At 41.9% G+C, this 70,641-nt stretch overlaps 5 protein-coding genes and 1 long non-coding RNA gene across 10 annotated transcripts in view; 2 read left to right on the forward strand and 4 right to left on the reverse strand.

Annotated features, from left to right (window-relative positions):
• Positions 1 to 3,482: 3,482 nt before the first annotated feature.
• LOC138979697 (small ribosomal subunit protein uS14m-like) lies at positions 3,483 to 8,995 on the reverse strand. The gene is made up of 3 exons (XM_070352433.1): positions 8,848 to 8,995; positions 3,919 to 4,134; positions 3,483 to 3,784 (listed from the first exon to the last, which is right to left on the reverse strand). The coding sequence occupies exons 2-3, from the start codon at positions 4,117 to 4,119 to the stop codon at positions 3,602 to 3,604; spliced, it is 384 nt and encodes a 127-aa protein (XP_070208534.1). The 5' UTR covers positions 4,120 to 4,134; positions 8,848 to 8,995; the 3' UTR covers positions 3,483 to 3,601.
• Positions 8,949 to 31,113, forward strand: LOC138979693 (elongation factor 1-alpha 2). The gene is made up of 7 exons (XM_070352424.1): positions 8,949 to 9,071; positions 9,941 to 10,105; positions 11,669 to 11,848; positions 18,751 to 18,918; positions 28,169 to 28,448; positions 28,773 to 29,029; positions 30,453 to 31,113. The coding sequence occupies exons 2-7, from the start codon at positions 9,962 to 9,964 to the stop codon at positions 30,798 to 30,800; spliced, it is 1,377 nt and encodes a 458-aa protein (XP_070208525.1). The 5' UTR covers positions 8,949 to 9,071; positions 9,941 to 9,961; the 3' UTR covers positions 30,801 to 31,113.
• On the reverse strand, positions 13,349 to 17,609 carry LOC138979698 (uncharacterized). Of its 2 annotated transcripts, XR_011460098.1 has the most exons (4): positions 17,368 to 17,609; positions 16,842 to 17,026; positions 15,958 to 16,048; positions 13,349 to 14,951 (listed from the first exon to the last, which is right to left on the reverse strand). It is a non-coding gene; the product is annotated as an uncharacterized lncRNA (long non-coding RNA). The 2 variants fall into 2 exon arrangements; XR_011460097.1 differs by lacking the exon at positions 17,368 to 17,609 and having other exon boundaries at positions 16,842 to 17,247.
• Positions 31,114 to 31,972: 859 nt separating the features above from the next.
• On the reverse strand, positions 31,973 to 49,074 carry LOC138979696 (mitochondrial inner membrane protein Mpv17-like). Of its 2 annotated transcripts, XM_070352430.1 has the most exons (8): positions 48,837 to 49,074; positions 48,424 to 48,539; positions 47,137 to 47,226; positions 40,789 to 40,884; positions 38,076 to 38,108; positions 37,096 to 37,148; positions 35,391 to 35,522; positions 31,973 to 32,491 (listed from the first exon to the last, which is right to left on the reverse strand). In XM_070352430.1, exons 1-7 carry the CDS (start codon positions 48,907 to 48,909, stop codon positions 35,435 to 35,437), a joined length of 549 nt encoding a protein of 182 aa, XP_070208531.1. In that variant the 5' UTR covers positions 48,910 to 49,074; the 3' UTR covers positions 31,973 to 32,491; positions 35,391 to 35,434. The 2 variants fall into 2 exon arrangements, with proteins under 2 accessions (XP_070208531.1, XP_070208530.1); XM_070352429.1 differs by having other exon boundaries at positions 31,973 to 35,522.
• Positions 49,075 to 51,182: 2,108 nt separating this feature from the next.
• Positions 51,183 to 61,815, reverse strand: LOC138979695 (mediator of RNA polymerase II transcription subunit 30-like). Of its 2 annotated transcripts, none has more exons than XM_070352427.1 (4): positions 61,422 to 61,815; positions 59,158 to 59,304; positions 57,718 to 57,819; positions 51,183 to 52,775 (listed from the first exon to the last, which is right to left on the reverse strand). In XM_070352427.1, exons 1-4 carry the CDS (start codon positions 61,719 to 61,721, stop codon positions 52,677 to 52,679), a joined length of 648 nt encoding a protein of 215 aa, XP_070208528.1. In that variant the 5' UTR covers positions 61,722 to 61,815; the 3' UTR covers positions 51,183 to 52,676. The 2 variants fall into 2 exon arrangements, with proteins under 2 accessions (XP_070208528.1, XP_070208529.1); XM_070352428.1 differs by lacking the exon at positions 61,422 to 61,815 and adding an exon at positions 61,274 to 61,303.
• Positions 61,816 to 63,077: 1,262 nt separating this feature from the next.
• The window catches only part of LOC138979688 (uncharacterized), a 43,836-nt gene continuing 36,272 nt past the window's right edge, over positions 63,078 to 70,641 (forward strand). The window contains exons 1-5 of one of the 2 annotated variants that reach the window (XM_070352407.1): positions 63,078 to 64,699; positions 65,586 to 65,663; positions 67,631 to 67,780; positions 68,895 to 69,082; positions 70,254 to 70,459. In XM_070352407.1, the coding sequence (XP_070208508.1) occupies positions 63,104 to 64,699; positions 65,586 to 65,663; positions 67,631 to 67,780; positions 68,895 to 69,082; positions 70,254 to 70,459 (2,218 nt within the window). In that variant the 5' untranslated portion in view covers positions 63,078 to 63,103. The remainder of the gene's footprint in view (positions 64,700 to 65,585; positions 65,664 to 67,630; positions 67,781 to 68,894; positions 69,083 to 70,253; positions 70,460 to 70,641) is intronic. The other variant, XM_070352406.1, reaches the window with a different exon arrangement.

Raw genomic sequence — 70,641 nt, forward strand, 5'->3', positions numbered from 1 at the left:
ACGAGATGCTTCAACCCCCCCCCCCCCCCCTCAAACCCCCCTCTTTCTCTGTCTTTTCTCAGCGAATAGATTATGGTGTAAAATTACGTCATCTGCTTTCAGAAAATCGATGAAGGGCCATGATAGACCTCAACCTAGAGGAAACATTTGCAATCTAATCGGTGGTTCAAATATTTATGAATACACAACTCGCAGCTTTGGTTTTCTTTGCGTGTACAGAATAGAAATCTGATAACATTCTGATAAAAATGACCCCCCCTCCACCACTCTCTCGTTACATTGCGAATGAATACATGTATAAAATTGACCAATGAACGCAAAGGCCGGTCGTATTCTTCCGCACGCACACAAACATTAACCCATTTCCGGCTCCTGCCAACACCAGAGCAGAGTTTCACTCACTCTTCCTCATCACACGTGTGCACATCACACAGCAAGATCTCTCCACCGGGTAAGAACACAGCAGTTTTACAGGTGAGAACAGCCGGTTTGTATCCTCTGTATGAATCTCCAGCAGTTTTTGAGCTGTTACTTTTCACTTTTCATTCATGGTAGCCGTGTACCAGTAACACAAGCTAACACGAAGATAGCCGTGTTCCCTGTGTACACGCTTCAGCACATTCGTCATCGATCCGCGCGCAGACATATTCCTACGTCTTCACCATTGTAGTACTGGGTTGTAAGAGTCGCAAATGTTCGAACCCTATTTCATGGTGTAGATCTACCCATACGAGTTCCACTTCTTTTATAGGCACTGCCTGGATCGATAGTCCGTAGCCTATATTTGAAATGGCAATAATCGTGATGAAACGTCACCGCAACCCACGACGAGTTGATTGGATCGACCCGGACCCACATGTGTGTGACCACGTGTTTGTCGGTTTACATAATTAAATGCAGCACGCAAAGAAAGTTGGACCGCCGCACGAATGCAGCAAGATAAGATTTGTGGTTTGAGTGTGCAGGTAATCAGAAGTCGGAGACCCCATTACTGTATTGATTTATTGCATTCAGAAGGATACATTTCTTTGTTGCCTGCTCGCTCCATCAGACCCTAAGGCCAAAAAAAAAAATAGGTGTGGTTACGGTAACATAGCCAAAAAAAATAGGGTAGGTAGGTAGGCAATAACTTTTTTTTTTTTTTTTACTTTTTTTTTCTAATGTGTACAAATTAAACCTACGGTACTTTCCGGGTGACAAGGCGCTTTGTTATCTAAGACGCACCCCCTTCTTTAAAAAAAAAAAATTGTAATCCAGTCACCCATTGGACGCAGGGGGCCAATAGGGCGTACCAAAATGACCCAGTTTTTGCCATGAGAGGTGGTTCCCCTCTCATATCTGAGAGAGGAAACACTTCCTGCATCGGGGTCAGTGACCAAAGGCATTGTGATAGCTGGGTGGCCTTGTTATAAGACACGACCTTCTTCCCAGGGGTCAATGACCCAGTTTTTGCCATGAGAGGTGGTTCCCCTGTCATATCTGAGAGAGGAAACACTTCCTGCATCGGGGTCAGTGACCGAGTTTAACAGAGTGGAAATCTGTGTGTGCGGCCAGATCAAAGGCAGGGCAGTACCTAGTAGCTGAAACATGCATTATCACAAGTTGTTTGACTGGTACTCAAGCGGTCTCTTTGATTTTTTTCGTATTTCATACACGGATTAGGCGCTTCGTTATACAAGACGCAGGGGTCGAACTCGAGGAAAAAAGTCGCGCCTTATGACCCGGAAAGTACGGTACTTGACAGGGAAATAAGTGTGCGACACGGGCGCTTTTGCTTTCATTGCGTTTTTTGCACTCGGTTTTTTTTGTTTTTTTTGTTTTTTTGTTTTGACAAATGTAATAAAAAGTTATAGGCCCATTGCAGAAACTCAAGTTAACAACAGCATTTCTACTCGGCGTGCGCGGTATGAGAATCACGGGTCGTAACTCTCTGGAATTGGTCATCCGCCGCCATGTTGGATGCCTTGCACGATCTCTGACAGTGCTTGAGCGTTGGGTGGCGACTCGACAAAAGTGAAAATGACACGTTGTGTGGCCAAAAACTGCAGTCAGCAGGCACACTTTAGGATCCCTAAAGTTGTTTACCATCAGGGTGACAACTGGAAGGAAGTTACTGAGCGGAGAAGACGATTATAACTGGTTATTTTTTGCTGTGTGCAGTGCGCTAATCAACAATTGTCCATCGGTTGTGCCTTTAGAGTGAACACTGTGATAGGATACTTTGAAAATTATACTTTGCAGTAGTTACCTGAGCTGCATTGTACCTCATTTGCCTGTCTTGAGAGCTTTATCTTGTGAATTTTGGTGCACTGTCTGCATGGTAATTTGAGATAAAGCAATAATAAATAAATGAATATAATAATGTATTCTTGCTTTACTTTTTATGTTGTGCTGTTGTGTTAAAAAGGCAGATCCCCTTTGGACTCATGCATGCACAGTTTTCTTCATTTTGTCTGCATACACAGTGAAATACGCAAAAAGAACAAGAGTGCAATGAAGAAAACTAACAAAGACGGCATCCAATATGGCGGCGCGAAGAGAGTATGAGCGGAGTTGTGTCCCTTAGGGCTAAAGCTAGCCGATCCATTTGATAACGTCACGCCGAGTAAGAAGAATGAATTGGACCTATAGGATCGGCCCCTAAAAATAGGGTAGGTCGGGTTACCGTAACCACACCTATTTTTTTTTAGGCCTAATTAAAGTTCTGAGCACGTGTACTTTCTGCGTTTTCTCATCTCCTCGTAGAACATTTAAATGATTATTGTTCACAAATCAAATGACTTTTTTTTTCATGAGCGTTTTGAAAGTTTAGTCAGGCTTCTGATGCGTTCAAGTGGATGCGATGCGTTCAAGTGGAGGGATGTTTTTATCTGAGTCAGCACCATTTTTTTCACGGGAAGGATTGTGCCTTGTTCAATCTATTTATAGTCTGTGCAGATGTGGCCTTCGGTCAATAAGCTCATACATTTTTTTTTTAAGGTCTGTCACTCAAAATAATGTAATGTTGAAGAAACTTTTGTAGTTTGGAGAAAGTCGAACACTGCGTCAAGTGTCCTAAAGATTGAGCACCGAAGTCTATCATCTGATTATTAAAGTGCACATTTTTCTGTTGTTAACTATGAACTAAATTAGGGAAGATGCTTTGTTATCAAGTATGAGGAATGGGTGCTGTTCATTTTATCTGACAGGCCTATATATAGGTAAAGTAGGTTGCACAATCATAGTGAAACTGTGGTTGCTGTGGCCACCGTATCAGTTCATACAATCATGTTGCTGAACATTTCATCATGCATTACACCACTGATCTTGTGTACATTGTACAAGTTTCACATTTAAGTGTAATCTGACAATATATATTGCAACCAATAAACTTGAAATGTAGCACATGTGAGTTCTGAATTGAAGAGTCATCCGACATCACATGCTTGTTATGAGTGCATAACTTACCCCATCCTCGCAAAACATGAACTCGGAAATGCATGTTGATCTCACTACTTTTTATTTCACACAACCAACAAGCACAGTTCAAACACTCACGAACACATCTCTTATATTCAGCTGTCTTGGCCAACTCAGCACAAACTCTCGGGCACAATTTTCACTACCAGCATGCACGCTTGATTCCTGACATCTGATTGTAGTCAGCAAAGTGTCGCCACATGATGCGACTGAGTTTCCATTTCTCCAACACACCGCGCGGTCTTGAGGTTAGAACACATCGGCATCGCAGGCGAACGTAGTTACTGTCCCTCGGCATGGCCGCCACCTCCGTGTGTGCCATCTCCTGTGGGACAAAGTAAGGGGGAACATCAGTGTGCTACCCTTTTAAGACCGTTTTCTTAGACTTTTTTGTCACAGCCGTAGTAAATTTACCTCCATTTTCGGGGGGTTCCACAGTAACAGTCATACTACACCCACCTGAAGTTCTGCAGGCAGAATGGTGTTCTTGCGGACGGCATTGTAGCGCTGTCTATACACGTTGAGGTCTTTGACTAAGCGTCGTCGCTTAACATCACGCAACATCCGCCAGTCCACATAATGGGTCCTCACTGTCATCTGCAGTTGACTGTTAACCCTCAGCAGTGACTGAAGTGTGCGCCCCAGCAGTGAGCCAGCCATTTTTCCTGCTCTTAACTGTAAGGCAAAAAAAAAATATAGGTGTGGTTACGGTAACATAGCCAAAAAAAAATAGGGTAGGAAGGTAGGCAATCACTTTTTTTTTTAAAACTTTTTTTTCTAATGTGTTCAAATTAAACCTACTTGACAGGTAAATAAGTGTGCGACTCGGGCGATTTCGCTTTCATTGCGTTTTCTGCACTCGTTTTTACATTTAGTCAAGTTTTGACTAAATGTTTTAACATAGAGGGGGGAATCGAGACGAGGGTCATGGTGTATGTGTGTGTCTGTCTGTCTGTGTGTGTGTGTAGAGCGATTTAGACTAAACTACTGGACCGATCTTTATGAAATTTGACATGAGAGTTCCTGGGTATGATATCCTCAGACGTTTTTTTCATTTTTTTTATAAATGTCTTTGATGACGTCATATCCGGCTTTTCGTGAAAGTTGAGGCGGCACTGTCACGCTCTCATTTTTCAACCAAATTGGTTGAAATTTTGGTCAAGTAATCTCCGACGAAGCTCGGACTTCGGTATTGTATTTCAGCTTGGTGGCTTAAAAATTAATTAATGACTTTGGTCATTAAAAATCTGAAAATTGTAAAAAAAAAAAAAAAAAAATTTTTATAAAACGATCCAAATTTACATTCATCTTATTCTCCATCATTTTCTGATTCAAAAAACATAAATATGTTATATTTGGATTAAAAACAAGCTCTGAAAATTAAAAATATAAAAATTATGATCAAAATTAAATGTTCAAAATCAATTTAAAAACACTTTCATCTTATTCCTTGTCGGTTCCTGCAGGGGCTCACATCCACATCGGACATACACGGATATTATTTCCAAATGTCCTATACATTTTTCATGCAAGAGGACATATGTCCTATTGTTTTTGTCACAAAGTGGTCATTGTCATTTAATCCAGATCGACATTGTCAGTACTTTCCAATTTACAGTAGTTTGATTTGCTATTTCATCGATGTTTTGAGACTTTATGTGCTTTTTATATAGAGAAGGGCTTCCAAGGGTCGCAACTCTGAATGCTCCAAGCCGGTTGACAGTTGCTCCCATTCGCGTTTTTTAACGTTTTGATTTACGTTTTGTTGGGGGAAAAAAAATGTCCTATTGATTTATTTTTGTTCAGGACAAATGTCCTATCACTTTTGCATTGTCCAGAACATTTGTCCTATGCCACCTCTCATGGATGTGAGCCCCTGTTCCTGATTCCAAAAACATATAGATATATGTTTGGATTGAAAACACGCTCAGAAAGTTAAAACGAAGAGAGGTACAAACAAGTCGCGTAAGGCGAAAATACAATATTTTGTCAAGTAGCTGTCGAACTCACAGAATGAAACTGAACGCAATGCCATTTTTCAGCAAGACCGTATACTCGTAGCATCGTCAGTCCACCGCTCATGGCAAAGGCAGTGAAATTGACAAGAAGAGCGGGGTAGTAGTTGCGCTAAGAAGGATAGCACGCTTTTCTGTACCTCTCTTTGTTTTAACTTTCTGAGCGTGTTTTTAATCCAAACATATCATATTTATATGTTTTTGGAATCAGGAACCGACAAGGAATAAGATGAAAGTGTTTTTAAATTGATTTGGACAATTTAATTTTGATAATAATTTTTATATATTTAATTTTCAGAGCTTGTTTTTAATCCGAATATAACTTATTTATATGTTTTTGGAATCAGCAAATGATGGAGAATAAGATAAACGTAAATTTGGATCGTTTTATAAATTTTAATTTTTTTTTACAATTTTCAGATTTTTAATGACCAAAGTCATTAATTAATTTTTAAGCCACCAAGCTGAAATGCAATACCGAAGTCCGGGCTTCGTCGAAGATTACTTGACCAAAATTTCAACCAATTTGGTTGAAAAATGAGGGCGTGACAGTGCCGCCTCAACTTTCACGAAAAGCCGGATATGACGTCATCAAAGACATGTATCCAAAAAATGAAAAAAACGTATGGGGATTTCATACCCAGGAACTCTCATGTCAAATTTCATAAAGATCGGTCCAGTAGTTTAGTCTGAATCGCTCTACACACACACACAGACAGACAGACGCACATACACCACGACCCTCGTTTCGATTCCCCCTCGATGTTAAAATATTTAGTCAAAACTTGACTAAATATAAAAAGCGTGCTATCCTTCTCAGCGCAACTACTACCCCGCTCTTCTTGTCAATTTCACTGCCTTTGCCATGAGCGGTGGACTGACGATGCTACGAGTATACGGTCTTGCTGCGTTGCATTGCGTTCAGTTTCATTCTGTGAGTTCGACAGCTACTTGACTAAATGTTGTATTTTCGCCTTACGTGACTTGTTTTTTTTGGTTTTTTTGACAAATGTAATAAAAAGTTATAGGATCTGCCCCTAAAAATAGGGTAGGTCGGGTTACCGTAACCACACCTATTTTTTTTTAGGCCTAAAGAAAGAATAAGCAATGTATAGTGGAACCCTACTTTTTTTTTTTTTAAATCTGAGAAAGAGGTCTGCACAGTAATATCGATTTAGTAATGGTGCTTTTCCAACAGTAAGCTTTCTTTGGCAAAATCGCTTAAGTGGCCCGAAACGTGTCGCTAGTCCTTGGTATCACTAGCACCATTCCACAATATGGACCTAGATACAAAATATTGTGTATGGGTCAATGTCCTGACCCATGTCAAAATAATGCCCCATGTCAAAATAATGCATCAACTCAAAGTATGTGTAAATGACCAAAGAATAGGTCCTGGGAACAATGGTTTTCTCACTGCCCATGCTAAATAAAATGACATCTCAGGACATGCATGCGTTGATTTGGTTAGTACAAAGTGCACATTTTGTCTACCTGTCATCTTAAAGGTGGTCATCTACATGTTTGCTTTTTTTCAATAACCTTACGGTTAGCTTAAAAGTTATGTCAGATGATGAATGAACCATGGGGAAAAAAGTTATAGAACAAAAAATATATGTAAAAAAAATTATTTTTGGGTAGCGTGACTCACGCTTCCAATATTTTGTTTTGTTTGCTGAAAACAGGTGCTTTGCCTAAAAATCCTGACCAATCAATTCATGTCACTATGCTTATAGCCACGCCCACACAAGTGCAGCAACAGTTTGACACTGGAGCGCTGTCCACGCTTTTTTTTAAACTCACGACGGGATTTGAGAGGAGTTTTGCGCTTGGCATTTTCCAAATAAGGATATCCTACTATGAGTACTACGCTAGAATACTACAATGAATTTTCAAACGGCTACACTGGCTTCGTCTTTCCTGATCGAAAGGGGGTGTATTATTTGTAGATAATAGACTCTGCATTTTAATGGTCAAATACCCCCCGCGGGTTAGGGGGAAGAATTTACTCGATGCTCCCCAGCATGTCGTAAGAGGCGACTAACGGATTCTGTTTCTCCTTTTACCCTTGTTAAGTGTTTCTTGTATAGAATATAGTCAATGTTTGTAAAGATTTTAGTCAAGCAGTAGTAAGAAATGTTAAGTCCTTTGTACTTGAAACTTGCATTCTCCCAGTAAGGTAATATATTGTACTACGTTGCAAGCCCCTGGAGCAAATTTTTGATTAGTGCTTTTGTGAACAAGAAACAATTGACAAGTGGCTCTATCCCATCTCCCCCCCCCCCCCCCCCCCCCTTTCCCCGTCGCGATATAACCTTCGTGGTTGAAAACGACGTTAAACACCAAATAAAGAAAGAATGGTCAAATGGCGATTTCAGTATAAAAATGTAGACAAGGACCTTTAAATAGTCTTCTGTAAGCTATTCCTGTGGCTTAAGTGTTCATGTTTTGCTGACACTGCCTGGATCTTCTAATGCTATTTTTTTTACACTACCTTTTACCCCCTTAAATAAAATGTGAGACTGATACAGAAAGGACCAAATGAATATCCAGCTATGGTAGCAGATAGTGAGATGCACAACTAAAATACATGTATAAGTACTGAAAAATCCCCCCTCCACTCACAAAGTAACTACATCTGCTACTTGTGATAATTTGAACGTTAATTGTTATCAACATAGTGGTCTAAATGTTCTGTCTTTCGTCTGTATATAATCCGCTTTTGACAACTAGATATATATAAAGTGTCTTAGGCCTAAAAAAAAAAATAGGTGTGGTTACGGTAACCCGACCTACCCTATTTTTAGGGGCCGATCCTATAACTTTTTATTACATTTGTCAAAAAAAACGAGTTCAAAAAACGCAATGAAAGCGAAAGCGCCCGTGTCGCACACTTATTTCCCTGTCAAGTAGGTTTAATTTGTACACATTAGAAAAAAAAGTTTTAAAAAAAAAAGTGATTGCCTACCTACCTACCCTATTTGTTTGGGCTATGTTACCGTACCGTAACCACACCTATTTTTTTTTTTGGCCTTAAAATTATAGTTGAACATTTGCGTTTGAGTACTTCATCATGACATACAAGTCGCCTTGTTCGCAATCCTTGCTCACAGTGTCTGAGTCAGGGAGTGAAATGACATAAGAAAGTCCACACACTGTAACGTGGAGGCGGCTTTTGTACCTTGACACTCCTAACGATGTCCGCTTTTTGACTTTCCTAACAACTAAATCAGTAAATGCAAGTACACGTACACACGACCTTCCCCTTAACACGATCGGCAGAACCCAAAAGAAAAGGATTGCACAAACGAAATATATTGAATATACGGACAGTTCATCGTTTTCTGTGATAGCATGATTTTTATGAACGCACCTTTGTATGATCTTGGTGACCAACCTAAACTTTCCTTGACCGTACAGTCTTAATCATCAACGTGATCTTCGAAAGTGGAAATTGTGCATGGCGCATGAGCGGAAGTTCCTGGAAGCCATATTGGAACATGATGTCATAGGGGTACCCCTCTAGGCAATCTTTATATAGTCACGTGACCATCCTGGTTCTTTCCTTTTCTACGGTCTACACGAGCAGCTTCGGAGGTATGGGTCGGCTTGGCTTTCTATCCATAGAATATTTCTAAAAGTTTTGGTCATCGCTCATTTCTAAAGTTGGATCTTGATAGTAGAATAGTTACAGAATATATTTTAATGAATCTTTTTGTTACTCGGTACGACTTGATGCCGAAAAATCTCAACCTGAAATTTGTACTGTTGCCGGACACAGCCGCCGGTGTCGCCATGCCACGTTTTCATGAAAAACCTTGTGCCCACGCATGATAAACGCTATGACAGCCTATTATGATATACATGAAAACAAATCTTTTGGTTCCACGGTTTAAGAGAGCATTTTGAACATGATTACCTTAGATTTCGTCGTTGCCTTTTTCTTGCTGTGTTGAACGTCTGGTAGCCTATTCAAGGCGAAACTGAACAATGGGTTAGTGGGAAGCTTGGGCACATTCTGTACTTTCCGATCCAAATTTCTTTAAGATATTACTCTTGTATGCAAAAACATTGTTTTTTCGAACATTTTTTGAGAATTTCTGCGAAGGATATTTACGTTTACGGCGATTATGACCAAACCTATGTATAGGACAATGACTCGGGTTTTATCGGTCGCAATATTGAGTCAACTGGGTTGCATGTGTGGCGGGTGTAGAAGTAATTGCATACCTGTCTTTGCATTTTTTTTTCATGAGGGAGGTGTTGTGCAACACACGTGGTGGTCGCCATATTGGATCTTGTACATTCCCTGTCTGTGTTAGTCTTGTCTGCTGCATGTTGATGTCATATCGTTGTTCTCGGGCCTTTTGTCTGGGTTCAGTTAGTTTCCTTTGACGATTTATTCCATTATTGGGTCTCGCATTACATGTGTTCATATGTGCTCACGCATTGACTTTCTCTTTCAGCTCCTGACATAAACTAGCAACATGGGTAAGCAGAAGATTCACATCAACATCGTGGTCATTGGCCATGTGGACTCCGGTAAATCTACCACCACTGGGCACTTGATCTACAAGTGCGGTGGCATCGACAAACGTACCATCGAGAAGTTCGAGAAAGAAGCTCAGGAGGTAAGCTGATACCTAACCTGTACCATTTGGTTATTTCATGTTCAACAAGGCTCAATCGTGCACATAGGGGCGTGACGCAGCTGCTTGAAAGCAACTTTTATTTTATGGATGTTAGTGTTTGTAGCGAGCAATGTGTCTCCACCTAGATTGTGGATCTAGACATTAAGGTGTATGTGGTGAGCATTTGAGCAACACTACTGGACCAGAGTCTTTACTTCCCAAGTTCTCTCAGATAACCATTTTTTTTTTATCTTGAAATCATGGGTGAAACTTTTCCGCCTTAAGGCGGAAATCCGCCAAATGAAATTGGTCATAAGGAATTCCTTATTTTAAAAATAAAAAAAAATAATAAAAAATTTGCCGGCGATCCGATCCGTATTTTCTCTAACATCGCTTAGTCTTTGTTTCACTCAGGCATGGGAATTGTCCGCCGAACGGCGGATTTCCGCCGAATTTTTTTTTTGTTCCACCGAAAATGCAAAAGTGTCCGCCGAAAAAATAAAGGGGGGGGGGGGGGGGGGGGAGGCACACAAAAAAAGCACCGGTTACTTTGGCCTTTGCTCAAAATCCCGCGAAAACTTTCCGTACTTTGTTCACGCACTGCTACCGCCCGCCTCAGTTATTGAACTTTTATGTTTGAAAGTAAACCAGATTGCACAGATTGTGTCAGTTACAAGTTACATTTTCCTGTTTGTCTCAACAGATCAATTTTTTTTACAAATTTAAACCATATAATACATGTATATAATTTTTTCTTCAAAAAAGCAAAAATTGGTACATTTTTGTACTAAAAACTCTGATTCTAAAAACAGAATTTAATGGCAAACTTGGAGCTCAGATGACACCAGATTGCATCTGGGTTCTTTTGAGAAAATTTTTTCCGGGGGGGCATGCCCCCGGACCCCCCTAGTAAGGCTAAGCGCTTCGCGCCGTCGACTTGACGCGTCTTCAGTTATAAATTTTCCGCCTTTTTTACATTATTCAATTCCCATGCCTGTTCACTGAGCGCGTGTATTATCGGACTACAGCTTGGCATTTGTTTCCATTGTTTACTGTGCAAATGTGTGTGTTTGAGATACCAGACGAGGCCTGATTTTTTGTTTTCTTCCGGGGGGCTTCGCCTCCCTGGGCCCCCAAGCAGGGCGTTGCCCATGCACCTTACCATGGCCTGGGCGGCCCCTGGACCCCGGCCTCATTTTCCTTATTTTCAATTCTGATCACCCATGTTGAAATTCTGGTCTAGTCAAAGACTGGTCTGTGGGATTGCAAGTTAAACCCTTAGGCTGGTTGTACGTATACTGTCGACATATGTCGCGCTACTGGCTCAGTCTGTTTGGTCGGTTCCGAATACCTCCCATGGATGCGAAAACCTATGACTGTTTTTCTATATTTTTCTGTTAATTCACCAGTGGCTATGTAACATGTGTTACAGAATTGCACCAGTGTACGGGTTGAAACATTTTTATTGACTTGTTTGGTCATCAAAAAATTGATTCCAATTAAAATGATTTTTTTTTTAGTAAGTTAACCAAACATACATTTGAAATTTCCTTTTGTTTCCAGATGGGCAAGGGTTCCTTCAAGTATGCCTGGGTTTTGGACAAGCTCAAGGCCGAGCGTGAACGTGGTATCACCATCGATATCGCTCTCTGGAAATTCGAGACTGAGAAGTACTACGTCACCATCATTGACGCCCCTGGTCATCGTGATTTCATCAAGAACATGATCACTGGTACTTCCCAGGTGAGTTTCTGTTGTATGGTGCAGTCATTGGTTAGTGATGTTATTCTGTTGGTGGTAAGGGTTGAAGTTACGTTCCTTGTAACAGGGTTTAGCATATAATTGGAAGAAGAGGACAATGGGATAATAGCACCCCTCAAACAAATTCTGATGGGACATCAGGGTTGACCCGGTAGTAGTATAACTTAACTCTCAGCAGGCTAAGTGTCAACTAAAATGGATCAATGGTCGGCATATTTTTTCAAAGACGAGCGAGGGAAGAAAGTTCGCGTTTACCGGTAATTTCCGGTATTTTACCGGTTAAGATTCGCCAATACCGGACAAAAAAGTGGATGTCGGTCAGACGTACCGATTGTTATTTGGTTTGACCGGTAAAAAAAAAAGTAGTAATTACAAAAATCGTTTGTCAGTACGAGAGAGAGAGAGAGAGAGAGAGAGAGAGAGAGAGAGAGATTTGGATGGCTTGTTGTGACAGCGCTACAATGTTGCGATTATGTCTCCATTGATGACACTTGATGTCAAGGTGTCAAACATGACGTCAAAAATAACAAGGAGGCAGCTCCGAAATGTCTTTCAGTACGATTGTGCCAGATCTAAAGTATTTGCTAGCAGATTATTTGAGCAATGTAGGTGGTCAGGGAGCGAAGAAATCTTTCTTGTCGCCGAGAAAAAGATCTACACACACAGACATCAGACATCATATTTTTCGCGCCATTTCTTTCGGTTCCCGGTCCATCGTAAAATCTTTCAGTTTATGAGAAACTGAAAGACAATAGGGCCACAAAAAAAAAATTGTCTGTTTCTGGTCACCCGACCGACCCTAAATTTCGGCGCCGACCCTAAACTTTTTTTTTCCAAACTCCAATTTTTGGCTCACGTAAGTGTAGCCTATGCGATGATAAACTTTGTCTGTCTGTGCGTGCGTATGTATGTATGTATGTGTGTATGTCTGTGGTAGAAACTTTAACATTTCCGAGTCTATGGATTACGTCAGTCTCGGTCAAAAGTGTTCGACGTGTGTGATAGAAACTATTTGAAGACGTCACATTATGACGTAAGAGGGTTAGACGTCACGCAAAGGAATTACTGAAAGTCTCGGTCATTGTTATTGTGAGCGGGCCGAGACTTCTTGGCAGATCCAGGGTCTCGCTTTCTTGCATAGTTTCACCTATGCTTACTGTGTGTGTGTGTGTGTGTGTGTGTGTGTGTATGTGTGACGGAGTGATTGAGTTTGTGCAAAGAAACTACAATGGGAAGAAGGATAACTTCCTCATTGGGCATGCTTAGAAATGAGAATGGCTAAATATGAGTTATTCCCCTTTGCTGCATGCTGACCAGACTGTCTCCTGCTTTGTTATGACTAGTACAGTCGATCTTTCTCATGTTGTGACTTGCTTTATTTTCACATTTTCGGTATTTAAAACAGCAAACACACACACACACACACACACACACACACACACACACACACACACACACACACATACACTGAAGAAGTTTCCATTCTGATTCGGTTATTTTATTTGGTGCTATATGTTTGCTTCACATTGTTTCTTTTTTTTACATTGCTTGAGGTATCCCCATTCGCTAAACACATCCATAATGCATGCATGGCTCATTCGAAAGAGGGCAACTGAACAACTGATGCCCAATAGCAATAAATACTGAACAACTGAACAATAAATAGCAATAAAATGATGACAGTGCCAAGTTTTTAAGTACAAAGTGAAATCATGTGACTGGACAAAGGCACATTTACAAAATACAAATAAAAAAATCGTGGCCCATTTTAAATTAAGTTCTCAGCTCATGGGGAAGCATAAGATGACCCTAGAAACCGAAATTAGGAGACCTCCCGCCCCCAGGGCAGACTACAAAAAAAAAGGGGGGGGGGGGTAATTTGTGAAAAAGTATAAAAGGAATCAAAAACTGTATACATGTATTTAGTTAATACCCCAAAAAGTTGTATAGTATATACAATGTCAGACCCTAAAGAAAGTTTGTTAGTCATTGCTTAGGCAAAACAAAGCAAAATAGTCTGTTTACGGTATCCCGACCAACCCTATTATTTTTTCCCCGCCAACCCTAGACCTTTTTTTTGGCATTTGGAGAAAAAGAAAAAGAAAAAAAATCAATTTTGTTCCTGTTTTTTTGCAAAATAATTTAAAAAGATGGTTATAAAAAAAAAATTAAGAAAAGCCGACCTACCGACCCTCTTTTTGTGTGCCTATGTTACTGTAAACAGACCAAAAGGTACATCAAAAACAACACACCAGGGATGCTACTCTCCCCTTAAAAATAGCCATGGGTCATAGGTGTGACGTTTGAATCTTTTAGCTAAATAAAACCATAGGCAATTGATCGGAAATATCAGGAAAAATCTTACAAGTTTATTATTTGTTTGCTTGGACCAATCCTCTTGCCGAAGTGTTTTACAGTAAAAATTGATTTTACGTCAAAAGTATCACAGGAATATCGAATGTTGAGGTAAGGCTGGGATAGCCAAGTTCAAGAATAACGGAAGGTGACTGTTGAATCTTTTTGAAAATGTATAAAAATATAGATGGTAGGCAATTCAAAATTAAAAAAAGGACTCTCGGAGCATGGACTTTTGAGTCAAAAATTAAAGAAGGCTCTATGAGCCGAAGTACATGTTTTGTCTCTTTTTTTTTATTTTGAATTCCCTACGATCTATATTTTGATACAATTTTGGACCCTCTTTGTACGGAGAGAGTTGGCAATTGTTAATCACATTCTCTCATCTCATCGACTCTCCTTCGGCTCCTTGGTAACATGCGTTCCGTCTCTGCCAGGAATGGACACAGCAGCAGATAACCGGTAAATATGTAACAGGCATAAATGGCAAAATAGCTCGCCTCGCCTGATAATATATGAGACAACTGTTCTATTACAAAGTCTTTCTTGGGAGGCTTGGCTAATTTACTCGCTCGTTTTACACGGGGTTCCATCGTTTTCTTTTCTAATCGGAAAACCTTGCTCCTCAGTTTGTTGACCTTCTGCCGAAGTTCCGCTTCACGAGGGGATGGGGAGGATGACGACTTTGATGCTTTACATCCTATGTCCTCCAGGATCGCCTGAATGTCATCTAAAAAAGAAAACACACACACAAAACACACATAAAATAACATAACCATAACAAGTTACAACCTGGAAGAAATTAAAACATGTGTAATTCAATCACAAAATGAAAATAAACAATAGCGTAGGAAGGCAGGCCAGAAATGAAGTGTATTAGCAACTATGGATTCGATGTGGAACAATGATGGAATTGACCTTGTTTGGTACTGAATGGGTGAGGCCATTAGAACTGTACCCACGGAATACGCGCTATATAAGCTTTATATTGATTGATTGATTGATTGATTAGGACAACAGTACCAGGTAAACTCCTCACACACCATGCCTCTTTCTTTCTTTCTTTATTTGGTGTTTAACGTCGTTTTCAACCACGAAGCTTATATCGCGACGGGGAAAGGGGGGGGGGGGGGGGGGGAGATGGGAATAGAGCCACTTAATTGTTTCTTGTCAAACCATGCCTCTAACAGGATATGTTTCCCATCTTTACGTGTGGGAACTACAGGTACAATTTCATCCATCCATGCATCCGCCCTATACAGCTTCTTCTTCTTCTGCGTTCGTGGGCTGAAACTCCCACGTGCACTCATTTATTTGCACAAGTGGAATTTTATGTGTATGACCGTTTTTACCCCGCCATTTAGGCAGCCATACGCCGCTTTCGGAGGAAGCATGCGGGGTATTTTTGTGTTTCTAAAACCCACCGAACTCTGACATGGATTACAGGATCTTTTTCGTGCGTATTTGGTCTTGTGCTTGCGTGTACACATGAAGGGGGATAAGTCACTAGCAGGTCTGCACATAAGTTGACCTGGGAGATCGGAAACATCTCCACACTTAACCCACCAGGCGGCCGCGACCGGGATTCGAACCCTCGACCTTCCGAGTTAATAGACCGACGTCTTACCACCCCGCCCCAGCGCCCGTCACCCTATACAGCGATTATCAACTATGTAATGGATGGGTTTAAACATTTTTTGATGTCAGGGTGTTCTTCATGGTTAAAAATCTCTTACCTGGTTGAACAATTTGTGTATCAGGCGACAGGTCGGTGCTGGCTTCATTTGTAGCTACCCTTTGCGATGGTGGCTTCCTCCCACTAGCAACCTGCAAATTGCACAGCTCTTTAACTGACAAACTCACAACCAACACCCAGTCACAATGAAACATTTCTCCCAATTTCATGGCATTGGTCTTAGGCCACACACAAAAAGTGTATGTTTCTGGTAAGGCAAAACAAAAAATAATCTGTTTACGGTATCCGGACCGACCCTATTTTTTTCCCACCGGCCCTAGACTTTTTGGGGGCATTAAAAAATAAAATTAAAATATTCAGATGGCTAAAATACAAAACTAAAAAGCCGACCTACCGACGCTATTTTTGGGGGGCCTATGTTACCTTAAACAGACTTTTTTGTGACCTAACATGACTAAAGGTGGAGATTTTTTTTCTAACCTTTTTTTTTTAAACCATCTTTTAAACTATTTTGTTGAAAAACAGGAAAACAATTGATTTTTGAATACCCCTTTTATTTTTGAAAATGCAAAAAAAAAAAAAAATGTCTAGGGTCGTCGGGAAAACATAGGTAGGGTCAGGTGACCAGAAACATACAACTTTTTTGTTGTTGACGCCGACCCTATACCTTTTTTGCCATTTGGGGCTGTTTTTTTGCAAAATAAGTTCATCATATCATCATAATCAGGACGTCGATCCAAAATAAGTAACTTTTTTTTGTTGGCCTTATCATTTTTTTGCGCTAAATGCAAACAGGCATTATTTGATGGGAACAATGCTGTTGTTTTCAATTCTTACATCAGCCTCAAACTTGTCATTACTCAACCTGCATTTAATAGTGTGCTTCTTTGGTTTGCAAAAACCTAAAACCAATAAATAAATAACCTTCGGTGGTGGATTGGGCACTGCAAACAATGTCGGGACAGCATTCCACACAAGTGATCCTCTCTGCAGGATTGTTTTACTGGTTGGCCTCAAAGTGATCAATACAAAGCTTGAGACCTTGAACAGCAGCTGGCTGCAGCTTTTCAAAGTCCTCTCGCCTTGTGAATTGCATCCATATTCTGCACCTAGTTTGACAATAAAAACAACAATGTTATTGTTAAACTAAGCAAAAAGGAAAGACAAAGAAAGCTAAATCAGATCTTCAGTCTAAATCTAACGCTCTGCCTGAACGCAAAACGGATGAGTGATGTACCTTTGTACTGTAGTTTTCCCGTAAGCAAGGTTTGATAAAGGTTTCGGCAAATATGCCCACGGGTTTGTCATCAAGTGTAAACTGTTGTTTTGTACTGACTTCACAGTCGTAAGTACTCGCTGACGCTGTAGTCTACTGAGTGAGTTGACTCGAGCCATTGCATTCTCATTCTGAAGAAAGTAAACCTGATGAAATAATCACTGCACAACCCACCTTTTTTCTTCTGTAGGGAACTTGTGGAAAGTTTTCCCGAAGCAGCTCTGTTTGTAACGGGCGTTCTTGCAACAAAAAGCCGAGCACAATTATTTACCACCACCTCGCACACGATCGGTACCTACGCGATCCGCCATTTTGTTTTCGCCGCCAGCATGTGACTAGGGACGATAACCCACAAACACTTTTTCGCATTTTCTTCGCAAGTTCCACGTCTTCCTTTTGTACAGTGTTTGGTTTGTGTTACTGTTTGTCGATTTCTTACGTGAGCCTTGAAGGCTTCGCCTCTTGTTTTATTTTTTTTTTGGTGGTATAAGGACAGGGTGAGAAAATGAACAACAAAAACGTGTGAAAACGAAAGTCCGCTGACGATTTGTAAATGTGTTGAGTGTCTTGTCTCTATGTATAGTGAATCCAGTCTCTTTGCGCGATTTTTAAAGTTAGTTTTATTGGTCTACATTTGGGGGAAAAAAAAAAAGAAAAAAAAAAGCCGACCTACCGACCCTATTTTTTTTTAGCCATGTTACCAGAAACAGACAATTTTTTTTTTTTGCCTAAGGGACGGCGTCTAACTATAGCCGACATAGCATCATACCGGGAAATCACGTACTCACACCAGCTTAGATCTTTGTCTACATACAGTTGATTATTGTGAGGCGAGTCGATTGCGATGAAGAAGCAACGATCTTTACTGTCTTTTCTACCCCCAAGAGGTGAGAAAAGGCCTTTGAATGAAGGAACTGAAAGTGAAAGTACTTCACGGCCTAGTAGATCTACATCTGCAGAGCCCGAGTCTCAAGCGGCGGCAAAGAAACCAACATCGGCATCTTCCACTGTCAAACGATTTCAAGAAAAAAGGTGCAAAGAGTTTCTGTGGTTGCGGACAGAGGGGGAGGGGGAGAACTTTCTCATGTTTTGTGAAGACTGCAAAAAAACACGTTTGTCTTTTACTGGTTGCCTTGGCAAGCTTACCGATTTTCGTGAGAGCCTTGTAGCCAGCTCATGACGTCATACCGGTTTGAAAAATACCTAGCGCGATCACTGCCTGTTGGGTTGCATAAAATGCACTACTGATTTAACCGCTCACAGCGCATTAGTCAGCTTGGCACACACTTTCGCTTTGCTAATTCCGAAAATTGAACTTGTGAAATATGTACATGATGGTGTGTGGGATTTTGATATGAAGATTTTATGTGCTGTTGGCATCAGGCGCACTAGTAAACGGAACTCCTGAATTAGGTTTAGGGGTGAAAGTGTTTGTAATTTGGTTGGCCTAGTAGTTGCCTTGGTAAATTTTTGCTTAATTTTTATTTAGTTGTGTCAATATTACTCCTTATGATCGTGTACGTGTGACGAAGTGTAACAAATATTGTGAATTTTTAGGCTGACTGTGCGGTGCTGATCGTGGCGGCTGGTACTGGCGAGTTTGAGGCTGGTATCTCCAAGGAGGGCCAGACCCGCGAGCACGCACTGCTTGCCTACACCTTGGGTGTCAAGCAGCTCATCATCGGCGTCAACAAGATGGACAGCACCGAACCTAAATACAGCGAGGTGAGTGCTTGGTTAGCTTCAGCATTGAGCCCCATGCAGTGTATTGCCTTGGTTGGGACGTCTTGCAAGGGGGTTAACTTAACGAGGGTCCCTTCTGGATGCTGCCCCTGCCTGATTTGTCGGCTTTGTCTGTGCTCTGTTTTTTGACTCACATGCGAAGCAAAAGTGAGTCTATGTACTCACCCGAGTCGTCCGTCCGTCCGTGTCCGTCCGGACGTCCGTCCGGAAAACTTTAACGTTGGATATTTCTTGGACACTATTCAGTCTATCAGTACCAAATTTGGCAAGATGGTGTATGATGACAAGGCCCCAAAAAACATACATAGCATCTTGACCTTGCTTCAAGGTCAAGGTCGCAGGGGCCATAAATGTTGCCTAAAAAACAGCTATTTTTCACATTTTTCCCATTTTCTCTGAAGTTTTTGAGATTCAATACCTCACGCGTGTCTGTGTGTCTTTCTCCACTTAACAGCTTATTGCTGGGAAACTACTGGGCGCAGTTCGTTCAAAAGTTGATACACTGACTTGATCATAGGTCCGATTGATTGTATCAAAACTTCATAGGGGGTAAAATATCAAGGGTCTGCCAAACCCAGCAAATGCAGTAGGCAGCCCAGAGATCCCTAAGTACCTCTCCCAATTATAGTACTTTTCGGCAATATTTACAGTTTCAAATTGCTAGGATAGCTTCTTTGTGATTTTATAGAGGTGTTCTGGGGAAACTGAAAGGTAGCCTCGTCAGGGGACAACTATTCAAACCCATATCCTCATCACTTTGTTTCTCGATTGAGAATAATCATTTATAGATGACTATTTTTCATTTCCCTTGTTTGGGTGTATTTGTGTGTAATGTTTCCTGGGACCTAAATGCGAAATAAACCACAAAAACGACTTGGCGGTGAGAGGAATTCACACCGGCAGGGCAACACGGTGAGAGGAATTCACACCGGCAGGGCAACACGCAGCCTGATAGAACAGCCAGCCAGCGCGCTAGTTATTTCCCGCATCATCGCACGCACACAGAGGATTTTTGTAGGTCAGGTTGTGGGAAAGTCCACCCTTAATGTTCCACAGGGGAGGGAACTGGTTTTCTCAGTGATGTTGATGGTTTATACAGTGCCTTTTTGAAAGAATATTTTCCGAATTTGTGGCACACTTTTGACTTTTGGTTTGTTTATCTCGTCGAAGTAACATTCAAGTGTTTCTAAATCAAAACCTTCCAACACCGCTGGTGCAGATTACAGGTTTCGTACAGGTCATGGAAAACCTGGAAAGTCATGGAATTTGATTTTTAATTTTCCAGGCCTGGAAAGTCATGGAATTTCAATTCAAGTCATGAACGGACTGGGTGGCCGAGTGGTAACGCACTTGCGTTCGGAAGCGAGAGGTTGCGTGTTCAGGCCTGGGTCAGGCCGCAATTTTCTCCCCCCTTTCCTAACCTAGGTGGTGGGTTCAAGTGCTAGTCTTTCGGATGAGACGAAAAACCGAGGTCCCTTCGTGTACACTACATTGGGGTCTGCACGTTAAAGATCCCACGATTGACAAAAGGGTCTTTCCTGGCAAAATTGTATAGGCATAGATAAAAATGTCCATCAAATACCCGTGGGACTTGGAATAAAGTAAAAAAAATTCCATCTCACACGGCATTAAGTCTCAGGAAACATGAATACACGCATGCAGGAAAAAAAATATATGGGTAGCGCCGTATGTATGGCAGCTCGCTTTCCCCGGGGAGAAAGCAGCCCGAATTTCCATGAGGGTAACCTCACTGGACTGTAAATCTTATCCAATCCAAGTCATGGAATTTAACCCAATGCCTCCCGCAGCGCCCGCTAGCGCCCGCAAAATGAGCCTTTTATAGTTCCCGTAACGCCCGATAGCGGCCGCTAAACACTAGGTCGCTTACTTTCGGTTTCGCTTTGACCTATCCCATCATTCAATACCGCTAATACGCACTTCCGTTTCCGGAGGAAGTAAGGTGTTTTCCTGTGAAAACTGCATGGCAAAACTAAAAGCAGGGCCTCACATCCATGAGAGGTAGCATAGGACAAATGTCCTGGCCAATGTAAAAGTGATAGGACATTTGTCCTGAACAAAACCAAATCAATAGGACATTTTTTTCTCGTAACAAAACGTAAATATAATTAAACTTGACTAGTTTCTTGGCACGAGGGTAAAAGAACAAAAATACTTTTCTTGGCAAAAAGGTAACAGAAAATATAAAATAAATTACATCGAGTCAGTGCAGTGTTTCTGTCTCTGAACTTCAACTACTGTGTTGGTTCCTTTCTTTTGCTGAAGAGCATTCGCTTCCTCGTGGATGTCCACTTTTCAACAACCTTCACCACCCACTGTGACTTGTGAATGTCATCCTTTGGCCCCTCCAGGTACACACGCATCAAGCTTGAGACGAAGTTACGCGTGGGGGTGAGGGAGGGGGTAGTGTCTTTCTTCGGCTCCGATGTTTGACTATCGCGATCGACATTCTCACCTGGGCGATCAGGCTCTAACTGCTCTGGGGCTGGAGGAAGCTCAGTTTCCGTGCTACTGACAGATGATGAGGGAAGGGACTTGAAGTGTAATTTCTTCTGTCCCCTTTCTGGGATCAGTTTTCGTTTAGGCGGCATGTTTGTTATTTTCGGGGAAAGCGCGAAGGGAGGCAACTCTCAACTGGCTTCGAGCATTCCGAGTTGCGAGCCTTGGAAACTCTTTGGTACTAGAGGCACAAAGTGTCTAATTTCGTCTGCTACACATCGCTTCGCAATACATGTACATCGATAAATTAGCATTCAAACTACTGTAAATTGAGAAGTACTGACGATGTCCGGATCAAATGATAGAATAATCGGACATTGACCACTTTGTGACAAAAACAATAGGACATTTGTCCGCCTGCATGAAAAACGTATGGGACATTTGAAAAAAATATCCTCATATGTCCGACGTGGATGTGAGGCCCTGTAAAAGTGGTTCGATTTTTGTGATTTTTTAAAGTTTGTCAATTTTTTGTGTGGCCAAAATGGAGAATCTTAGCAATGGCGACTTTTGGCGTGCCATCATGGGCGAGAGTGATAGTGAAGGTGGTTTTGAGGGGTTTTCTTTGGACGAAATTAACAAGGACGAAAGTGACATTGACCTAGATGTTGTTGTGAACGATGAACAGCTTCTGAGGGAATTTGAATCGAGTGACAGTGATCGTGATAGTGATAACCATGGTGATAGTGGTGACAGTGATATAATTTTACCTGTTCTTGCTGCTCCAAATCCTCGTCGAAAAAAAAAACGGCTGTCAAAACAGAATCGTAATGAACTGACAACAAGGTGGAGTGATAGAACTACTCCTGTCCAGCCAAAAAAGTTCGATGTTGGTGTGACACCTGTCGGTCCCCGAAACTGTCTTTGGGTGTGTCATCTGCGATCTTCACTTGTGCAAAGGAGAATGTTTCGCAGAGTTCCACCAGCACCTGGCTCAGTCCATCCACTAACTACTTTGTCTCTTATGTGCATCTTCTGTTAATTTTAGTGACTGACAAAATTAGCAAGCCAACAACGCTAAGTTTTGTATAGTTTTTATTAACTCTAATAACAGAATGTCATATCACTTATACTTTCGAAATGAGCATTGTGTAACGTAATACAAACTGGTCCTGAAAAAACACCTAGCACCATTATAATAACTGTTATTTTTATCAAATGATGTTGCTGACTGACTAGCAGTTGTGTATAATTTACAGTTTTGCCACTTGGAACATTTTTGTGCCTAAAAAAGCAAGAGAAGGGGACTAGAATATATTCTGAAAACGTGGATTTTTTGCATCAGTCAACTTTATCATTTTTTTTTCAAGCTGTAGATTAAGGTAAAACTCTCCTGGTGTTTCATTTTAAAGAAGTTAAATCTTTCAGCAATTTTTAGATCCAAACTACATTAAAATGTGAACAGTAGTTATTTTTATATGATTTTTGAGTCACTTGAGAAAAAGTGACTCTATGTAATCGGTCAGTGTTAGTCTGTCCGGCCGGCCGTCCGTCCGTAGACACCACCTTAACGTTGGACTTTTCTCGGAAACTATCAAAGCGATCCGGCTCATATTTTGTTTAGTCGTGACCTCCAATGACCTCTACACTTTAACGATGGTTTCGTTGACCTTTGACCTTTTTCAAGGTCACAGGTCAGCGTCAAAGGAAAAATTAGACATTTTATATCTTTGACAAAGTTCATCGGATGTGATTGAAACTTTGTAGGATTATTCTTTACATCAAAGTATTTACATCTGTAGCCTTTTACGAACGTTATCAGAAAAACAAGGGAGATAACTAGCCTTTTCTGTTCGGCAACACACAACTTAACGTTGGGCTTTTCTCGGAAACTATAAAAGTGACCGGGCTCAAATTTTATGTGAACGTGACTCCCAGTGACCTCTACACTTTGACCTTTTTCAAGGTCACAGGTATGTCTTGAAGGAAAAAAATTGAAATATCATATCTCTGAAACTATTCATCGGATTTGATTCAAACTTTATAGGATTATTCTTTACATCAAATTATTTACATCTGTATTGTGTTGTGAATAGCAATTTCTTCCTGTCCATCTGATGCCTCATATAATATTCAGAACTGCGAAAGTGACTCGATCGAGCGTTTGCTCTTCTTGTTTAAAGTTGGTAACCGGGTGCCTTGTACGGAGTTACTCCCCTTGCACTGGGAAATAGATAAGCAACAGGCTCTCGGAATGCGGGAGGCAAAGGGTTAACAAAAATAAGAAAGAATTTTTTTAACCTTTAGCACGCCAGCGGCGATTTTCGTTGCCCAGCCATCCCCCCTTTGCCAGCCAGCAGCGATTTGCGTCGCCAGCACAAGGCTTGTTCGTATGACCAACTTCTCGTTCGTATAATTTGCATACGAGAATAACGGTATTTTAACGGCACTTGAGCCAAAGCGAGGCTCGCTTCCTTCCGTTATCTTGTGTCGTCCGCGCTGCGTTTGAGTCGGTTTCGTCAAGTTTTCTGCTTTTGTTTTTGCATCGATAAGTACTTTGGCGCTTCGACAAGCAAGATGGAGGATGATGAGTTTTAAACTTTCTTTCGAGTTGTTTCTTGACAACAAAAAGTATGCGGAATTGAAACGAATTACCGAGGAAGATCTTCGCAATGAACTGTATCGCGGTGAAAAAAATGACAGTTCGTCAAGTCACAGCACAGGCGGAAGGTATCGTCCACTGGACTACTATCACAGAAAGAGTAGTCTTTCTGTGATAGTAGTCCAGTGGACGATACCTTCCGCCTGTAGTCACAGTAAGTGCAGATGAATACAAACAGTGGCTGGTCCAGTTTAGTGAAATGACAGGACCAGCAAACATAATCAATCAATATGAGGCTTATATCGTGCGTATTCTTTGGGTACAGTTCTAAGCGCAGGGATTTATTTTATTTTTATTTTAGGCCAAAAAAAAAAAAATGCTTTGGTTACGGTTTCATGGCCAAAAAAAATAGGGTAGGTAGGTCGATTAAACTTTTTTTGTTTTTTTGTTTTTGTTTTGGTTGGTCCCTCTTGAAATGATAAAAATATTTGTGTATGCAGGATATTCGAGGTATTTTCATATTGGTGTATTTGGAACCACAGATATTAATTACTTTTTCATGTTAAGAAAAGAAAACTGGACATACCCTTTAAACTGTATAGTGCCACTAGTGAACACAGTCTTGAACGCAGTCTGGACGGGCGCAGTGGCGTGGTGGTAAGACGTCGGCCTCGTAATCGAGAGGTCGGGAGTTCGAATCCCGGTCGCTGCCGCCTGGTGGGTTAAGAGTGGAGATTTTTCCGATCTCCTAGGTCAACGTATGTGCAGACCTGCCAGTGACTTAACCCCCTTCGTGTGTACACGCAAGCACAAGACCAAGTGCGCACGGAAAAGATCCTGTAATCCATGTCAGAGTTCGGTGGGTTATGGAAACACGAAAATACCCAGCATGCCTACTCAACGAAATCGGAGTGAAGCTGACTATGCTCTCAGAGTATAGTGTGGGGAACCCAAATGGGCAAACGAGCTCACACGTAACCTGAAAATTCTGGAACGCTGAAGAAGAAGAAGAAGAACGCAGTCTGGACTGATTCGAAAGAGTCTTCGGGCTCGGCACTTATTTTCGTCGACCCAACACATTTTATCCCGAACAGTTTGCCGTCCAAAGTTGGATGAAAATCATGAAAAATGTCCACCAAGGTTGCACTCTTCGAGTACCGACTTATCAGTCGTGTTTGTTCGATATGAACGCACTTTCCGAATACACGATTGCAAATGCAGACGACATCTTTTTACGTTCGCGCAACGAACGAACGCACGAGACTGACTTCCCTTGGATATGGGAGTTGTAAAAAGCGGAGTGGTGTCCCTTGTCGGGCTTGTTGTCTGCTCGCCGGCGATCGATGTTTTCTCTGTGCCGTGGTGTTGTCGTTTTCGGTGGGTTTTTGTGTGTGTGTGTGGTTTTTTTTTGTGTATACATGTGTTTGGTTCATTTTATTTTTAGCTTTAGGACCAAAAAAAAAGTTTAGGGTCGGCCCAAAAAGTTAGGGTCGGTCGGGAAACCGTAACCAAAGCATTTTTTTTTTTTTTGGCCTTATGCAAATTATATCGCGCACATATTCAAGGCGCAGGGGTTTACTTATGCCGTGTGAGATGGAATTTTTTTTACACAATACATCACGCATTCACATTGGCCAGCAGATCGCAGCCATTTCGGCGCATATCCTACTTTTCACGGCCTATAATTCCAAGTCACACGGGTATTTTGGTGAACATTTTTATCTATGCCTATACAATTTTGCCAGGAAAGTCCCTTTTGTCAATCGTGGGATCTTTAACGTGCACACCCCAATGTAGTGTACACGAAGGGACCTCGGTTTTTCGTCTCCATCCGAAAGACTAGCACTTGAATCCACCACCTAGGTTAGTAAAGGGGGGAGAAAATTGCTAACGCCCTGACCCAGGGTCGAACTCGCAACCTCTCGCTTCCGAGCGCAAGTGCGTTACCACTCGGCCACCCAGTCCTTGCCGATAATCTGACTGCGTAGCAAATGCTTGTCGAAGAGACACTGCGTAGAAACTGACTCAAATTCAGTGCAAAGCAAGCCAGTGTCAAAACTGGCAGTGACAAGACGTAAAAAGTTTGCGTGTTCGGAAATGGCGACCTGTGGATCTAGTCATGGAAAAGTCATGGAATTTTGTTTCTAAAAACCAGTGGGGACCCGGAGATTAGACCTGACTGTCTGCGTGCGTGTTAGAGCTGAAGACGAAGCCTCAACCGCCAGCCAGCCAGCGGATACTGTCGTCACAAAAAGACGTCATAGTTACACGCAAAACGAAAGAGACTTTGGCGTCATTTACTTTTGTTCGGAATTTTCCGTCTGTTCCTAGCTTGTCAGTGAAGACCTGACGTGAGTAAGCTTACCCAAAACGTCTTATGTTCTCTATTCACATTGCAGCTGTGAAATAATCAGTCTCGGTCGTGTAGGTACAGAGTTTGCTTCTGCAATCATTGTACTGTTCGTGTTGATGACGGCTTCATAAGACAAATCAGCGAATCTATCGTGAGGAAGACGTTTATGTACAAATCACCGAACCCAACCCATTTTTTTTTGTGTGCATTTTTCTGAAGAATAAACTGCATGTGGTTAATTTCATCCGTTTAATGCTTGTCGAAACGAGCCATAAGGCTTTAGAATAAAAGATTTCACGCATTGCTTGGCCATCTGGGGTCCTTTGTCGCTGCCCTACACGCCACCAGGCGTGAAAGGCAGTAAGTAAGTAAGTTGGCCATCTGATCACAGATGAGGTCGCAGTTTGTAGGTTGAATCTATGAATCGGCCAGAGATCTGCATTTCTGGTCAGAAACCAACATTCACAACACAGGCATTCCAAACATTTATATTAAGTTATGAAGAGGGTCGGCAGTATATTTTTCACTGTGATCAAATAAAAGAGAAAGGCCAGTCACCACGCACATCCTCGGCTCGCATTCAATGTATTTATATAGCAACGGGAATGCCTGTAATTCACAGAGCAATCACTTGGTCTTAAACTTTCATACTGGGGGAGCCAGCCAGTCGGAAGAGTACTCGGGTCCAGCGCGAGCGTTTTTGACTCACATGCGAAGCAAAAGTGAGTCTATGTACTCACCCGAGTCGTCCGTCCGTCCGGAAAACTTTAACGTTGGATATTTCTTGGACACTATTCAGTCTATCAGTACCTAATTTGGCAAGATGGTGTATGATGACAAGGCCCCAAAAAACATACATAGCATCTTGACCTTGCTTCAAGGTCAAGGTCGCAGGGGCCATAAATGTTGTCTAAAAAACAGCTATTTTTCACATTTTTCCCATTTTCTCTGAAGTTTTTGAGATTGAATACCTCGCCTATATATGATATATAGGGCAAAGTAAGCCCCATCTTTTGATACCAGTTTGGTTTACCTTGCTTCAAGGTCAAGGTCACAGGAGCTCTTCAAAGTTGGATTGTATACATATTTTGAAGTGACCTTGACCCTGAACTATGGAAGATAACTGTTTCAAACTTAAAAATTATGTGGGGCACATGTTATGCTTTCATCATGAGACACATTTGGTCACATATGATCAAGGTCAAGGTCACTTTGACCCTTATGAAATGTGACCAAAATAAGGTAGTGAACCACTAAAAGTGACCATATCTCATGGTAGAAAGAGCCAATAAGCACCATTGTACTTCCTATGTCTTGAATTAACAGCTTTGTGTTGCATGACCTTGGATGACCTTAAGGTCAAGGTCACATGTATTTTGGTAGGAAAAATGTGTAAAGCAGTTCTTAGTGTATGATGTCATTGCTAGGTTTAGGTCAAGCATGTGAGTCGTATGGGCTTTGCCCTTCTTGTTTATTTGGCTGCCATCCAGTTTGCTCAGTGACTATTCCCCTTGTCAGAGTATTGATTTTGTATATCGAGGTATTATAGCTATCGAGAGGTGAACGGGCTAACACCTTTCCGGTTAAAGTATTATAAAAAAAAATGTTTGGATGGTTGAAGGCAAAATGTGTATAATTTAACATTTTTGGCCCCAGGAGAGGCTTTTTTTTTTTTTTTTTTTTTTGTCTCCACAAGCTACATGGGCTTCCCTCTGATTTTTCACCTTTTTTTGTGTAAGCCCTGCAATAGTCTTCGTTGGGTGCATTTGTAGGATTTTTGCCAGAAGAGTACTAGATCGTAAAACTTTTTCCTCCTCCAGGCTCGCTTCAAGGAAATTGAGAAGGAGGTGTCCAGCTACATCAAGAAGATCGGGTACAACCCCAAGACCGTACCCTTCGTGCCCATCTCCGGCTGGAACGGCGACAACATGTTGGAGGAGAGCGACAACATGAAGTGGTTCAAGGGCTGGGCCGTGGAACGCAAGGAGGGCAACGCTTCAGGCAAGACCCTGATCTCGGCTCTCGACGCCATCCTGCCCCCGACCCGCCCCACCGACAAGGCCCTGCGTCTGCCCCTGCAGGACGTATACAAGATCGGTGGTACGTTTCTATCATTCCAGCTTCCATCTGTACTCCGCTTGTCACACTGTGTCGTGGGAATTCTCAAATTTCTTTCAATCAATTCCCTTTTCACTCGTACTTCAGCAGTTGATTTTTTTTTGAATGTCCTTTTAGGTTGATGGAGGGGTTTTATTTTGAACTGAAGGTGGTTTGTAAATATTGCGTCTGGATGTTTTATTAAGAAATAAATATTGCAGACTCTTAGGTCAGATGGTTTTAGATTTCCTCCTTGAGGTTGGGTTTCTTTCTCTTGTGCGGAGAACCTGGAACAAGGCAGCTCATACTTAAAAGTGTATCTTTCAGGTATCGGCACAGTGCCCGTGGGTCGTGTTGAGACCGGCATCATCAAGCCCGGTATGGTGGTGACCTTCGCCCCCAACCCCGTCACCACTGAGGTCAAGTCAGTGGAGATGCACCACGAGGCCCTGACCGAGGCTCTCCCCGGCGACAACGTCGGGTTCAACGTCAAGAACATCTCCGTCAAAGACGTCCGTCGTGGCAACGTGTGTGGAGACAGCAAGAACGATCCCCCCAAGGAGTGCAAATCCTTCTACGCTCAGGTGAGGCTTGTGGCGATGATTTTGTTTGCTGTCCTGAAATAAATTGGAATGCAGTTTCCACATCAAGCTGCACTGTCTTGACAAGTGTCGATTTTAAGTTGGTTGCTTGAAACTTTGACAGGAGAGTTCTTTCTGTTGCTTGGGCCCCCAGCCCCCCCCCCCCAAAGTCTGTTTACGGTATCCCGACCGACCTTGTTTTTTTAAGTACAGTTTCCACATCGAGCATCATCTTGACATTGTCGATTTTAAGTTTTACGGGACAGCTCTTTCTTAGTGATAATGCTTGCATCAGCGCGTACGTTCCGGTGCTGTGAGAGTGGCTGTGCATGCGACTTTGTGTAGACTGTTCAGGGAGTGCGGCAACTTGACCTCACTTCAAGTTCAAGGTCACAGGGGCCGTAATCGTTGTCTTAAAAACGACCATTTTTCACATTTTCGCATTTTTTTCTGAACTTATTGAGAATGGCAACCTTAGCTATGTATGCTATACAGGGCAATGTAAGCCCTATTTTCGGACACCAGTTTGGTTGACCTTGCTTCAAGGTCGCAAGGGTCCTTTAAAGTTGGATTGTATACATATTTTGAAGTGACCTTGACCCTGAACTATGGAAGATCATTGTACTTCCTATGTCTTGAATTAACAGCTTTGTGTTGCATGACTGGATGACCTTGGGTCAAGGTCACATGTATTTTTTTGGTAGGAAAAATGTGTAAAGCAGTTCTTAGTGTATGTCATTGCTAGGTTTAGTTATTTGACCTTGACACTGAAGGTCAAGGTCATGTAAAGGTCAAGGTCAAGCATGTGAGTCGTATGGGCTTTGCCCTTCTTGTTCACAGGGGTGGCAACTGTTGGGCAGTTCAGTGTTGGAAAGTTGTGTCCGTTGTCCAAGTTCCCATTTGATGTGCATATGGATAAGTGTCTGTAACCTGGGACAGGAAGTTTCCTCTCGGACATCAAAGGAGACGGTCCCGTGGGTAAAACTTGTTCATTGGCAAGTATGGGTCATTGATGTGAATACGTGCACAGCAATTAATTGTTGAGTTGTCAATTCCCCCCACCCTTTCTTTGAGGGCATTCATTCAATTGTGACAGCAGTAGATAAGATGACAGCCGTGGGCCACTGGACTTGCACGCACTACTGACTACATATACCACCCCTGACTCTTGATGCATGACTAATAGCGTGTGTGTTCCGCGTATGCTGCGTAATTACGAACTTTGACACTCACTGGTTAAAAGGTCAAAGTCGTTATTGACCCTAAGTTGGCAGGTCGGTCGTCAGAAAAAGGAGGGCGTCATTCTTGGGAGGTTTTGGTGCAGTGTGAAAAGCATCCCTGCCGAGAAAGTCGGCAAAAGGAGGGGGTCGTTACGGGAGGTTCCACTGTACATGAGAACTGAAGTCAAGTGTTGCGTTGATTGCAGGTTATCATCCTGAACCACCCCGGAGAGATCAAGGCTGGTTACGCGCCGGTGCTGGATTGCCACACCGCTCACATCGCCTGCAAGTTCGCCGAGATCAGGGAGAAGTGCGACAGGCGTTCCGGCAAGAAGCTGGAAGATAACCCCAAGACCGTCAAGTCTGGAGACGCTGCCATGGTGGACCTCATCCCCAGCAAGCCCATGTGCGTGGAGGCCTTCTCTGCCTACCCCCCTCTGGGGCGCTTCGCCGTGCGTGACATGAAGCAGACCGTCGCCGTGGGCGTGATCAAGTCCGTCGAGAAGAACGAACTCGCCGGCAAAGTCACCAAGTCTGCTGCCAAGAAGAAGTGAAGTTTACAGGAACCCTTGTCACCCAAGTCCACTGCGGTCACTCTGAACTGGTTAAGTGTTGCTGGTTGCCCTTGCAAGGCTAATAGCTCTTGCCCATCTGTACCATTCTATGATCCTTCTTTAGGCTTTCTACCCATACAGCGACAGACTCGTTGCATTTTAATTTCTTTGTCAGTATGGCTCTTGCAGTCAAAGTTACACAGGAAAGAATTCCGAAGGAAAAGAGCTTAATTTGAAATTAGCAGGCGCTGATGAATGATTTTATGTTTATGTGTACAAAAAGGGCAAAAATAAAAGAAGTTCAGTTCAGCCATTCATGTCTTGTGTTGCAATCTTTGGTGTGGCTGCAGGTTGGGATATGCCTATTTTTCGTCAATGCGGTATTGGTAGATGACTGGATGTTGGAAAACATCCATGTTCGCAGGCTTATCCATGATTTTAAATTTGCACTAGGAGGCATAACTGTAGTGTAGAATAATGTGGATGTTGATCGCGTTTCCTATCGCTAAATGGGTTCACCCTGGTTCTTCATACAAGTCAATGATATTTCATATATATCTGGGATGTAGGATGCCTGGAAGATTTGTATTGCTTGAAAATGAGGCAAGTTGTTGCATAGTGTCTGAAGTAGTGACTTGTAAGAAAATGACAAGGCGATCAAAATGTCCACATTGGTGTCTCCCCCCCCCCCCCCCCCGGTCTGTTAAATCATCTCGACGGCACATTGTCAATAGATCAACTTTAAATAGTTTGGGTTGTGCAAGAAAACTTTCTTTGAGGCAAGCATTCCACACATACTTGGTTTCAGACAAATCCTGGCTAGTGACTTGCCTCTGTGTAGGATGATGGCGACTAATAAAGGTCTGGTGGACAGTTTTTTGTGGAAAGGTTTTATTCAAGCAACAATATATAGGTCCAATTCATTCTTCATACTCGGCGTGACGTTATCAAATGGATCGGCTAGCTTTAGCCCTAAGGGGCACAACTCCGCTCATACTCTCTTCGCGCCGCCATATTGGATGCCGTCTTTGTTAGTTTTCTTCATTGCACTCTTGTTCTTTTTGCGTATTTCACTGTGTATGCAGACAAAATGAAGAAAACTGTGCATGCATGAGTCCAAAGGGGATCTGCCTTTTTAACACAACAGCACAACATAAAAAGTAAAGCAAGAATACATTATTATATTCATTTATTTATTCTTTATCTCAAATTACCATGCAGACAGTGCACCAAAATTCACAAGATAAAGCTCTCAAGACGGGCAAATGAGGTACAATGCAGCTCAGGTAACTACTGCAAAGTATAATTTTCAAAGCATCCTATCACAGTGTTCACTCTAAAGGCACAACCGATGGACAATTGTTGATTAGCGCACTGCACACAGCAAAAAATAACCAGTTATAATCGTCTTCTCCGCTCAGTAACTTCCTTCCAGTTGTCACCCTGATGGTAAACAACTTTAGGGATCCTAAAGTGACTGACTGCAGTTTTTGGCCACACAATGTGTCATTTTCACTTTTGGCGAGTCGCCACCCAACGCTCAAGCACTGTCAGAGATCGTGCAAGGCATCCAACATGGCGGCGGATGACCAATTCGAGAGTTACGACCCGTGATTCTCATACCGCGCGCGCCGAGTAGAAATGCTGTTGTTAACTTGAGTTTCTGCAATGGGCCTACTATACCAGCACGACTGCAACACAAATAAGTATATTCAGATGAAAGACCTTTATACAAGAAAGATGATAAAACTGCAGAACAAACCATTTTCTATGAGCCACAGCTAAAGCAATGGACAACTTAAAAGCACCCTACATCTCGGTCAAAGAAAGCTTGTTTGAATTCTCAGCAAAGCACTATTTTGAAGTAGTTTCCACACTCGCAGACATGAGAATTGCCTGTGGATCAGCACTTTTCTCTATTTTGAAGCCTTTTTTCTCTCCAAATCTTGGGATGTTTTCAGTGCAATTCTGACCTGTCGTTTTAACCTGCTGACACTGCGAGGCAATTTTCCTTGTTTCTATGAGGACAGTAAAATCTGAGTTGAACTAAGTGCATACACAAAAGTAAACTTGATGAATGACCAAACAAACTTCCAACTTTCATCAATACTCTGCCTCTTTTTGAAATGACTACTAAGTAGCAGGAAAGTTGGTAGATTATTGATGTAAGGTCAGTTGTTTGTTATATAATGATGCAGTAATTTTTGTATGAAGAAAATTGAACAGATCTTTTAATGCCCTGGAAGAAACTAGTGCTGATATTTTCCCTCTAATTAATTGAAACAAATTCCCATGGTTCTTGCAATGGCCTTGATTCATAACACGTTAATTTACAAACTTGTACATGTGTATATATAATTATTTACATGAACCAACATCCATTACATTCACAAACTCGGTCCCTTCTGACTCGCTCTTCTGCAGGCAAAGCAAAAATAAAGGATGTCTCGGCGAAGTATTAAAGGTCCTTGTCTACATTTTTATACCGAAATCGCCATTTGACCATTTAAATGCAGAGTCTATTATCTACAAATATCAACAATACACCCCCTTTCGATCAGGAAAGACAAGCCAGTGTAGCCGTTTGAAAATTCATTGTAGTATTCCAGCGTAGGTACTCGGAGTAGGATATCCTTATTTGGAAAATGCCAAGCGCAAAACTCCTCAAATCCCGTGCATTAAAAACAAGTCGCGTAAGGCGAAAATACAATATTTAGTCAAGTAGCTGTCGAACTCACAGAATGAAACTGAACGCAATGCCATTTTTTTAGCAAGACCGTATACTCGTAGCATCGTCAGTCCACCGCTCATGGCAAAGGCAGTGAAATTGACAAGAAGAGCGGTGTAGTAGTTGCGCTAAGAGAGATAGCACGCTTTTCTGTACCTCTCTTTGTTTTAACTTTCTGAGCGTGTTTTTAATCGAAACATATCATATCTATATGTTTTTGGAATCAGGAACCGACAAGGAATAAGATGAAAGTGTTTTTTAAATTGATTTGGACAATTTCATTTTGATAATAATTTTTATATATTTAATTTTCAGAGCTTGTTTTTAATCAGAATATAACATATTTATATGTTTTTGGAATCAGCAAATGATGGAGAATAAGATAAATGTAAATTTGGATCGTTTTATAAATTTTTTTTTTTTTTAAATTTTCCGATTTTTAATGACCAAAGTCATTAATCAATTTTTAAGCCACCAAGCTGAAATGCAATACCGAAGTCCGGGCTTCGTCGAAGATTACTTGACCAAAATTTCAACCAATTTGGTTGAAAAATGAGGGCGTGACAGTGCCGCCTCAACTTTCACGAAAAGCCGGATATGACGTCATCAAAGACATTTATCAAAAAAATGAAAAAAACGTTCGGGGATTTCATACCCAGGAACTCTCATGTCAAATGTCAAAGATCGGTCCAGTAGTTTAGTCTGAATCGCTCTACACACACACACAGACAGACACAGACACACGCACATACACCACGACCCTCGTTTCGATTCCCCCTCGACCACCTTTAAATAATAAATATACATTACTTCATGTCAAGCAATTTTGATTTAACTTCAGATCTTTTGGGCATGATTGACACCACATAGTTTTAAGTTTTTACAAGGTTACAACTGAAAAATAAGCTGCTTCTAAAAAGAATTACAAAAGCAAAAAAAGGCACCTGACGTGAGGACAATATTGTCAAAAACATATATTGTCGTGGACTCTTGGTGTGACTTCAAAGGACAAAACTGATTATTTTTATTGTGAAAAAGTATTTATATTTAGTTCTGTTATGCATATAAAGCTGAAAGAATGTTAAATAATGTATTGTCAGTCATATTTAAGAGAATATGTGTTATGGATAATGATTTACTTCGTCTAAAGCACGAAACAACAAAATCGCCAAAGTTCCACGACAACATCAATATCAAATGCAATTGAATTATAAAACCGTCACATTCGTATGCACTTTGATGCACCAGTCACAGATCCTCACTATTATTGTCCCAATTCAAGAATATGACTATACAGAATTATGGATCCTCTTGATTTAACGAGCACAGTACTTCATTCAAGACATGCAGCAACTCTTGTTTTTTTCACTTGCCGACTCGGCAAAATGACTGTACAGAATTATGGAACCTCTCGATATAATGCACACACTGCTTTATTCAAGACAATGCAGCAACTTTTGTTTTTTTTCACTCTCTGACTTGGCAAAATGACTACAGAATTATGGAACACTGATTTATTCAAGACAATGCAGTAACTTGTTTTTTTCACTCTCTGACTTGGCAAAATGACTGTACAGTATTATGGAACCTCTTGATATAATGCGCACACCGCTTCATTCAAGACATGCAGCAACTCTTGTTTTATGCACTCGCTGACTCAGCAAAATGACTGTACACAATTATGGAACCTCTTGATATAACATGCACACTACTTCATTCAAGACACTCTTTGGTTAATTCACTCACTATCTCGGCAAAATGACTACAGTATAATGGAACCTGTCGATAACACGCCACACGACTTCATTCAGGACATTGCAGCCACTCTTGGTTTATGCACTCGCCGACTCGGCGAAACGAACCTCTACATATAAGGGCACACTTCTTCATTCAAGACACTCTTCGTTTATTCACTCTCTGGCTCAGGTTTGCGCTCGGTGATCCAGGCGAGGTAAGTGTTCCATCCCAATGCTATGAAGTTCACAAACAACACCCTGAAAACCAAATCAAGAATCAAAACTGTAGCACATACACAATTTATTTGACTGCAAAAGTGGGACCCGCTTTTTACGACCTCCAAAATTCTCAGAAAATCAGGTCTTAAGGAGGGAGTCTTAAAATGCACATAATTATCAGAAAATCAGGTCTTAAGAAGGAGGGAGTCTTAAAATGCACATAATTATATGTATATTCATTCAAGCATTCATGTACAGAACTTACTTCTAGTACAGTGAAACTCCCCTTTTAAGACCTTGAAAAATCTGAAAAAATAAGGTCTTGAAAAGGAGGGAGTCTTAAACTGGAGGTAAACTTACAGAGGTTATGAACAGAACATCTGACGGGCGCTGCGGCGGGGTGGTAAGACGTCGGCCTCTTAATCGGAAGGTCGAGGGTTCGAATCCCGGTCGCGGCCGCCTGGTGGGTTAAGTGTGGAGATTTTTCCGATCTCCCAGGTCAACTTATGTGCAGACCTGCTAGTGGCTTATCCCCCTTCGTGTGTACATGCAAGCACAAGACCAAGTGCGCACGGAAAAGATCCTGTAATCCATGTCAGAGTTCGGTGGGTTATAGAAACACGAAAATATCCAGCATGCTTCCTCCGAAAGCGGCGTATGGCTGCCTTAATGGGGGGGTAAAAACGGTCATACACGTAAAATTCCACTCGTGCCACAAAAAAAACCACGAGTGTACGTGGGAGTTTCAGCCCACGAACGCAGAAGAAGAAGAACAGAACATCTGGAAAAAAATAATGTCTTGAAAATTAGGGAGTCTTAAACTGGAGGTAAACTTACAGAGGTTATGAACAGAACATCTGGAAAAAAATAAGGTCTTAACACAGAGGTTCCACTGTATCTTAAGTATGTTCACACCTAGCAAGACATTCAAGCTTTGATTCAGCCAAGAACAAAAAAAAATAGACTGGTTACAGTCAAATGATAATACAATTATTGTTGGTAAGTTTCTCTTTTCACACAAATAACATCCCTTGATAAGGGTGTCCCCATTGCCAAGACATGAAGTTCCTCTTTTGTCCTATTGTCTGCATGTGAATAGTCATGTGTGTGTTTTCGTCTTGGTTTTTGGAACGTTTTAAAAAAGGTTTGAATTGAATTGTTTCCTACCCCTTGCAATATTGACTCTGTTTTTACTGTGCAAACTTCTGTACCAACCAGAACTAGAAAAGACAAAGGAGTGCTTCTGTCTGAATTTCCTCCCTTCAAAAATAACAGTTTGTGTGTTAGTTCTGAGAAATCTAGTTATATTGTCAGTGTCACTGAGTGTTTTATAACCCACCGACCTCTGACATGGATGACAGGATCTTTTCTGTGCGCACTTGGTCTTATGTTTGAGTGTACACACGAAGGGGGATAAGGCACTTGCAGGTCTGCACATAAGTTGACCTGGGAGATCGGAAAAATCTCCACCCTCAACCCACCAGGCGGCCGCGGCCGGGATTTGAACTCACGACCTTCCGATTGGGATGCTGATGTCTTGGTGAGTTGAATTTTCAGAGAGAGAGACTGTGCTTTGAAATGCTACAAAATAACAGTCGACTACAACACTCACCTGTGCTGGAGCGGCATAAAGAAGAAATTTATTGTCTGTGCTGCAGGCCAGATCTGCAATAATGATAACAATAATAACAAGAAATTCCTACGAGGTAGGAAAAACACCCCCGTCAAAGGGAAATAACCTTCTCAGTTGGTGGCAGTGACTGAGTGAGAATGGTTATTTCCCTTTGACCATGAAGATGTCCCTGTATAAGTCCTTGTATAATTTTAATCCACCAATAACTCCCTAACCGTGTGTTTGACTGGTCCCAATTTTTGTAAGGACCGTCTCAGGAATGTATAGAACCTGTTCACCAAGTTTGGTGACGATCGGTCCGTTCATTCTTGAGATCTATATGCGAACACAAACAAACAAACAAACAAACAAACAAACACATCGAGCGAAACCTATACACACCCCTATACCGGGGGTGTAATGATATTTCTAGAGCGAATATATCCAGGGTTTAACCCTGCTATGAGCGTTTTACAATCATTGGAAAATATACATACTAAAAACAGTTAATTGTTTACATCTCATTCACACAGATTTTTCGTCAAAAATGTGAGAGGACCAACTACAGGTACAATTTATCCGACATGGACTGGACACTGTAATAATACCTTATGATTAAACACACACCAAATGTTCATACATTAAAAAATACCAATGGCTATCACAACACAATATTTCTCATAACTGATGTCTGATACATATATAATTCTTACTGATACTTCTATACTGTTTATCTTACGCATATGTACAATTGATGGTTAAACACGTTTTGTTAAGGAGGAGCATGCTTGCGCGTGTGTGCTGTTGTGGGTTTTGTGTGGGGAATGTATGCGGGCGTGCGTGAGCGTGTGTGTGACTGAGATTGCAAGCGATGTTTGGAAGGGCGTGTATGGATTGATTGTACTCTGGCCAAAACATGTCCCTAGTGTACTGCACATGGTTGAAATAAAGTCTTATGTCTTATGTCTCTTATGTCTTACCTTGTAATTGTTCAGCATAATTGTCAAGTAGTCCTGAAAAAAAGAGAATACTGCAGTGATAATTTGGTACATAAGCAGCACTTGAAAGTGAAAAATTTAAATGGATAAAAGATGCATTACATCAACATTCAAAATGATGAATCAACAAACATTTTGGCATGACAAGAAGGACTGGAAAATATTTAATTGGACAGATGTTAGTATGCAGTAATCTCATGAGTTATCAACTACACATCTCACAATGGCTTGCTAGATGATGTTCAGAAATAACTGGGTTTTTGAAAGAGTGAATAATCGTGCTTTTATTAAGGAAAACTTTTCCGCGTTACATAATAGCCTAGTCGAAGGGCGAGTCATGTAAACAAGGAGCCCATGTGGAAAGTTTGCCTCAAAGCAGGAGTATTCAGTCTTCATAATCCATACAAACCCGAGTTATTTCGGGAGTACATCTATCAAGTAGGGAGACAACTGAGACCAAACGAGGACGGCCATACCAATACTTGAACAGTTTATGATTCTGCATCAAATAGCTGTCAAGAGTAAACACTGGCCTCAAACTGGATGAAAATGGACATATCGTTGTGGAATTTTGGCGTAACTCGATTTTTGGCGATTTAGATGTTTTTGTGCTTTAGACTAAGTAAATCCTTCTCCATGAGAAATTATTATTATTATTATGGAAAGCTTATATAGCGCGAACCACAACTGTGCTCTCCGCGCTTTACATATTAATTTCTGCCGTTTGAAATGGAATTTTTTACAGACAGACAGACAAACAGACATTTTTTTTTTACACACAATATATAACGCATTCACATCGACCAGCAAACTTCAAGCCTATTAGGCGAACATTCACCTTTCACGGCCTATTATTCCAAGTCAAACGGGTATTTGGTGGACATTTTTATCTATGCCTATACAATTTTGCCAGGAAAGACCCTTTTGTCAATTGTGGGATCTTTAACGTGCACACCCCAATGTAGTGTACACGAAGGGACCTCGGTTTTTCGTCTCATCCGAAAGACTAGCACTTGAACCCACCAAGGTTAGGAAAGGGGGGAGAAAATTGCGGCCACGGCTGTTCCCAGCTTGTGTTTTAGTGTGAGTTAAAAATTGCCCAGCAGAGGGAATAGCTTGGCTACCAGCAGCTGCAGCCAGCACACTGTTAAGCTCGCTTGCCTGTTATACACAAGTGCTTCCGTGCTATACTGGGAGATTGGCCTGCTCAGAGCACAGCACAGAGAGAGCTAGCTGCTGTGTAATCTCTGCTGTGGGGAGAGAATGGGTGCTAAAAATAGCCTGCAGCTAAAGTAGCAGTAATGAAGCCCTGTGGACAGCTGTGCGGCCTGACCCAGGGTCGAACACGCAACCTCTCGCTTTCGAGCGCAAGTGCGTTACCACTCGGCCACCCAGTCCACATATCTAAAATACGATGGACAAACCATGTTTTACGATTCTTGTATCTTTCTATCCATACCAGGTACAAATATAAACACTATTTAATAATAAAAATAATCAGTTTCGGCCTTCTGTTCAAAATCTGTCTAAAATGAGTTCTGCCCAAATTCTATGACAACGTCAATAATTATGATACTTGTGAAATGCTTGGCCATGCATTAAAGGTACAGTTCTCCCCTTGATGACAGTTCTGCTCTGTATCTCAGATATTCTCAGGTTTGTGCTTGCGACAAGATCATCCCTCCCACTTGCACACATACATGCACCAAGAATCAACACCATGACAGCTTCCTGCACACAGTTGGAATTTTTATTTTCGATTTAATTTTGCACGCTGACATTAGTGGCTTAAAACAAAGAAGAAGTAACAACAACAATTGTCAATTCACACTTTGCACAAAAAGCACCCAAGTTGTAGATTTATTTGTATGTGTCCAAGTGGAGGGATGATCTTATTCTATGTGAAAGCCTGGCTAACTCTATTATTCTATGTGAAAGCCTGGCTAACTCTTTTCTGTGTGAAAGCCTGGCTCACTCTATTCTGTGTGAAAGCCTGGCTCATTCTATTCTGTGTGAAAGCCTGGCTAACTCTATTCTGTGTAAAAGCCTGGCTAACTCTATTCTATGTGAAAGCCTGGCTAACTCCTGCTAACTCTATTCTGTGTGAAAGCCTGGCTAACTCTATTCTATGTGAAAGCCTGGCTGACGCTATTCTATGTGAAAGCCTGGCTCACTCTATTCTATGTGAAAGCCTGGCTAACTCTATTCTATGTGAAAGCCTGGCTAACTCACAGACAGCGTGTTGAATTGTTTACACGGGAAGGACTGTGTCTTTAATCTTAGAGGAGATGTATATATACGGGAAATAACTCAGTTGGTAGCGTCGCTTGCTTCAAAACCAGTTGTCGCTATTAGCGTGGATTCGATCCCCATATTTGGCGAGGGATTTGTTTCCCAGAGTCAACTTTGTGCAGACTTTTCTCGGTGTCCGAACACCCCCGTGTGCACACATGCGCACGATATAGAACCCAAGTTCACAGTGAGAGTCTCAGGGCTTGGAAACATGACTACACGCATGCAGGAAAACGAGGGAAAAAAAAAAGGTTAGCGCATGTATATTATATAAAACCAAAGTTCACAACGAAAGTCTCAGGGCTTGGAAACATGAATACACGCATGCATAAATATGGAGAGAAAAAAGGGCCGAATTTGTTTGAAGGTAACCTCACAGAACTATATAAAATCTTATCCTTACCCTCTTCATGGAGTCTTTGATTTGCTGCCTGCTGTCTCCGCGCAGAGCCCCGATGCCCACAACGAACGTAGCCAGCACAACAGGGGCGCCCACCGTCTGAAACATAGGCAGCTTTTACTACATGTACTATTAGCATCAAGGTGATAGACGTTACAAGACCTGCCAACCCTTGTGAAACCTCAAGTGTAACAATTTAGATTTTTTGGGTAAAAAAGATGTATAATACTAAGATGAATACTATGTAGAAAGTGAGTGAAAATGATTTGTGGTTTGGCATAACTGCGTAGCAACTTCTCTCAAAATGTAGCATGCTACATTGAGAGCTTAATAGTTGGCAGCTCTGCATTACAAAAACAACCCACCCAGAATAGTTATCAGCTGCTTGTTCTTTTAAATGTTGGATTTATCAAGGTGAAACGAGGGTGGTAGCAATAGTTTTCAGTTGGCGACGCAAAAGGCTCACAGGTTACTGCCTTTCAGTGGCCAGAGCATTAGCAACATGCAGCCATACAATTGGGCAAATCCGTTTTTTTTTTTTTTGTATGGCCATGTTGGGTTTGATGCGTGCATGCCTGGTTTTCTCCTGTAGATGGGTGTCGGCACAGAAGGTCTGCCCGCTGTCCTCAGCCAGCATGCTCCGTCTTCATGGCAGCTCAAATTTTTTATCGAGGTTCTCTCCTCTAGATCCGCCGTGTTTCGCCTAGGGGCTTGCGCTGCCTAGTTGATAGGGTCACCTCGTAGAGGATGTGGTCATAGACCACGCACGGTCGGTCTTGGGATAGGGAAACGTTATGCTAGTCCGGAGGGATTACGCCACAATGGCCACCTTGCGAAGACCCAGGGTCCTAGACTAGGGAGGTCCAAGGGGGAGCACCGGAAGGGCTACCCCTCTACCTGCACCTCCAACACAATCCCTTCCCCTGGTAGCTTCATCCCCAAGGAGGAAACAGAGCTACCTGCAACACCCCATTGGGCAAATTAATGTACTGCAAGTGGTGCTCACTCCATAAAAATGGTGTGATGTGTTTGGTCTGTTCAATGTCATTAGAAGTCCAGTGATGCCTTGAGAGCGTATTGAACATGATTTTATAGCAATGTGAAATGTGTTTATAATGCTATTATTGGATTTTTCTCACAGCATAAGAATAAGAATAAGAATACTTTATTATCTCATAGAGAAATTCAGGCGTGGTACATAACAATAGTACAAACAAGACATTGATTTTACATAAAACATATAGCACTATATAACAGGGCAGGTTATTGAAACACCTTCCACATACCTCTCTGGACATTCCTTGCATTGTTCTTACGCATTCAGACATGAACACATCCATGTCTCATTTACACATCGCACACATGGACATTCTTATACGCTCAACTTACCCATTCACACATGGACATTCCACCACGCTCCACTTACACATTCTTATACGCTCCACTTACACATTCACACATGGGCATTCTTATATGCTCCACTCCCACATGGACATTCGACTACGCCCACTTACACGTTCACACATGGACATCTTTTAAAGCACTGCGCTTACATGCTCGCACACCTGCGCGTATAACGAACTATGGCTAAACATCATTGCAAAATATCATAGCATACAATATATCAGAAAATATACGGTTGTACATAAAACCAATACATACATGTACATTACTACTGATTGCACTGGCAGAAGAGGGGCTGGGTCGGGTATGTGGATGTGTTTACATGTTGCTAAGGGTGATGGATTTGGGGATGAAGCTGTTTTGCAGCCGGAGTGTCCTAGCTTTGTGCGTGCGAAGTCTACGGCCAGAGGGAAGGAGTTCATAGAGGTGGGCAAGGACATGGGACCTATCTGAAGCTATCCGCCTACTCTTTCTCACCACACGCTTTTCAAACAGGGACTCCACACTTGCTTGCTGCCTGCCAATTACCTTGCTACTGACATTCACCATTCGCACTAAGACATTCCTGTTCTTCACACTCAGACCTCCATACCAGGCCACAAAACCGAAAGTGATGACAGACTCAATGAAAGAGCGGTAGAAAGTTTGGAGGATAGAAGGGTTCACATTCAACTTCCTAAGTTTCTGAAGGCAGTAGATGCGTGACTGACATTTTTTGTGTATGAGGGTGGTGTTTGCATTGAAGGACAGCTTATCATCGATAACTGTGCCAAGATACTTATATTCAGTCACACGCTCAACAGTCACACCATCAATCATCAGGTCAGGGACAGGGGCAGGGTTTCTTCTAAAATCTATCAGAAGTTCTTTGGTCTTTGTCACATTTAGGTCTAAAAAGTTGTCTTTACACCAGGCGTTGAAACGTTCTACTTCTGCAAAGTAAGTTGCGTCACTATTGGAGAGATCTTCTAGCGCTGTATCATCTGAATATTTGATAAGAAGGGTGGAGTCAGTGCCACTGCAGTCGTTAGTGTAGAGTGTGAACAACACAGGGGAGATAACTGTACCCTGTGGAGAGCCTATGGAGGTGGACCTAAGGGAAGAGAGAGCTGTCTGAAAGCGGACTGACTGGGTTCTGTTAACGAGAAAGTTGATAATCCACAGGATAAGCCTTGGAGTCACGCTGAAGCGGAGAAGTTTCTGGGCCATGAGGCAGGGTTGGATAGTGTTGAAGGCAGAAGAGAAGTCTATGAAAAGAATGCGTACAAAAGAGCCAGGTTTTTCTAAGTGTGTGTATGCGTTGTGTAAGAGTGTGAGTGTGGCGTCATCTGTGCATCTGTTCTGCTTGTATGCAAACTGGAAGGGATCCTGATGGGGCTTGACCTGATGGAGCAGTCTAAAGAGGACAATGCGCTCAAAGCACTTCATAACAATAGAGGTGAGAGCTACAGGGCGATAGTCATTCAGGGTTTTGGGCTTGTTGTTCTTGGGGACAGGGCAGATCGTAGAGTTTTTCCAGAGTCTGGGCACAGTGCAATCTTTCAGAGACCAACTACTGTAAACAAACGGCTAAAAACAACGGACAACTGACAGGCACATGATCTCAAAACACGTCCACCGATGTTATCAGGACCAACTGCTTTCTTTACATTCAACTTGCTAAAAACCTTCTCAACATTCTTGCCTTGAATTTCAAAGTCCTCCTCATCACCTGCCATATCTACCTTAAGCTGGGAAGTCACGCTGTCTAAATCATCCTTCAAATCATCTTTCTCGAATCTACAATAGAACTCGTTTAATTTCTCAGAAAATTCAACCTGTTCTTTCATCGGCATGCTATTGCTACTGGATTTTGATTTGGCCTGTCCTGACAAAGTTTTAAGTCCTTTCCATGCGTCTGCTAAGCTACCTGATTCAAACTGTGACTCTACTTTCTCTTTGTACTGTCTCTTCGCTTCCAAAATTTCTTTCCTCAACTTGTTCTGTACTACTTTCCTTTCTACTCTATCTCCAGTCTGAAATGCTACCTTTTTCTCGTTGAGTGTGGCTTTGAGAGACTTTGAAATCCAAGGTTTGTTGTTGGGGTACAATTTCACTGTCTTAGATGGGACAATCATATCCTCACAAAAATTGACATAGTCAGAAATCACTTCAGTAGCTTCGTCTACACTACCACTAGAGTCAAGAAACATGTCCCAGTCTGTACACTCAAAACATCCCTGCAACTGCTCTACGCTATCCTGAGACCACACCTTAACTGACTTCTTCACTACGGGTTCTGTCTGAATTTTGGGTTTGTAGGCTGGGACAAGAAATACACTATTGTGGTCTGAGTTACCTACGGGAGGGAGAGCAAACGATCGGTAGGCCTTGGGGACGTTTCCATACACTAAGTCTATTGTCTTGTTCTTGCGGGTAGGGACAGTCACGTACTGGTGGAAAGTCGGTAGGTTCGTGCGTAAGTCACAGTCGTTAAAGTCACCTGCAATAAAGTTTGGGGCGTCAGGGGAGATAAGCTGCAACTCTCTGATCACATCTGCTATTTGGGCTGAGGCGTGGGAGGGGTTGGAGTGAGGGGGAGTGTAGATGACCGTAACAAAAATCTGACCAAACTCGCGGGGGAGATAACGGGGCCTAAAAGACACAGACAGTAAATCTAAATCCCGTGTGTTGAGCTGCTTTCTAACCGTTACGCTTGACTTGCTACACCACCGTTCATTGACATATAGGCCCACCCCACCACCCCACCGTTTCCCGCTAATCTTGCTGTCTCTATCTGTTCTAAAAGGCGTACCAAAACCTTCAATCGCAACACTGTCATCACTCACATCCTCATTCCACCAGGTTTCAGAAAAGCACATCAGACACGTATTCTTGTACTCGCTTGTCAATCGCACATTCGCTACCAGTTCCTCAAAGTTCATGTTGTCACTCTTGGGTCGGATAGATCGCACATTCGCCATGATCATCGATGGTAGTGGGGGACAGTTCTTGTTTTTTCTCAGTCGTCTCATCACACCGCCTCTCTTTCCTCTCTTTCTCTTTTTCACACTGTTCTGACACTCGTCGTTCAACACAGTTCTCTTCATCTCGTCAGGCAAGTCATACACACTGTCACTCAGACTCAAAGCTTCCAACAACAACAATGATTCGCGTGTGTACTGAACCGTACTACGCATCGTGCCACCGCCGCCATCTTGGTCAGTGAGACCGGCCACACCAACACACTTGAGCACGGAAAGGCACGCCAACACAGTCACAAACCTTCTGAAAATATCCACAGTCTTCATCTTGCAACATTCACACAGCACTCTGCCATACACAGAAATGAAGAATCACAGGGAAAACAGGGTAAATCCACGAGAAATGACAGAGACAATGTACCACAGCGTCGCCCGATGCAGAGCGCCACATACCCCTTGGACCTTATCGGGGTGCTCTGTGATGATAGTGTCTACCAACCTTACTCATAACGTGGAACCTTCAATTTAAGTCCCCCCCCAAAATGAGAACATCAGGAGGGGGTCTTATCATGGTGGTTATCCAGTTGGCCGCTGTCAGCGTGAGTTCGTCCCTACGTTCGGCGAGAGATTTATTTCTCAGAGTCAACTTTGTGTGCAGACTCTCCTCGGTGTCCGAACACCCCCGTGTGTACACGCAAGCACAAGACCAAGTGCGCACGAAAAAGATCCTGGAATTCATGTCAGAGTTCGGTGGGTTATAGAAACACGAAAATACCCAGCATGCTTCCTCCGAAAGCGGAGTATGGCTGCCTAAATGGCGGGGTAAAAACGGTCATACACGTAAAAGCCGTGGGAGTTTCAGCCCATGAACGAAAAAAAAAAAAAAAAAAAAAAAAACAATCATGGTGGTACAGATGTTATGGACAGAAACTATGGTGAGAATAAAAATCAAGTTGCGTAAGGCGAAATAACAACATTTAGTCAAGTAGCTGTCGAACGCACAGAATGAAACTGAACGCACTGCTTTTTTCACCAAGACCACATACTCGTAGTTTCGTCAGTCCACCGCTCGTGGCAAAGGCAGTGAAATCGACAAGCCATGTAGAATAGTGCAGTACTAGTGGTCGCGCTGAGCAGGATAACACGCTTTTCTGTATGTCTATTCTTTTTAGCTTACTGAGTTTGTTTTTAATCCAAACATATCATATCTATATGTTTTTGGAATCAGGAACCGACAAGGAATAAGATGAAATTGTTTTTAAAGCGATTTCGGAAAATTAATTTTAATCATAATTTTCATATTTTTAATTTTCAGAGCTTGTTTGTAATCCAAATATAACATATGTATATGTTTTTGGAATCAGAAAATGACAAAGAATAAGATGAAATTATTTTTGGATCGTTTAAAAAACAAATTATTTTAATTACAAGTTTCCAACTCATTAATTAGTTTTTAAGCCACCAAGCTGAAATGCAATACCAAAGTCCGGCCTTCGTCGAAGATTGTTTTGCCAAAATTTCAATCAATTTGATTGAAAAATGAGGGTGTGACAGTGCCGCCTCAACTTTTGCAATAAGCCGGATATGACGTCATCAAAGGTATTTATCGAAAAAACGTCCGGGGATATCATTCCCAGGAACTCTCATGTCAAATTTCATAAAGATCGGTCCAGTAGTTTAGTCTGAATCGCTCTACACACACACACGCACAGACAGACACACACACACCATGACCCTCGTCTCGATTCCCCCTCTATGTTAAAACATTTAGTCAAAACTTGACTAAATGTAACAAGGTACATGTACAGTAGAACCCATCCACCCCTTTAAACCTCAAACAATCTGAGAAACCCAGGTCTTAAAAAGAGGTAAATTTACAGAGGTTGTGAACAGAATGTCTGTAAAATGAAGTTCTTAAAAAGGAGGAAGTCTTAAATTGGGGAGTCTTAAAACCGGGGTTCCGCTGTACTTCCATTGTACCTACCTGGTCAGTGACCAACATTTTGAGCGAAGCGTATCTTGTCCCATGATACATTTTGTGCAGTGCCAGGTACCAGAACCGCAGCATGGGACCCTGCAATGTACAGCAAACACACTCCTCACTTGTGCTTGTACCTCAATTCACAACTAAAAAGCAACGAATGAAAAGAACTCTCTTGCCTCTTCACAAAACGATAAAACATGTGCACATGCACACAGGCGCGCACACACACACGCACTTCTTCTTCTTCTTCTTTCTTGATGTGGACTGGGTTCATCCGAACGTCTGTAGTCCAGCGGCGGAGTACTGAGTAATTGGTTACTGGTGGTGGGTGACCCAATAACTCCGAGAAGATGATTAAAAGTATAAAACTATTTACACGAAGAGCTGCAGGGTTACTGTGTCAGCGAGGCAAGTCCGTGGGTACGACCCAGACCAGCTTGGAAGGACTCCAGTGAAGGAGCAACTGTTGTCTTAGGGTCGAGCTTGTTCCACTGACGCAGTGTTCGGGGGAAAAAGGAGTTGAAGAGAACAGGATGGGATGCCCTCTCCTGGAACAGTCTCTGGGCTCCTCTGGTGCGGCTGTCGCCAGAGGTGTAGAACTCGGCCTTGTTGATGTCGACTATGCCGTTGTTGATCTTGTAGAGCATAGTGAGGCGGTTGGCGAGTCTTCTGTCGGCGAGTGGTTCCCATTGGAGGGTCTTCAGCATGCTGGTCACACAGCCTGGGGTCCGATCGCTGTAGTTGTTGTGGACGCACATTTGCTTACATCCTCTCTCTCTTCCCCTACAAACCCATCCCCGCCCCATTGTTTATCTTGCAATGCAATAACAAAATCGGCATTCATATAGACTAACTGACAGATATATTATACAGACTGACAGACAGACAAATGCACACACATGCACATTTGCTTACATTCTCTCTCTTCCCTTACAAACCCATCCCAACCCCAATTATCTTGCAATAATAAAATCACATTCATACAGACCTAATGACAAGATATAATATACCAACTGACAGACAGACACACACACACAAACGCACGCGCACACAAAAAACACGAACAAAATCACACACGTACACACACACACACACACAAGTAGTAGCTAGGTATGTGCCTGTTTGACTGATTTTGCCTCAAAAGGCGATTCTTGTGCATCGGGCATTCGGCCACATGTATGAAGAATATTGTCATGTACGTAAACTCCAGGGACCTATATTTCTAATATAGGTCTATGGTAAACGCATACTCTGTAAACATGTCTGAAACGTACAGTTAACACTCACCATGACGCAGAATCCGAGAACAAAAAATCTCCCCGATCGTACAGTGTCATACTTCTTGATCGTGTTGCCTTCTATAGCCAGCTGGCTGATTGCATCTCCTGCTGCCATCAGTGTTCCTGTGCATTTGATAAAATTAGGGATGAAATTCAAATAAGAAAATACAATCTGAAAGTGAAAGTGAAACGCAATCTTACACATAAATTATGGGGTGACATACCATATTAAGTGCTTCTGTAGTGCATGGTACTATTGGTAGCAGTGGCGTAGGTTTCATATTGGATATCATTGTGCGCGCACGTGCATGCATGTGCCCGAGAGCACGTGTGTATGTGCATGTGTGTGCGCGTGTGTGTCTGTCCGTACGCGCGCGTGCACATGCACAATACCATTGATTATTCGAGTGTAGTCTTTACCTGTGGTAGAACACATCGTAGAGATTGGATATTTGTCCAACACACGAAGGTAGCTCCGCCACAGCCCTGCCATGATTTTTGCTGCCTCTCAAACTGACCACTGTTCGAATGTGAAAGGGCAGCTGTCTCGCCTTTGCCTGTCAAAGGCGTTGATGTGCACAAAGTTAAAGATAAGACAGCGACGCAGTTTTCATGTCAGCATGGTACCCCGCCATCTTTGGGAAGCACTGAGGGAGGTGTTATTGTGACACTACGTTCTTACTGTTTAACACTTATATTCGAAAGAACTAGTCGAGTTTCAATTCGTATTAGACAAAAACATTACAGTTTTGAAGCAATTAACAGCAACGTAAGATACTAAGTCAAGACGTTTTGTATTCTTGTTTTGTTACATAGGTAACGCTTTCCGTCGTCTGCTAAAGGTCAGAGGTCACATGCACTGTGTTATTATGGGGGCCAGGAGCTCCTGAGTGTTGGGCAGTTTCGCTTGCATACTATTTTTGGAACGTTGGGTAAGTATTGGTAACTCTTGCGCTGTAGCCCTGTTCGCTTCCAGAAACATGTACTAATCCCGTGATAAATTTAATCTCTGTAATAAAATAGATTCTGTGTGTGTGTGTGTACATTTACATGTATGTACAGTATGTATGCACACCGACAGCCAGCCCACGGTGCGTCCGCCGGCGTGTTACATGTGAATATGTTTGCCATTGCATGTGTGTGTCTGTGTGTTTGTGTGAGTGTTTGTGTGTGTGTGTGAGAGAGAGAGAGGGGCCACAAAACAATTGAGTGTGTTTCTCTCATTCTGACTTTCCTGCTTTGTCTTTGTCCACGCATGTGTACTTTTGTGTGTGTCCATTTCCTTTTTGACTCACATGCGAAGCAAAAGTGAGTCTATGTACTGTTCTCACCCGAGTCGTCCGTCCGGAAAACTTTAACGTTGGATATTTCTTGGACACTATTCAGTCTATCAGTACCAAATTTGGCAAGATGGTGTATGATGACAAGGCCCCAAAAAACATACATAGCATCTTGACCTTGCTTCAAGGTCAAGGTCGCAGGGGCCATAAATGTTGTCTAAAAAACAGCTATTTTTCACATTTTTCACATTTTCTCTGAAGTTTTTGAGATTTAATACCTCACCTATATATGATATATAGGGCAAAGTAAGCCCCATCTTTTGATACCAGTTTGGTTTACCTTGCTTCAAGGTCAAGGTCACAGGAGCTCTTCAAAGTTGGATTGTATACATATTTTGAATTGACCCTGAACTATGGAAGATAACTGTTTCAAACTTAAAAATTATGTGGGGCACATGTTATGCTTTCATCATGAGACACATTTGGTCACATATGATCAAGGTCAAGGTCGCTTTGACCCTTATGAAATGTGACCAAAATAAGGTTGTGAACCACTAAAAGTGACCATATCTCATGGTAGAAAAAGCCAATAAGCACCATTGTACTTCCTATGTCTTGAATTAACAGCTTTGTGTTGCATGACCTTGACCTTGGGTCATTACCGTCAAGGTCACATGTATTTTGGTAGGAAAAATGTGTAAAGCAGTTCTTAGTGTATGATGTCATTGCTAGGTTTAGCTGAAGGTCAAGGTCATGTAAAGGTCAAGCATGTGAGTCGTATGGGACCATATCTCATGGTAGAAAGAGCCAATAAGCACCATTGTACTTCCTATGTCTTGAATTAACAGCTTTGTGTTGCATGACCTTGACCTTGGGTCAAGGTCACATGTATTTTGGTAGGAAAAATGTGTAAAGCAGTTCTTGCTAGGTTTAGCTGAAGGTCAAGGTCATGTAAAGGTCAAGCATGTGAGTCCTATGGGCTTTGCCCTTCTTGTCTTTTGTTTAGATGGATGAGTCACCTCAGAAATTACAGGGAAGCAGGCACCAACCCCATAACAAGGACCTGTGTGTGCAATGCCTTTGGTTTACACACTCATACACAGGTACACACAAGTCCACACATACACATCCACAGGTACACAAACACAGGTACATGTACACACACACACACACACACACACACACACACACACACAGAGGCACACACACACAGGTTCAAACACACACACACACAGGAACCCACAGATGTACACAGGTACTAGTACACACACACACATGCACACACAGGTACAAACACACACAGGTACACACACACACATGCACACACAGATGTACACAGGTACTTGTACACACACATGCACACACAGGTACAAACACACACACAAACACACACACACACACACACACACACACAGGTACAAACACACACACACACAGGTACACACATACAGACACACACACAACCTCAAAAACCACATGTAACATGTTCAACATTTACATTTCTTTATGTGAACATATATATCAAAACATCACTTCTGCTTTCCCTTTTAGTCTCTCGAGTCCATGTTACTAATGCAGGCATTCAAAATATGAATAAACACACACTCTCACCCAGCTGTTACATCTCAAACATTAGGCCTAAAAAAAAAATAGGTGTGGTTACGGTAACCCGACCTAACCTATTTTTAGGGGCCGACCCTATAACTTTTTATTACATTTGTAAAAAACAAACAAAAAAAAAACCAAAAAAAAAACCGAGTGCAGAAAACGCAATGAAAGCGAAAGCGCTCGAGTCCCACACTTATTTCCCTGTCAAGTAGGATTAATTTGTACACATTAGAAAAAAAAAGTTAAAAAAAAAAAAAGTGATTGCCTACCTTCCTACCCTATTTTTTTTGGCTATGTTACCTTAACCACACCTATTTTTTTGTGTGCCTTACATGCATGTGAATCTGTCTCTCATACACACACACACACTTTCACCCACATTTATACATTTAGTACATTCTGTTGCCCCTTTGCTTATTATTTCTACCAACATGTATCTATCATCTGTCATACATCTGTAGGGAAACTATTGGCTGGTTCTAAGGGTGTCCTTTTATTGCAGGTACAAAGGATCCCCCCTTTTCAGACAACCCCCCCCCCCCCCCCCAATTTAAGATTCCCTCCCTTCTAATACCCTATCTTCTCAGATTTTTTGTTCATAACCTCTGTAAGTTTACCCCCATTTTAAGACTCCCTCCAAGTACTCCTTGACTCCCTCTAATTTCAGACCTGACTTTCTCAGATTGTTGACTTGATGGAGCAGTAGTCCCCCCTTTCACAGCAGCTGCTCTGCACTGACAGAGTTGTTTCCCTGCCTTGAGCACAAGCTATTTATAGTAGCTCTGTTTCTTACAGGCCAGTAGACTGCACGCCCCTCAGATGTGGAGAGCTGAGCCAAGGTGCACGAGAAAGTTACCAACCGGGCGGGAGTCAGCTGCAGTGTTGGATTGGTTGAAATTGAGGTTTGTTGTGATTTCAACCAATCAGACCCCGTAGTTTGTTCTCACCCGTTTGGGTGGCACCCACTTCGCTCCGAGCACATCGGCCCTGTTTGTGATGGGGTCTGGCTGCTGCTATCTCCTAGTATGCTCTTGCAAACAATGAGTTCAGCAACAGCAGATTCTTATAGGGCTACAGGGATGGCCAAATCCCAAAATTTTAACTCGCCAGCCGAGCGAGTAACTGCGAGAGAGTCACTAGCACGCCAGAAATTTGCATACCAAAGTTGCTGCATCTGATTTCGATATTACAACCAAAAATGTCACATTTGACCAGAATTTTCACTGGCCAGCCGGGCGAGTTGCCAGGCGGTTTTTACTATACCGGCAGTTTTTTACTTGCCCCTGGCAACCTGGCAGAGAATTTGGCCATCCCAAGGCCATTAAACATAGTGAACACAGAGGGTAAGTCAAACACACGAGTTGAACAGAAGTCACGTCCTCCTCATGGTTATCATTGTGTTGATTTCCCAGATGATGGTTCGAATCTGATCAATGATCTCCTTCAGTTGTTGATTCTTCAAGCGAACTTGCTGCACAAAAGAAAGATGGAGAATTCGTGTTACTCTTTTTGAACATTTATTTTACAGCGTATCAATATTATGAACAGGATGTGGGCTTTGATACACTTAAGCGCACACATGCACCAAAGGACAAGCAAACCTGCTGAACAAAAGAAAGATGGAGAATTTGTGTTACTCTTTTTGAACATTTATTTTACAGCGTATCAATATTATGAACAGGATGTGGGCTTTGATACACTTAAGCGCACACATGCACCAAAGGACAAGCAAACCTGCTGAACAAAATAAAGATGGAGAATTTGTGTTACTCTTTTTAAACATTTGTTTTACAGTGTATTATGAACAGGATGTGCGCTTTGATACATTTAAGGTTTAAACTGAAAAGACGGTGTTGAAAGTTTCACACACACACACACACACACACACACACACACACACACACACACACAAGCAGACACACACACACAGAGACACACACACACACATACTCACTCATTCACTGAATTACACTACACACAAAAACTACAAAAACTCAACAACAAACATTAAAAAAAAATAAAGAACTCACAATCATATGACTAAGTGCCAAAAGGTGCGCACGAAAAGCGGACAAAGGGGCTAAAAAATAAAAGTTGACAAACACGACTGATATTGTGATTTTTGTTAAGACAACAGATGCTGGAACCCAATTACGAAAAGAAAAGATAAATTTACCCAAATGATTTTACAAATAACGATAATTTTGTTCGTTATATCATTCAAAACGGCACTGAGTCATAGCATTAAGGTTATCTCGCACGTTTTTAAAGCTAGGGCTTTGAAACTTGGCCCACAACCAAAGTATAATGACCTCCAGGTATGGTGCACATCACATTAAACAACATTGAATTTCAAGGTCACAGCGAGGTTAAATTTCCTTTGCAAACTGGAAAATTGTCGTTGTCACGTCTTACATGTTTTAATACTAGATCAGTTAGACTTTACATACTTCACATACTTTCAGCATTTTTATAAAACCTCATTAAAAGTGACCTGCTGGTTAATCTTTGTCAAAGTTCAAGGTCACAGCGGGGTCACATCTGGTCCAAATGTGGAATATTTTCAATTTATTCAGCGCGTTTATAGCACGAGCTTTGAAAATACACACAGTTCTAGTGTATAATGTTCACACACGATTAAAGTCTGGTTGAAAAAGTCAAGGTCACAGCAGGGTCGCGTTGAGGTCAAACATATACATTTTTCAATGAGGTTTTCTCATATGTTTTTGAAGCTAGGGCCTTGAAACTTGGCACACTACGCAAGTTAAATTAAACCTCATCAAATTCCAAGGTCACAGTAAGGTTAAAGATCCTTTAAGGATATTTTCTAAAAAAAGGTGACCGCCTGGTTAATGTTTGTCAAATTTCAAGGTCACAGCAGTGCCATCTGGCTTAAACTTTGAAAAATTGTCAATTTCTTCAACTAGTTTTATAGTGTTTGAAGTCATTCACACATGATGAAAGTCTGGTTGATAAAATCAAACGTCAAGGTCGCAGCGGGGTCGCATTGAAGTCAGACACATACAATTGTCATTTTCACGAACGCCTTTTAAGCAACACCTTTGAAACTTCACACATTCCAAAGTTTTGATGTTGTTTGGTTATAATCAAAGTGTGGTCAATTTCCATGATTGAGAGCATTCAGAGGGGTCAAGTTGAGGTCACACAAAAGAGATTAAATTGTCGACACAACAGATGAGACTGGCTACCACTGTTTAATTTAATACACTTTTATGCAAATTTTAAATTGTGTTCAACCATATACACCAAACTCACCCAAACTCCTGAAACATCCAAGAAAAGGAAAAATGTGTCCAAGCAAGGAAAAACGCCATTTCTTCAAAGGCTGGAATAACTACAGAGGCAGCCGCGTCATTACACACAATGCAATTACGTCATACATCATACATTTCTATGAGTCATGTTGAATGGAATGGTGGCATGTGCCTCTATTCTAGCTAACAACAAAGCTGAAAAAATGAATATTATCTGTTTGTTTTGTTTGTTTTACCCGTACGAGACCTTTCTGTGACCTTGACATGTGACAAGGATCTACCTTAACTTCTTTAAGTCGGAGTTGAGAGTTGTGTGATGTTTGAAGGCTCTCCCTTTAAAAACAACTGAGATAATGATGCATTTTCGTGTTTTTGATTTGCCCATGTGACCTTGAGATTCGACAAAGGTCAACAAGACTTTAACCGTGTATGGAGGCTATTAAGCCCAAAAATGTGAACTTTCAAGGTTCTTGCTTTGAAAAACTCTGAGAAAAAGGTTATGTTTTTTTTTTACCCACACGAGACCCTGCTATGACCTTCACATTTCTCAAGGATCAACCTTGAATTCTCCATGTTGAACAATCATTAAGCAAAAGCGTTGTTTGAAGTTTGAAGGTTCTAGCTTCAAAAATCTCTGAAAAAATATGTTTCATCCGTTTTCTGAACCACATGTGACCCAGCCGTGACCTTGAAATCTGACAAGGGTCAACAAGACTTTTACCATGCATGGGGGCGATTAAACCCCAAATGTGTGTGAAGTTTCAAGGTTTCAACTTAAAAAACGTCTGAGAAAAATATACATTTTCCTTTTTGGACAATGTGTTGCACGCAAGACAACACGACAAACGCTCGTGTTATCATTCTTTTACTTTAAGGTCGACTTGCGTGCCCGCTCTTTCGCTAATCTCAATTAAAATTCATCTTAGAAGTTCGGTTTTATTACGCTTTTAATTAAGAAGATTAAACTAAGACAACAAATAGTTAGTTTTACCCATTAAACTCGATAAGGTAGTGACATTTTATGTTGAACGCAAGAAGGTGTCGCACGCAAGATCTGAAAAGATGTTGAGGACATAATTTCAACACTTGATAGCGCAATCGTGGTTCGTGATTTCTTCACAAATTTTGAACACAGAATGTGTCACGTGGTTCCGTAAATGAAGTAGATCTTTGTACATGTAAATTTTGTTTTTAAAAGAAAATAACCGTTAATTACCGAACATTTTGTCGCACGCAAGATATGACGAAATTTTCAAATCGTTTTCAAAAATGCTGTTCAAAAGTTCTGCAGTCTTTGCTGGATTACTTGAAAGACAGCAGTTTGATACACCGTTATCGCTTGACGTGTCGACATCAATTCCAGAGTTTTTGAAAAAGAAATTTAGTAAATATCTGCGATTGAAAAATGTATGCCGTGATGACGAATCATCTTGCGTGCGACACCTTAAAATTCGGTTATCGAAAAAAAAAAATTCTCTCGAGATTTAGATTTGACGTTTGGTCTCGTCTGTAAAGCGATGTTTCAGGCATTCAATCAAACTAAATGCAATTCATTTGTGCTTCTTGTTATTTTTCTGTGGCATATTCAAAACACGAGGTATCACGATGTCCTTTTTCAGATGGCCGGTTTTGGCGTTATTTTTGACTTTAAACAAAGATAACTTCAAAACCGTTCAAGTCAGACACACGAAATTATGTCCACTATCTCTTCGCACATTCATCCACACACACACCAATTTTCAGCAGACACACGTTTTTAGAAACATTTTTATTGTAAAACAAAGTCGTCTTCTGTTCTGTGAGCACCTTTTGGCACTTAGTCATATAAACCACATCCAACATAGATGAAACATACTGGGGAAGCACATTTTCATTACATGTACAGGGTTTAACCTGGGAGAAAAAGGCAATGGGACATTTGTCACAATCAACCGAATTCCGATGGGACATGGTCGAAGGCAAGAAGCACCAAAGAGGCCTGTACGCGTTTTGACCAAAGATGCAAAATGGTGCCATCTGAGATTTAGCCGCTATATCGTGTTATCTGTGTGTGTGTGTGTGTGTGTGTGTGTGTGTGTTTAATCCGATGTAAAGTGTACATTTGGTGGCGCAGTGGTATGTAATCTGAATGCGCCCTTTGACGAATTGTGATGGGACATTTTCAGATTTAATGCGCCAATGGCGCAGGGCGCACTAGTAAATGAAACCCTGCATGTATTTATATGCAGAGGAAGGAACTTCAATTTTAATGACAAATTCCAAAAATCTTGGATAAGTTCTATCCGTGACTCCAGCAGCCTTTCCTCCTTCAAAACACAACTCAAAACATACCTGTTTCGTAAAGCCTTTGCTTAGCCTGAGTAGACTCTCCACAACTCTATTCTGTTTTGGAACTCTCTACCCTGTATGTGCTTTATGGTCTATTTGTCAATGGTATCTTTGTGTGTGTGCGTGCGTGCGTGTATGTGTGTGTGTGTGTGTGTGTGTGTGTGTGTGTGTGTGTGTGTGTGTGTGTGTGTGTGTGTGTGTGTGTGTGTGTGTGTGTGTGTGTGTGTGTGTGCGTGCGTGTGTGTGTACTTTTAACATTGTACGCTAAGTTTTTGCTTAGTGCTTGGGTTCTTGGTGTTATGTCTCAGTTAAATGTATGCTTTGTTTGCTTGTTGATTTGTGCTAGTTTATTCTATAATGAATTTGTAAAGCGCCTGGAGCCAATTGATGGGACTCGCGCTATAGAAAAGTTATTTATTATTATTATTATTATTATAATCGGACTCAGAGGGAATGTCTTAAAATGGAGGTAAATTTACAGGCATTAAAAACAGTAAATGTGAAAAAGAAAAGTCTTTAAACTTGGGGAGTCTAAAAACGGGAGATGGGTTCTGCTGCATACAATAACAGTGGAACTCTCTCTTAAGACCCCCATTTTAAGACCCTACTTTTTCAGATCTTGTGCTGTTAATGTATGTAAATTTACCTCCATTTTTAAGACTCCCACCCTTTTAAGGCCAGGCCATACACACAAACAATGATTTTATTTCTCTGTTTGAAACGGTTTGCTGATTTTCTCAGAGTTTTGGAGGTCTTAAATGGGAGGTTCCACTGTACAGCTGTAGGCAAATCCAACCACACCAGACCTACCTCCACAATTTCCCTGTGTTGCTCGACAATCATACTGTAAAACTCTGTGCCGGGGACAGGAATCACAGGCTCTGTGTCCACACCGACCGCAGGCACCAGTTGCTGAAACAAAATATTTTAGTTTTTACACTTGAAAATGTAACGCATTGCCTTGCAAAGCTTTCTTGTTTGAGCTAAGAACACCAAGACATGAACACAATACATTATTTGTATTTTTGACCAAAATATGACATTTTACACATGTCAAGACAGTCAGTTTTCCTCCGAGACTGCACATGCGGCCGAGGTGAACAATGACTGTCAAGATCTGTGTAAAATGTCATATTTTGGTCAAATATACAAATTACATTTATGTATTGATCGATTTTAGTTCAAATTCCCTTCTCTATTTTACAATGGAATGCACACAAATAATTATGCACTCTTCAGTAGTCTTGCCTGGCCGACTAAATATGAGTTTTAGTCAGACATCACATGGCTCAAAGAAGGAATTTCCAAGGTTCTATCGATACATAAAATAATAACTACACAGTAGTAAAACAGAAGTCTGTCAAAATTCAACGCTATTTTGCTTTGGGGGATGAATGACAAGTAGCATTCTCTGAGAACATAAAAATTAAAAACACATGACCATTTTAGAGATCAGCAATCTAAGGTCCGAGATCATGAAATTGAAAAATGCTGGAAAACATCCCCACATCACCCCCAGAAAATGTGAAGCAGAATTTTTCAATCTGGTGATGATGAAGAAAAATCTCTGGAGCTGGCAGCATAGGACCCCCCCCCCCCCCCCCCCCCCAAAAAAAAAAAAAAAAATTGCAATGTTTCTGATTCCCCCGACCGACCCATTGTTTTCCTCCCGACCCTACAATCTTTTTTGACCCTCAAAAGACAGTATTAATTAAAAATGTTACTCTTCTCAGACAGCCAGGGAATACAGCTTACAAAATTTACGGCCAACATATGCTTGTGTAAACAAAACAAAAAGGCAATCACACATTTAAAAAAAAAAAGTATCTGACCTACCGACCCCAGTTCTTTTAGCCTTGTCATCTAAAAAATTGTTGTTAAGTGTGTGTGTGCCTTAAATAGGGTCTGTCGGGTCACTGTAACAGGATTTGTGTCTATGCCTACACTAAATAGTTATGAGACCAAGGGTAGGGCGGATGGTGGCAAGAGAAGTGAAGGGAGGGGGAATGTTTACTGTGCCGTGTGCCAGGCTGTGAGCAGTACCCACCAATGTTTAGCTCAGGCACTGTCGTGGCTGATGCGCCTCAGTTCTATACCAAACACTGCATTCAAGTAAACTGCAAAGCGCTGTTCTGGACACTTATCCTCACCTTCAAGGCAGACTGATAGTGATACGAAGAGGTGTAAGTTACACAGACCCTAGCGGCTAAGCAAAGCCAAATGCTCGTCTCAAAACTAATTATCCCATACCTGTGGAGCAGGATCATCGGTCTGAGTGGAGATCTCGGACACCTTGTCGTGGATGAAGTGAAGTCTGCGGAACTGACCGTTGACGTGGTTGAGACTCTCCTCCAGTTTGGCCTTGCGCTCCGCATACTGCTGGCTGTTCATGTTCAGCTGCAATAAATCAAAACATCTCATTAATAAACGAGTTTCTTCTTCTTCTGCGTTCATGGGCTAAAACTTCCACTGTAATAAATGAGCAAATTCTTATAAAGTAGAACCCCATTTTAAGACCCACAAAAATCTGCGAAAATCAGGTCTTATAAAGAAATGAGCAAATTTTCCTACAGTAGAAATCCCGTTTTTAATTTAAGAAAAGTGGAAAGTCGAGAGATGTTTAACCCCTTGACTGCCATATGACGGGTATACCCGTCATGCGCTTGTGCAGCCGCAGCGCCTTAGAATGGGTTTACCAGTCTTCTCCGTTCAGGAATTTTCCAGAAATGCTACGTCACTGCTGACACACAAATAGCAGCCAATGGCTTGGAAGGATACCTCATTCTCATGAATAAACATAAATGGTGACGCGGTTTTGCGTCTGAAGGCTATTTTCGGCCTTGGCGACAGGGTAGGGGAGAGAAATCTCGACTCGTCAAAATGGCTAACGGTGACAGTCGACCGGGCCCTAGTAGGGAAAAACAAAGCCGGACTGACGCTACAGGCGGTGCAAATGATTATGGATATTGACAGGGGAAGGGGGAGATCTTCTTTCGGACGATTCGTTGGAAACAGGTAGATGACAGTGATTATAATCCTTTCTTGGAGCAAGCAAAACAGCCACCTGTGTTTGATCCACAGGCACCGGAAGATGCGCCAGACTGATTTTTCAAAAGTTCATATTAAAACATCATTATAAGCCAAACTAATTATTATTTCCATGATTAGACACTGGGCGGGGATATAGCTCAGTTGGTAGCGCGCTGGATTTGTATTCAGTTGGCCGCTGTCAGCGTGAGTTCGATCCCAGGTTCGGCGGAAATTTATTTCAGAGTCAACTTTGTGTGCAGACTCTCTTCGGTGTCCGAACCCTCCCCCGTGTACACTACATTGGGTGTGCACGTTAAAGATCCCACGATTGACAAAAGGGTCTTTCCTGGCAAAAATTGCTTAGGCACAGTTAATAATTGTCTACCTATACCCGTGTGACTTGGAATAATAGGCCGTGAAAGGTAAATATGCACCGAAATGGCTGCAATCTACTGGCCGTATAAAATTTCATCTCACACGGCATCACTACAGAGCGCCTAGAACTGTACCCACGGAATATGCGCGATATAAGCGTCATTGATTGATTGATTGATAAAAACAGATTCTTGGTTCAATTTCCTTTAAAAATAACATAGGTTTTACTTACCTACCTACTGCCAGTTTGGAGCTAGAATTTTTTGTGAATTATTACACCCCGTACTCCAATATTCCCTGGCAGTAAGGAATGCACATACGCAAGTTTTGATTGGCAGTTGGGCGGGGATGTAGCTCAGTCGGTAGCACGCTGGATTTGTATCCAGTTGGCTGCTGTCAGCGTGAGTTCATCCCCACGTTCGGCGAGAGATTTATTTCTCAGAGTCAACTTTGTGTGCAGACTCTCCTCGGTGTCCGAACACCCCCGTGTGTACACGCAAGCACAAGACCAAGTGCGCACGAAAAAGATCCTGTAATCCATGTCAGAGTTCGGTGGGTTATAGAAACACGAAAATACCCACCATGCTTCCTCCGAAAACGGCGTATGGCTGCCTAAATGGCGGGGTAAAAAACGGTCATACACGTAAAATTCCACTCGTGCAAATAACACGAGTGTACGTGGGATTTTCAGCCCACGAACGCAGAAGAAGAAGAAGAAGAAGATTGGCAGCGAAAGGGTTAAATACTATTGCCACGATAATGCCAGAGCAGTTTGATTCTTTGAAAATGTCTTGGGGCAGGAGCACAGGCGTCTTATCAGTTATGCGCCTAGAGGCTCAGTCTTGAAGTCTTGCACCCTCGAGACACATTTCCCAGGTATATGCCACACTCGTGCTTACACAGTGCAGACGAGATCTTAAATATGATCTGAACAATACAAAATTAATAAGAAACTACAAACCTGCATACTCTTTGCCGACAAAAGCTGGAAGATCTCGAGAAACATTTCCCAGGTATATGCAACATTCGCGGTTACAGTGCAGACGCGATCTTAAAAAATATGATCTGAACAATACAAAATTAATAAGAAAAGTAGTTAGACTACAAACCTGCATACTCTTTGCCGACAAAAGCTGGAAGATCTCTTGGGCTTTGTGCACGATGTCATGGACCATTTCTTGGCCTATCCGACACACATTCACGGCGTTAATGTCTTTCACAGGAGACACAATTTGCTGTTGTTGTTGCTGCGTTGCCTGCTGCTGCTGTGGTTGCTGCTGCTGGGCTGTTTGCTGCTGTGTCTGTTGTTGCTGCTGTTGTTGCTGGCCTACGGTGGAGGGTAAAGAACCCGGCGCCGAAGCCTGTGACCCAAGAGGGTAGGGGTGGGATCCGCTTGGTCGTTCAGCCATGATTCAAAGACAATGTTGGCAACCAAGTAAACTTTCGAGTAAGTTTTAGTCTGAAAAATGTCGCCGCAAAATCCTAAGTCTAAAATCAACCGGAAGCGGAAATGGCAAACCGGAAAAACAGGTCTCCGAGGCGGCGGAGGTAACTCCTGTGTGCAAGCGCGTAGAAGGTGATGTGGAAAGCGTTTTAAACGAATTTAGCGCATTTATAGCTTATTTTCAACTTTTATTTTCGATTTTGGGGTAATATCTGCATTACAAGATCCACTCCGTCTATATTCTGGGCAAAAAGTTGTAACTACTTGTGCTGGTGGATTCGCTGGCGCAGTGGTTAACAATTCTGCCTCCGGATCGTGAGGTCCGTGGTTCGAATCTGGCTGTCTTCCCTTTCAAACCAGGTTGCACAGGAGGTTATTTTCTTGCATCACTACGGCTGTGTGCTGTAGTAGAAGATAGCACAGAGTGTTTTATGCAGGTTGCTTCTTTAAAAAGTCAGAAATGCACCTTATGTTGCAAATGGTTTTAAAATCGTTGTGCACTTTCATCCTTCTCAGTCAGGGTAAAATGCTGAACATTTTGAATTTAACCATTTAAGGCTATATATATAAGCACTTACACGTATAACAGTAGCAGGCTGGCCATACACATTCCGCAATACAGTTACAGGTGAGATTAAAATAAAATTAAAAAAAATGTGATCTATGTTGAGCCTCCATATATTAATTATTATTGTAGTAAGCATGCACTTTTTTTTAGAAAAAAAATACAGTACACAGTCAAACCTGTCAAAAACAAACGCCCAAGGAACCATCCAAAAGTGAATATTTTAAAGAGGTGGTCGTGAATTATGTAGAAAAAAAAGTTGGTCTGGTATCCTTTGGTTTAAACAAGATTTTATTACTGAAATACAGGGTGGCATGTATATATATACGATATAAACATTTGTGGCCACACAACAAGCTACGCTTTTTTTAAGTGTGGTTATAAATATGTACATCTAGATAGGAATTGTTATTTCACGTTATGTCAAGGTCATAGAATCACTTATAATACCCTTATGAGAACGCAAGACACAATTTTTACACACACACACAAAAAAGAGGAAAAAATGCAGCAAAAGAATTAGAAGATGTGACAGAGGACGGGAAGGACTGCAATATTGGGGAGATCCCAAGGGAGGAGGGGGGGGGGGGGGGGGGGAGGGGGTCAGAGAGACGATGAGAGACTTTCACAGACTTGCTAGATCAATGCTTCTGCATCCTTTGTGTGGTTATTTTATTGTTGTGGGCAGGTGGTTGTTTTCAAGAGGTGGTCGCATTGAGACGCAAAGGCTAATAGTAGTAATTGTTTTTGGTACAGATTGAGATATATATATCTTGGTGAGAATGGATTCTCATGGAAGCCCTGAAGCATCTCCAAGTCTAAAAGAGGCAGCATCGGCATCAGTACAAGATGACTGTTCCACGTCTTCAGTACCAGGAACAGAGCCCAGTGAAACTGGAAAGCCCGAAGAAGCTGAAACTAAGCTCAAGGAAAATCTTTCTGCATTGCAAAGTCCACCAAAACAGTCTAAAAGAAAACCTGGGCGTCCCCGAAAACTTGTGTCCAGACTGGATGTATCTGTTGCGGAACCAACAACGGCTAGCGACATCACATTGCAGCCGCCTGTTGCCGTAAGCAAAAAGGATGACAGGCTAGACGAGATGTCTGCACCCTCATCGTGTCTTACACATGATAACAGTTTTGTTTCACCAATGCATTCAACTCCTGTGTCGGTTTCTCAAAGAAAATCAAAGGATTTGAACATTTCAGAACCTGGGGAGTCACCGATTGGAGGTCGAAGGTCAGGAAGAGAGAGAAAAAAGACTGTGAAGGGGGAAAGCCTTGATGTGTTTTTCAAAAGTCAAGGTGAAATCACAAATGATGCTGATAATTCTGAAACTTTGGAAAACTCGTCTTTGGATCAAAAGAAGACCCCAGGGAAACGAGGAAGACCGAGAAAGAATGCTGACACAGCAAATACCAGCAGAGGAGCAGGTATGAAAAACACAAAAGCAGTACCCCTACTAAGCAACAACAAAATCACAGAAATGGAAGACACTGGAGAAGATCTGGAAATTGTTCCAGTGAAGAAAAAAACAGGTCGTCCCAGGAAGGCAAACTCAAGACCCTCCACAGCAAACAACATTTCAAATCAGTCGGTACCAAGCAACAACAATACTACAGAAATGGAAGGCATTGAACAAGAAGGAGTAGAACCAGAAGTCATTGTTACAGTAATAAAGAAACGAGGCCGTCCAAAAAAGGTAGATTCCTCCACACCGACTTCCTTCACAACGACATCCTCCACAGCAAATATTTCCCATCAGTCGGCACCAAGCAACAACGAAACTACAGAAATGGAGGGCATTGAACAAAAAGAAGAAGAAGCCGCTGTTACAGTAAAAAAGAAACGCGGTCATCCAAGAAAGGTAGACTCCTCCACACCGACTCCCTCCGCACGTACTCCCTCCACACCGACTCCCTCCGCACGTACTCCCTCCACTAGGACTCCTTCCGCACGGAACAACATTTCCAATCGGTCAAACATCACACCAAGAAGCAGGGGGCAACGGCAGAGAGCAGAGAATACAAAGAGCTACCGAGAAACAAGCGAAGCATCTGATTCTGAACACAGCGATGCAGAGAAAGACACACAGCAAAAAGTATTAAAAACTGGCAGCAGAATCGCAAATAGAAAATCAGACTCTTTTGTGAATAGCGATGCTTCAGACAGGACCCAAACTCCTTCAGAAAGAGGAGACGGGCCGAGGAAGATGGATGTGATATCGAGCATTGCAGAAAGCACTGAAGAGTCTACACTACAAGAGACGGAAGAGGTTGCAGCAGTAGTGCCAGTAAAAAGAAAGATGGGTCGTTCAAGGAAGAACAACAAATCTCACACAGAAGATGGAGATGAAGATCTCAAGAATCAGCCAACAGTGAGTGTCTTTTCTATTTCCATGTGCCTACGTTTGTAATGATTTTTTTTATTAATTAAGTAGGATTCATGATTTTTTTTCTTCAAATGGAGATCTCAAGAATGAGGCCAAAGTGAGTGTCCTGTCTGTTTTTATGTACCGATGTTTGTAATGACTAATCGATTAATTAAGAAGGATTCATTATTATTATTTAAAAAAAAGATGTAATTGAAGAAAAGAGTTGGGGAAAAGTTGGTTGAAAAAGTCTCCGTTGTGATCAGCACTTTACACACTGAAGAATTTGTTTTGTTCAAGTTAAAGTATCCAATTTTTACAGGACGGTTATATTTGCAAATTGCATCTTCCACACCCCAGCGCTGAAACTGAATGTCCACAAACGGGGAGGGGGGGGGGGGGGCACTGGCCTTTCATTTACTAGCCAGATAGCACATTTTAGTATTATTTCTCGCCAAACCAACCATTTGTTTCAGCAATTTTACTCGCATTTGGCAAGTAGATGAACATTTCTACTCGCCATTTACATGTTTCTACTCGCCACTTTCAGACCTGCACCCACCCCCCCCCCCTCCATCCATTTCCATCTCAACCATGATCAAATTTGTTTGTGACTGCGTAATCTTTGGTAATATGTTGCTTTATTTGTGTGTGACCTCAGTTGCATACAGGTTGCTACCTAGGCAGGCTACCCTTACATTTTGTGCCTTCTCTCTCTCTATCTCTTTTTAAAAAAAATTTTTTACTAATTTTTAAATTTGTTTGCTGGCAGGAAGCATCCTTCTACATGGGTGTTTTTTCCAATAAAATTCTTATATTTTCCAACCAACAACTTAATTATAACATTATTAGATATATTGTTAATATTTTGCTGATATATTTTTGATGGCAGAACTGCCTGAGATGTGGAGTGGAGCTGGACAACCTTAACTCATACAAACTTCATCTTCGGAACAGGCATGCTGCTCTGGTATGACAACATTGACCGTGCTTCTAATTCTGCCCATTTCTCTGTCTCTCTCACTATTTTCATAATTATGTTCTGAATGTAACCCAGTGCAAAAGGCACAACAATCACCTTTGAAGGCAAAGCCATTGAAACAGGATTGAGATTTTAGAGCTGATTTCTTAGCCCTATAAAAACTGGTATGGGTACGCAAAGGTTCCCCCAAAAATACAAGCAGACCGCAGCAGCCAGACTCTATCACAAACAGAACTCCACAATTCACAGGTGCCAACGACATAGAAGAAATGTCGAGCTATAAAAAGCTTGCGCTCTTCAACGGCCGACAACTGCAGAGCATGCTGTGAAGGGTGACGAAGTATTCTCCCTGTTATATCAAGCATATGCACGCTCACCTGTTTATTCACACACCTTTACACATGGAACACACATTGCGCACATTAGTGCACACACTCAGTCAGAACAGCAATAATTGTGTACAGAATTTCCTTCGAAAGCGGCGTATGGCTGCCTAAATGGTGGGGTAAAAACAGTCATACACGTAAAAATCCACTCGTGCAAAAACATAAGTGTACGTGGGAGTTTCAGCCCATTTTGCTATGCGCATTTGAATAGGCATAACTGTGTGGTCAGGTCGTGGAAGATCTACTTTTGTGTGGGCTGTCTCAAGTGTGTTGTGCTTTCGTCACACGCAAACTCTTGTTTTAATTTCTGTTGGTAAATTCCAGTGTAGCGTTAAGCCAAACAGTGATGATCTTTCAGAGAGACCTCATTTGAACTCGGAGAAAGGACTGTGTTCTTAGTTATTTGCGATTCGAAACCTCTAGTTGAGCTTCGACGGATTGACTGTGCAGAGTGACTCTCCTTGAATTGGCTAACCCCCAAGGTCGACGGTTAGCACATTTTTAAAATAAATGTATGTTTCTCGTGTGGTATCTTCACTCATCGGGGAGTCTGGTACTAAATATGAACGGTAAGAATGTTCTGAACCCTACACATATTATATCCCCATCGTTTTATCGTTCACATTTGCCCAACATGTTAGTTTGCTGAGCGGGGTTTATGTCGTCTGCTAGGCTAGGGCAATCGAACCACTGCAGCCTCATTTCAAAAACAAACATTGCTCGTCACGTTGCACTGAGTCTGCACGCATGAGGCAGGCTGGTAATAAGTGTTATATATATATATATATGGTACGGACGTTCTAAACCCTACACGTTTTCGATTCCGATTGTTCTTGCCTTGAAATAATAATTCGGAAACCATTCATTTGCTGAACTGATGCAGTTGCATTTCAGTGTAGTCTGCTACGTATATATTCCAAATGCTGATCTAGCTGGTACGTTATCGGAATAACACTTGTGTTTTCTGTTAGCTGCTGGGAATTGTATACTAACTCATCATTTGGTAATGTGGATAATAAGCTACGGCATAATTATGAGAAGAATCTTCGCAAAACGAAACTGAAAAATTAGACACAGCGGGTTCTATTTTTAGATCAGTGGCAACTGTGGCACAGGCACATGCAATCTGTCAGAAAAAAACACACTTCTGCTTTAATTGAGAAGCAGGAAATTTATGTTATTTTGGTATTGTGGAGAATATAAGCTACATGTCATTAATTAATTCTGAGGATAAGAGTACAGTCTCGCTTAGGCAAAGGGCGGAAGAATACGCTCTGTGGAAAAGTTAGCACACTCCAAGAGTGCGCTAACAGTTTTCGCGCATCGCCATTAGCCAATCAACTGGTTCACATCAGTCATGTGACACCAGTACTTACTGACAATTATTATTGTAATGACCCACAGGAGGAAACAGCAGGATCGATCTGGGAATTAGAAAATTAAATTTTTTTTAACGTCGAACATTGTGATATGTATCATCTTTGTTAACATGTGAGTACAGTGTTGTTTTGTCTTTTTATTTGTTGTTGTGGGATACCTTTATACATTATTTATTATCTGTGTTTGCAGTACTCTGAAGAGTGTCCGGAAGGCGACCAATCACTAAGTGCAATGGTCCTCATCCACAAGAAGACTAAGACAATTTCCTGCCCGAAATGTCACAGACCGTTCAAGAATTTCCAGTACTTCAAGCATCACTATCTGTGGTGTGGGAGAGAGGTAGGTTACTGAGATTCAGCCAGTTAGTGTACAGTGGTATCAAGCATCACTATCTGTGGTGTGGGAGAGAGGTAGGTTACTGAGATTCAGCCAGTTAGTGTACAGTGGTATCAAGCATCACTATCTGTGGTGTGGGAGAGAGGTAGGTTACTGAGATTCAGCCAGTGTACAGTGGTATCAAGCATCACTATCTGTGGTGTGGGAGAGAGGTAGGTTACTGAGATTCAGCCAGTGTACAGTGGTATCAAGCATCACTATCTGTGGTGTGGGAGAGAGGTAGGTTACTGAGATTCAGCCAGTGTACAGTGGTATCAAGCATCACTATCTGTGGTGTGGGAGAGAGGTAGGTTACTGAGATTCAGCCAGTTAGTGTACAGTGGTATCAAGCATCACTATCTGTGGTGTGGGAGAGAGGTAGGTTACTGAGATTCAGCCAGTGTACAGTGGTATCAAGCATCACTATCTGTGGTGTGGGAGAGAGGTAGGTTACTGAGATTCAGCCAGTTAGTGTACAGTGGAACCCCCCTTTTAAGACCTCCACAAATCTTAGACAATCAGGTCTTGAAAAGGAGGGAGTCTTAAAATGGGGGTAAATTTACACAGCTTAGGCCAACAACAAAAATATAGGTGTGGTTACGGTAACATAGCCAAAAAAAATAGGGTAGGAAGGTAGGCAATCACTTTTTTTTTTAAACTTTTTTTTCTAATGTGTACAAATTAAACCTACTTGACCGGGAAATAAGTGTGCGACTCGGGCGCTTTCGCTTTCATTGCGTTTTCTGCACTCGTTTTCTTGTTTTGTGTGGGTTTTTTTGTTGACAAATGTAATAAAAAGTTATAGGGTCGGCCCCTAAAAATAGGGTAGGTCGGGTTACCGTAACCACACCTATTTTTTTGTTAGGCCTTATGGAGAGAAAAAAAGCGAAAACACAAGGTCGTAAAAGGGAGGGAGAAAGTCTTGAATTGGGTAGTCTTAAAAGTTAAAAAAAGGGGGTAAATTTACACAGCTTATGAGAGAGAAAAAATGCGAAAAGACAAGGTTTTAAGAGGGAGGATATGTTTAATTGGGGGTCTTTAGAGAAGGGTTCCACCGTATTCTCTGTCTCTTTCCCAGGATGAAAAGGAACAATGCGAGCGGTGCGGCAGTGTCGTCAAAGCCATGTGGATGTACCAACACATGCAGGAGCATCGAAAGCGAGACCTCCAGATGGCAGCCAAGAAAAATGAAAAGGAGATAAAGAGGGAGGCGGCACCAGGCGATGAGGAAATGGGAGGACATCCCAAACGAAAAGCGGCGGAAGTGTGAGAGTTTTATTTTTACATTTAGTCGAGTTTTGACTTCGGGATTCCACTGAAATGAAGTATTTTATTCCTCCTCTACGTTCATGGGCTGAAACTCCCACGGTTTTTATGTGTATGACATTTTTAACCCCGCCATTAGACGGGCGCTGTGGCGGGGTGGTAAGACATCGGCCTCTTAATCGGAAGGTCGAGGGTTCGAATCCCGGCCGCTGTCGCCTGGTGGGTTAAGTGTGGAGATTTTTCCGATCTCCCAGGTCAACTTATGTGCAGATCTGCTAGTGGCTTATCCCCCTTCGTGTGTACACGCAAGCACAAGACCAAGTGCGCACGGAAAAGATCCTGTAATCCATGTCAGAGTTCGGTGGGTTATAGAAACACGAAAATACCCAGCATGCTTCCTCCGAAAGCGGCGTATGGCTGCCTAAATGGCGGGGTAAAAACGGTCATACACGTAAAATTCCACTCGTGCAAAAACACGAGTGTACGTGGGAGTCTAAGCCCATGAACGAAGAAGAAGAAGAAGAAGAACCCCGCCATTCAAGCAGCCATTAGCCGCTTTCGGGGGAAGCATGCAGGTTATTTTTGTGTTTCTATAACCCGCCGAACTCTGACCTGGATTACAGGATCTTTTTCGTGCGCACTTTGGTCTTGTGCTTGTGTGTACTCACGAAGAGGGATAAGGCACTAGCAGGTCTGCACATAAACAGACCTCGGAGATCGGAAAAATGTCCATCCTAAAGCCACCAGGCGCTGTCGGAATTCGAACCCACGACCTTCCACTTTGAATGTTAGTATCTTGTCCATTAGGCCACTGCGCCTGTCAAGAAAAATGAATGAAATCAATTTGTATTGTTAAAATGTCTCAGGTTAACAAAGAAATGTCAAGTTCGTAACATGGTTTCCCCTTGGTACACAGGTCTGGAGAATGACCCATGTATTATTGTGTTGTGTTGTATTGTATTGCATTGCATTGTATTGTATTGTATGTATTGGGGTCCTGATTTGGCCTCTATGGTCCGCTGGACCCAAAAAGCAACAACTAACTATTGTATTGTATTGTATTGTATTGTATTGTATTGTATTGTATTGTATTGCATTGTTTTGCATTGTTTTGCATTGTATTGTATTGTATCGTACAATGTTTTGTATTCTCTTCCTCTTGTCTTCACAGAGCGATGAGAACACTGAAGGAAGTGACGGGGGGAAGGGGCGATGATGATGAAGGGAGGCAACCCCGAGCCAAGAGGAAAAAGGTCGACGACAACTGGGTGGCTGATGGGATAGACGATGCCGAAGATGATGACGCAGGCGATGAAGGAAATGTCGGAGAGCGGTGGAGAAAGTATCGACCTCCCGGAGGTGGCGAGGGTAGAGACGGTGAGTGAGCTTGATATCCAGCAGTCTTAAAAGGGGTCAACTGTATTATTTTAAGGTTGCAAAGAAAAAATATGGAATTCTAATGACCATAGATAAATTCCGCTTGTCTGAATTGTGAATATTTTGATTTCCGTATAAGCAAGGTTAGCGTGCTGTTTGATACCATTATGTTTGATACAACA

This window comes from Littorina saxatilis, linkage group LG11 (genome assembly GCF_037325665.1).
Source record: "Littorina saxatilis isolate snail1 linkage group LG11, US_GU_Lsax_2.0, whole genome shotgun sequence".
NCBI lineage: Eukaryota > Metazoa > Mollusca > Gastropoda > Littorinimorpha > Littorinidae > Littorina > Littorina saxatilis.

Bases quoted from the DNA above. Each gene is read 5' to 3' on its own strand.
- LOC138979697 (XM_070352433.1), bottom strand. From the start codon at position 4,119: ATGGCTGGCTCACTGCTGGGGCGCACACTTCAGTCACTGCTGAGGGTT. The intron at 3,785-3,918 runs GTGGGTGTAGTA...TTTGTCCCACAG, and splicing joins TTCTGCCTGCAGAACTTCAG to GAGATGGCACACACGGAGGT.
- LOC138979693 (XM_070352424.1), top strand. From the start codon at position 9,962: ATGGGTAAGCAGAAGATTCACATCAACATCGTGGTCATTGGCCATGTG. The intron at 11,849-18,750 runs GTGAGTTTCTGT...GTGAATTTTTAG, and splicing joins TGATCACTGGTACTTCCCAG to GCTGACTGTGCGGTGCTGAT. The intron at 28,449-28,772 runs GTACGTTTCTAT...TGTATCTTTCAG, and splicing joins GGACGTATACAAGATCGGTG to GTATCGGCACAGTGCCCGTG.
- LOC138979696 (XM_070352430.1), bottom strand. From the start codon at position 48,909: ATGGCAGGGCTGTGGCGGAGCTACCTTCGTGTGTTGGACAAATATCCA. The intron at 48,540-48,836 runs GTAAAGACTACA...TCAAATGCACAG, and splicing joins TACGATGTGTTCTACCACAG to GAACACTGATGGCAGCAGGA. The intron at 47,227-48,423 runs GTGAGTGTTAAC...TGTACATTGCAG, and splicing joins TTCTCGGATTCTGCGTCATG to GGTCCCATGCTGCGGTTCTG.
- LOC138979695 (XM_070352427.1), bottom strand. From the start codon at position 61,721: ATGGCTGAACGACCAAGCGGATCCCACCCCTACCCTCTTGGGTCACAG. The intron at 57,820-59,157 runs GTATGGGATAAT...ATTTTGTTTCAG, and splicing joins CCGATGATCCTGCTCCACAG to CAACTGGTGCCTGCGGTCGG. The intron at 52,776-57,717 runs GTAGGTCTGGTG...TCTTTTGTGCAG, and splicing joins AACACAGGGAAATTGTGGAG to CAAGTTCGCTTGAAGAATCA.